The sequence below is a fragment of the Pseudophryne corroboree genome, chromosome 1 (assembly GCF_028390025.1).
Source record: "Pseudophryne corroboree isolate aPseCor3 chromosome 1, aPseCor3.hap2, whole genome shotgun sequence".
NCBI lineage: Eukaryota > Metazoa > Chordata > Amphibia > Anura > Myobatrachidae > Pseudophryne > Pseudophryne corroboree.
The window spans coordinates 192,898,922-192,971,010 of record NC_086444.1 but is presented as its reverse complement, the minus strand read 5'-3'; the positions used below and the strand labels follow the sequence as shown (position 1 = coordinate 192,971,010).

Below are 72,089 nucleotides of genomic sequence, written 5' to 3'. Positions count from 1 at the left end.
ATAACATTGTTGATCCATTGATCCACACCCTCTTGTATCGCAAGTGATGGCTGAAAAAGGGGTTCCACAGCTTTAGAAATAGAGCCCAATCTGGAAACACTACTGTCAGCAGTGCAGCCATAATGACTGCATTGCTCCTGTGATTTGCCAGTTCATGTCATGTGTATACTACCAATGAATGCTTCTGTCAGAGCTGCCGTTTCTGTTGTTACTGAATCCCCTTTTCTGGCCCAAGTGGAACAGTCTGAGAGTCTTATGTTAGATTCAAATTTGCAAACATTTTTTATGAAAAACTAGAACCCCTTTTCCACTGACTTAATAACCTGGGTCTCAGTTCAGTAGAAAAAAGTGTAAAAAAAACCCCGGCTCCAGATACCCGGAAATCCGACCGGGGTAGCTACCAGAGTCAGACCAAGGTAACGGTGCAGTGTAAACGGGTAACCCCCTTCTAAAGCATATGGAGAGCTGGATTATGTAATCTTCAAGCACCAGCAGAAGAGAAAAGGGGTGACCCGGGAATAACCCAGATCATAGGTATATTGTGAATGGGGTGTGACCCAGGTTGGAATCGTGTTCAAAAACCCAGGGTTTGGCACAGGTTGTTGGTGAAAAACGGGTATAGGTTTCCTTAAAAGGTATTGCTGCTTTAAAACTAATGCCTACATTGCCAAAATCTTGTCACTACCTACAAATTGCAGGCTATAATATATCTGCAAACTATAGTTACCTCTATACTGCCATTACAGCCATAGAAACCTCAGACTAGTTGGAGGCGGGAAGTATGCTAAGTACATTATTGGGGTACTGTCACCTCTTTCTCCATTTCACCCAAGTAGTGTTCGCTCTTTGGGTTTCCAGATCTTGACAAGGGCTAACATGGGCTAACTCAGGAAGCATTGCCCAATGCACTATAAATTAATTTTATGGACTTACACAATCACCACTTGACATTTTTAGAACATGTTGATGTAACATAAAGACATGTATCCTCCTGATAAATAAAGTGTAAAGGGGGGTACTCACGGAGCGATCGCTGCTTAAAATCTAAGCAATCTGACTAGATTGCTTAGATTTTAAGCACGATCGCTCCGTGTGTAGCCCCCTCAGCGATAGCGATGCGCTGCCCCGCGCATCGCTATCGCTGCTGCTAGATTGGCCTGCATGCAGGCCAATCTAGCGGGTCGCTCACTTCACCCGCTGGGTGAAATGAGCGGCCCCCCCGTCTCCCCCCGCACGCTCAGCACAGATCGCGCTATGCTGAGCGCCGGGAGGGATGTGTGCTGAGCGGTTCGCTCAGCACACATCTCTCTGCCATCGGCCAGTGAGTACTGGCCTTAAGGAGTAAACGATACTGTCTGGGTAAAAATGGGTGAGATCAATGTAAACATGAAATTTAAATTGCATACAATGAAACAAGATTAATACAAGATTAACAGAAGGGATTAAAAGAAAAATGGAAATCAGGTTGATCTTGACTCTTGAAACATATAGTATTGTATACTAATTAGTAATAGCAGTGGTGATTTATGGGGAAATGTATCAACCCCTCCAAAGAGTGGCTAGTAGTCACCCTCTACCTATAAGACCGCCAGTCTAAGGTTGACAGTCAATAGGTCGATCACTATTGGTTGACGTGAATTACGTCGACATGATCAAGGGGGGTAATTCCAAGTTGATCGCAGCAGGAAATTTTCTAGCAGTTGGGCAAAACCATGTGCACTGCAGGGGAGGCAGATATAACATGTGCAGAGAGAGTTAGATTTGGGTGGGTTATTTTGTTTCTGTGCAGGGTAAATACTGGCTGCTTTATTTTTACACTGCAAATTAGATTGCAGATTGAACACACCACGCCAAATCTAACTCTCTCTGCACATGTTAAATCTGCCTCCCCAGCAGTGCACATGGTTTTGCCCAATTGCTAACAGAATTCCTGCTGCGATCAACTTGGAATTACCCCCAAAAGGTCAACATTGTCAAAAGATCAACATGGCAATGGTTGACACATGAAAATGTTGACATCAGTTTTTTTTTTTCAATTTGTTTTAATTTTCGACTTTTTCATACTTTACAATCCACGTGGACTGTAATTGGGAATAGTAACCTGAGCCGAGCACAATGGTAGCTTCCGTCACCATGCAAGTGGACGTGGTGCACTAATTGGATTCCAAGGTCTTTTATGGAGAAAATGACACTCATGTCGACCTTTTCTAGTGTCGACATTTTACATGTCGACATTTTACCATGTCAACCTTTTTTCTATATTGACCTTGTGCATGTTTACCTTTTGGGGTCGACCTAGACACTGTCGTCCTTTTACAGATTGACCCATTGATCCATAACCATACTACAGACAGCATTAGCATCCACCATTTAATACAGACAGCATTAACGACCACCATATAAGACAGACAGCATACGTAACTACAATATACTACTGACAGCATTAGTGACCACCATATACTGTACTATAGACATCATTAGAAAATTTACTAGACATGGCATTAGTGACGCCATATACTGCATACAGCATTGCTGACTGCCATTTACTACAGATAGCATTAGTGGCCATCACAAACAACAAACTGTATTGGCGAATGCAAAATAATACAGACATTATTGACTGCTATATACTACAGACAGCATTAGTGCCCACCATATAGTACAAACAGCACATATGACTGCTATATATTACAGACAGCATTGGTGCCTGCCATATACTACACATAGCATTAGTGACCCCCTATAGATTGTAAGCTTGTGAGCAGGGCCTTCCTACCTTTTTGACTGTTTGTTATTACCCAGTTTTGTTTTATCATTCTTTCCAATTATAAAGCGCATTGGAATTTGCTGCACTATATACTTGAAACTGTTGATAAATAAAATAAATAAATAAATACTACAGACAACATTAGTGATCCCCATATACTACAGACAGCACTAGTGCCCGCCATATAATATAGACAGCATTAGTGACCCACATATACTATAGACAGCACTAGTGCCCACCGTAAAGTAAAGACAGCATTAGTGATTGCCATATACTACAGACAGCATTAGTGCCACTATATACTGTACTACATACATAATTAGTAACCCCCATATACTACTGACAGCATTAGTGCCCACCATATAGTAAGACAGCATTAGTGATTGCCATATACTACAGACAGCATTTGTGAATACCATATACTACAGACAGCATTAGTGCCCACCATACAATGCAGACAGCATTAGTGACTACCATATACTCAGTGGTGTAGCCAGAACTTTGTGGGCCCCATAGCAACATTTTGAAAGGGCCCCCATCCCAATGCTTCTAGAGAGACACTTCTCTGCAGCAGTTAATTTTATGCCCTATAATAGTGCCCTAGTTCATTTTCTGAACCATAGTTGAGCCTTATTTAATGTAATGGCCCATAGTAGTGCCCTAGTTTCTTTTATGAATCGTAGTAGTGCTTAAATTCACCCTATGTCACATTTCAGAGCTGCCAGTAACATTATGCTGCACAGTCCTGCCAATTCACATTATGATATATAGTGCTCCCCATTCATATTGTGCCTCATTACAGTGCCCCGGTTCATATTATATAACATTAAAATGCCCTCCAGTTCATTTTATACCATACTACAATGAGCAGGTCCAGGGGCATACCTAGATATATTGCAGGCCCCAAGGAAAAAGTTTAAAAGGACCCCTACGTACCACTCAATGGCGAACAATGTATATAACACATGTAACTGTGACAAGGAAGGTGGGGTCCTCTCAGCTCTGGGCCCCATAGCAGCTGCATTGCCTGCACCTATGGTAGCTATGCCCTTGCATATACTAAAGACAGCATTAGTGCCTGTCTTTACTACACACAGCTTTAGTGACTGCCAGATGCTATGGGCAGCAATAGTGATCCCAATATACCACCATAGATAGCATTAGTGACTTCATACACTCAAGACAGCTTTAGTGACTTCCATATACTGGTGAGCACTAGTGCCCGCTATATACTACAGACAGCATTAATGACTGCCATATACTACAGGTAGCATTAATAATCCCCATATACTACACACAGCATTAGTGACCCCCATATACTACACACAGCATTAGTGACCCCCATATACTACAGACAGCATTAGTGTCCACCATGTAGTACAGACAGGTTTATTGACTCATATACTACAGATAGCATTAGTGCCCACAATATAATACAGACAGCATTAGTTACATTTACTACAGACAGCATTAGTTACAATATACTACACACAGCATTAGTGGCCACCATATACTACAGACAGCATTAGTGACCAGCATATACTACAACCAGAATTAGTGACAAGCATAAAATACAGACAGCATTAGTGACCACTATATATGACAGACATCATTAGTGGCTGCCATCTAAAACACACAGCATTGGAGCCACCATATACTATAGATAGTAGTTACCCACATATACTACAGGCAGCATCATTAGGGCCTCCTGCCATATAGTACAGACAACATTAGTGACTATCATATACTAGAGACAGCATTAGTGACCCACATATACCATAGACAACATTTGTGACCCACATATAAATGAATACAGACAGCATTAGTGACTACCATATAATACACACAGCATTAGTGACCCCCATATATAGTACAGGCAGCATTAGTGACCCTTATATCTTACAGACAGCATTAGTACCGCCATATAACACAGACAACATAAGTGATCACCATATACTGCAGATAGCATTAAACTAATTATATCTCTCAGCCTTTTATTAAAAAAAAGCTTTAATCCTAATTAACCCCGTTAAGTCATCAACCCCCCTTATACTTAGTATTACCTGCCATAAACTTAACCTCAACCAACCCACCCCCTTCCCCCAACTAAATACACACACACACACACACACACACACACACACACACACACACACACACGCACACACACACCCTAACTAACCTGTTGGAGATTTCCCATGCTGAGCCTGTTCCTCTCCTGTTGTAGCCTCTTTTGGCCTAATTCAGACCTGATCGTAGATGTACTAAATTTAGCACATCTATGATCAGCTTCCCTGACATGCTACCCCATCGCACAAGTACAAAAGCATCGCACAGAGGCGATGCTTTTGTACTTTAGGAGTAGCTCCCTGCCAGCGCAGCTCCTGCTTGCTGGCAGGGAGCTACTCCTCGCACTGAGGGTCGCAGCGGCTGCATGTGACATCAAGCAGCCGCCGCGGTACGCCCCCGCACGGTCAGGGCATGCCTGCGTTGCCCGGGCCGTGCCCCCTAAATGGCAGTCAAAAGCCGCTGGCCTGCCCCCTCACGCCCAGCGACCACCACTGCCTGTCAATCAGGCAGAGGCGATCGCAGGGCTGAGACAGCTGTGCAGTTCAGACTTGATCGGCTGCTGTGCGTGCGATCAGTTCTGAATTAGGCCATATGTGCAGGAAGCAGCTGCCTGCTGAGGCTGCTATTGTCACTGAGCAGGAGGCAGGGCCATGCACAGACAGGCATGAGTGACAGTGACCATGCAACCTACTGCTGCAGAACATGGTCCCATGTAGCCCAGGTTACAGAAGAATGGGGCACCAGTATGGGATCCAGAGTGCAGCTGTGATGCTGAACAGGTGGAGAGCAGGGATCAGGTGGGCCAGCTAAATCTGTAGGCTGGCCCACCTGATTCCTACTCTCCACCTGTTCAGCATCACAGATGCACTCTGAATTTCATTCTGGTGCCCCATTCTTCTGTAACCTGGGCTACATGCCCCACCTGTGAATACATGCACACTCAGCTGTGCCCTTGGCACCCAATCACCTTCTAGATAACATTTATTAAGTACATTCTATAAAATAATAGGTAAAAGCTGATTCAACTTCTGTGGTCAACTTCTCCCCTTGTCTACTTTTCCACTAGTTAGAAAGCTTTCTACATCTCCCTTTCTTAGGAATCTTTTTAATGAAGTTGAGAAAAAAGTAACAGAAGACTGTAATTAAGCTTCATGGCCGTTAAATTCTGTGGCTTGTGACAAATGTTGCCCCGTTTTCAAGGCAGTGTTATATTGCTCTAAGGCAGAGCCGGCCCTAACCAATATGATGCCCTAGGCAAGATTTTGGCTGGTGCCCCCTATCACCACCGCTAGTTCCGCCTCTGACCCAACACCCCTTTCCCAGCACCATCACCCCCACCCGTAGTAGTCCTTTTTTTTGTTTTCCTACCCCCTGTAATTTAAATAAGAACAGTGTGCACATTCGGCGCACAGCACATAAAGGTATGTGTTTTTGCTGGCAAGGGGCATGGCCACACAATAGTACCCCCAATTCAAATTATGCCACACAGTAGTGCAACTTTATTCACAATTTATCATGCGATAGTGTCCCTTATTCACATTGCATCACACAGTAGTACCACTTTACCTTATGGCCCTCATTCCGAGTTGTTCGCTCGGTATTTTTCATCGCATCGCAATGAAAATCCGCTAAGTACGCATGCGCAATGTTCGCACTGCGACTGCGCCAAGTAACTTTACTATGAAGAAAGTATTTTTACTCACGGCTTTTTCTTCGCTCCGGCGATCGTAATGTGATTGACAGGAAATGGGTGTTACTGGGCGGAAACACGGCGTTTCAGGGGCGTGTGGTTGAAAACGCTACCGTTTCCGGAAAAAACGCAGGAGTGGCCGGGGAAACGGTGGGAGTGCCTGGGCGAACGCTGGGTGTGTTTGTGACGTCAACCAGGAACAACAAGCACTGAACTGATCGCACAGGCAGAGTAAGTCTGGAGCTACTCTGAAACTGCTAAGTAGTTAGTAATCGCAATATTGCGAATACATCGTTCGCAATTTTAAGAAGCTAAGATTCACTCCCAGTAGGCGGCGGCTTAGCGTGTGTAACTCTGCTAAAATCGCCTTGCGACCGATCAACTCGGAATGAGGGCCAATATACGTTACTCCTCACAGTAGAGCCCCTCATTCACATAACATCATACTGAATTGCTCCTTATTCACATTACACCACACCAGAGCCGGCGCTAGCCGCTCAGCAAGGGGATGCAGTGCAGGGAGGCGCACAGCTGAAGAGGCGCTCCCCCTGCTCTATATCCCGGCAGCCACTGCGCCTGTCACAGTGGCTGGCAGGTAGCGGCGCTGGCAGCTTACAGCGCGGCTCCCTCCCCCTCGTCCTCCCCAGAGAGCCGCTGTCACATCCCGTTCTGCCTATATGTATGGGGGCGTGGCCTAATCGCGGGAGCCGTGGCCACGCCCCTTTAAGAAAAAACTACTAAAAGAAAATATTTCCAGTGCCGAGCAGGGTGGGGGGTGCAGTCTGCAGTGCCTGATACCTCAGTCCTCAGCCCTCACCAAGGTCAATTCGAGGGGGGAATGTGATCAGTGTGATCACTCCCCTCCTCCCCCTCCCCCCCCCCCGCCCCCACCCATACAGGAATAGACAGAGGCTCAGCAGCAGCAGCCTCTCTGCCCCACTGCAGCACAGCACACTGCATGTGCTGCCGAGAGCTGCTGCTGCTGCCCAGTAAGGTAGGGGGGGAGGGGGGGACCAGGGCCCCCGCCAAGCCCCACCATCAGTCCCACGCTCTGGTAATTATTAGTACCCACTCCCTCTCCCCCTTTCGGGGTCACTGAAAACATACAGTGCCACTGGAGTAACGAAGCCAGCAAGAACCCGGAGAAGAAGGAGGAGGAGCAGCACCCAAGGCGGGAACTTCTGCAGGTAACGGGGCCGCACTGTGGAGGGAATGAAGGCTGTACCTGGCATAGGGGGTCATTCAGAGATGAATGCAGATCGCTACATATGCAGCCGGATCTGCGTTCATCCCTGTACATGCTGAGAGCCGCCCAGCAAAAAGCAAGGCTGCCTAGCATGTGTAGCGTCACCTCCCGACGCATCCGCAATTACATTGCCGACTCATCTGATCTAAGGATGACCCTTGGCAGCGCTGTCAAAAGCCTTTTTTTTCAAAGCGGCTGTGTGTGATATCATGCAATCGCCCCGAAAATGGTCCCGGCCCACCCCCGTTTTTCCGGCGCCACCCCCGCATCACCTTAACCCTGCTGCGCTGTAGCCTGACAATCACATTGGGGTTGCATCCATCGGGATGCGACCACAATGTATATGCCCACTGCGCATGCACAGTTTGCTGCCACTGGCAAACTGCACTGTGAGCCACTAATGTGGCAGGGTCTGAATGACCCCCATAATGTGTATAATGGGCTGTACCGGCATAATGCGTATAATGGGCTGTACCTGGCATAATGTGCATAATGGGCTCTACCTGGCATAACATGTATAGGTGCTCTACTGTGGCGTAACGTGTTTTAGAGGCTTTTACTCTGGCGTAACATGTATAAGCGTCTATCCTGTGTGGTGTAACGTGTATAATGGACACTACTGTGCAATGTAATGTGAGTAACGGATGCTACTGTACAGGGTAATGTGAGCAATGGACACTACTATGCATGTAATGTGACTAACGGACACTACTGTGCGGTGTAATGTGAGTAATGGACGCTACTGTGCGGTGTAATGTGACTAACACTACTATACGTGTAATGTGATTAACAGGCACTACTATGCGTGTAATGTGATTAACAGACACTACTATGCATGTAATGTGACTAACGGACACTACTGTGCGGTGTAATGTGAGTAATGGACACTACTGTGCGGTGTAATGTGAGTAATGGACGCTACTATGCGGTGTAATGTGACTAACGAACACTACTATACGTGTAATGTGATTAACAGGCACTACTAGGCGTGTAATGTGATTAACAGACACTACTATGCGTGTAATGTGACTAACGGACACTACTGTGAGGTGTAATGTGAATAATGGACACTACTGTGCGGTGTAATGTGAATTACGGACACTACTATGCGTGTAATGGGACTAACGAACACTACTGTGCGGTGTAATGTGAGTAACGGACACTACTGTGCAGTGTAATGTGAGTAACGGACACTACTGTGCGGTGTAATGTGAATAACGGACACTACTGTGCGGTGTACTGTGAGTAACGGACACTACTGTGCGGTGTAATGTGAATAACGGACACTACTGTGCGGTGTAATGTGAGTAACGGACACTACTATGCGGTGTAATGTGAATAACGGACACTACTATGCGTATAATGTAACTAGCGAACTCTACTGTGCGGTGTAATGTGAGTAACGGACACTACTGTGCGGTGTAATGTGAGTAACGGACACTACTGTGTGTGTGATGTGACTAACGGACACTACTATGTGGTATAATGTGAATAACAGACACTACTATGCGGTATAATGTGACTAACGGACGCTACTATGCGGTGTAATGTGACTAGCGAACACTACTGTGCTGGGGAGGCGTGGTCATATTAATTTTTGCTGATGAAGGGGGGTTCATAGTAATGTGTGCTGGGGGAAGCGTCATGTGTAAAAGGGTGCCCTACCTGGCACAAAGTGTAAAATGGAACTCTACCTGGCTCAGTGTGTAAAAGAGGACTCTACCTGGCGCATTGTGTAAAAGGGTGCTCTACCTGGAATAATGTGCGACTGGCTCTACCTGGTGCAATATGTAAAAGGGGTCTCTATCTGGCGTAATGTATATAAGGGACTCTACCTGGCGTAATGTATATAACTGGTATTACTGTGTGGCGTAATTTTGAATAATGGAGACTACTATGTATCGTAATTATTTTACACCACTATACTTTACGTAATTTTTTTATGCCCCTATATTTTTGCGGCGTGCGGGATCTTGATGGGGAGGGGGGCACCAAAATATCTAGTTACAGCCTTGAGGATGAGATCAGTCACATTTGTATTTGTAGAAAGGCGCAAAATTGATAGTTTGCAGGTGGGCGCCGAACACCCTAGCACCGGCCCTGCACCACACCATATTGCTCTTTATTCTCATTACACCACATCATATTGCTCCTTATTCACATTACACCACACCATATTGCTGTTATTATTCACATTAGACCACACAGTAGTGCCCTTTCTATACGTTACGCCACAGTAGAACACCTTATACACATAATGCCACAAATTGGTAATGCATTTATACACAATACCACACAGTAATGCCCCTTACACATGACACCCATTATTAATGTCCTTATAAACATAATTTCCCTTACACATATGCTGCACATTGTTAATGCCCTTATACACATAATGACACACATAATGTCCCTTACACATATGCCGCACATTATTAGTGCCCTTCTACAAATAATGACACATATATTTCCTGGCGTGAGTCAACTGGCAGCTCTGCTAATGTCGGGTGCCTATTTTTTATTAAAATGCATCTTATTTGCATTGCTATGTGGCTAGGATGCACAAGCAGCTTCTGCTGATTAAAATGATATGTGGCATGCCTATATACTGTGTGCGACTGTGGCTGTATCTGCATACGAAATGCTACACACAGAATATAGGCATGCTGCATATCATTTTAATCAGCAGAAGCTGCTTGTGCCCCTAGGCATACCAGATGCCCTAGGCAATTGCCTAGTTTGCCTATACCTAGGGCCGGCTCTGCTCTAAGGTTAGGGTGTTGTAGATGATGAAGGTATTTGACACTAAGCTGTGGAACCAATGGTTACTAACGGTGTCACTAAAAGGGGTGGGCTTTAGTAGTTTATATGCTGTATATATAAGCTGTTACAGGGCATATTTTTCTTCTTCTCTCCACCTGCTCTGCTTTGTGTGATGACATTCCAATGATTATACTATCTCATCTATGGCCACACTCCAATTCTTCTCTCCCTTCTCTCCCCTAGTTTAGGGGATTGGGTTAGGGTGTTAGGGATAGGGTATTAGGATTGGTTTAGAGGTTTAGGCTATTATTAGGGATAAGGCACTAGGGTTAGTTTAGGGGATTGTGTTAGGGGATTAGGGATAGAATAGGTAAGGTATTAGGTGTGGGGTTATTGTTAGGAAGTTTGATTGGGTTTGGTTAGGGTCGGATTAGGGCTGTTAAACCACATCTTAGTATCCTGTCCCTCATTCATGAGCGCAGTAATGGAGGCTGCTATAGACAAATAATTGTTGTTGAATTGTCCGTAAAACTTACAAAATCCTTGGAAGCATTTAATTGCATTCAACCCAGTTGGATGAGGTGACCCCCAGGCCACCGGGATGCTTGCATACTTCCATCCCCAGCCTCCGGCTCCATCATAACCGGGACACTCACCTGCGGCGGGTGGGGGGAGCTTCCACCCCGTGTCCTTGTGAGTTGCTTGGTTACACAGACGCCAGGCACTCAGAGGACAGCAGGGACGTGCTAAGGGGCAGCTGCAGTGAATTGTAATTAAGGGGAGGCTTGTCCCTCATTGATTTGCTGATTGGCTCATGCTCCCTTATCTTACTGGTCTGCCTCTCACTCTGTGCTGGTCATAGTTCCTGGCTGCAGCGGGAGCTCTTGTCTGTTGGTTTTAGTATTAGCTGTGGATTCTTCTGTCTTGGTACCTTACTAACATCTTGTGCAGTGTACCTGTGTCCAGCCCCGTGCCAGTGTCATAATCTGTTACATTATTGTCTGCTAGTTCTGCTATTCAATCTCCCATTTATTTGTTACAGTGTTGTGCTTCTCTGTGTTCCCTTTCTCCAGTGCTCCCTTTCCAGTAATTCCACATGCTGGTCCTGGGCGCTCCCTGTCGTGTGCTCCACTACCCTCATTGCATTCTAGACCTTGTCTCTCCAGTCTTGTCTTTGTCCTTATTTCTTTGGTTCTCCCTGTCTTTTCCCTGACACTATAGTAACATTCTATTTGCGTAAGTCCTGGTGGCATCCCAATACCAGTAGGCACATTGCGCCTTATAGGAAAAGTGGATTTTATACAGTAGTCTAGAAGACCTGCTTGTGAGTTCTATGAGTCTTAACCCGGGGAATACAAGGGTCACTGCCCAGAAGATCTCCAGAGAGCACATACTCTTCGGAAGAGGATTATTAAGTTGTAACAACAACAAACTTGTATAAAAGGTCTCGGAAGATGTTATTTTGATAATGCAGGAGCATTGTTTAATCCGAAGGGCAAAACCAAATCCTTGTAGTGGCCCCCCCGAGAATTGAAGGCCGTCACCCACTCATTACCAGACCTGATTTTAATCAGATTATAAACCCTACAAAGGAGTTGTTTACTTAAAACCCTTACTCCTTTAATTCTGTCAAACAGATTAAAGGTACAGTAGAGGATATTGATCCCTAATCATGATAGCACTCAGTCCCCGGAAGTCGATACAAGGTCGTAAACTTCCATCCTTCTGGGTTTTTTTTTTCTTTTATCTGTTCATTGTCCCCCTTCAACAATAATGATAGCATCAGCAGCTAGACACCACTGATACAGGTAGCTGCCCAGCGAGGGATGCACAACAACATAAAAGTGTGTAAACCAAAATGTACAGTATCCATGTGATTGTAAAATAAATCCTACAATAACCAATGCAACATACAGTATATAGTAATACATTTTTTTTTTAAAAAAGCAATTGATCTTGTGCAGTTCTTATAAAGAACTTGAAAGCATTAAAGACAATAATGTATCAACAGATAGGAATTTCACCATGATGGACAGATATATGTAACATTTCTAAAAATAAAGCTAAAAACTAATAAAACCTCTAAACATTCCACTGTGTCCGAAAATAACAACAAACCTGAATTTTTTTTTATTATTATTTTTAAACCTTTAGGTATATTTTAAATTTTCATCTATCAAGGAGGGAAAGAGAAATTTGCCCTGTCACTGAAGAAAGGAGATTACTCCTCATTAGCAGGGCATGAAAAAGTCAGAATGAAGGTGCCTATGGGTTGTGCTGGCTCTGATTTAGAGACTGACAACTGGGGATGATGAAGAATAACATTAACACAAAAGAAAGCCTGCGGGCAAATTGAGCAAAGACCTCGCGGTTAGGGTGAAGGTGACAGCCCCATTGTTCGTGTATCACCTTCCACTGGCCATTTTCCCGCACTGTGTTTGACATCTGATTTCCCCAGAGAATTTTGCACCCTATCCAAAATGCACACACAGGTAATTTAATCCAGGAACATGTGAGCATAGCACACATACAGGTATTTATGTGGACGGAAGATGATGAAATTCCACACTGGATACTCAGGATAATTTTCTCTTGGTGCGGTTTTATTATTTCTGTGCCATGTTAATAGATTAGTCTGTGTTTTATCTTCATTCTAGAACGTCATTATTTAGGATAATTAATATTCGGTAAATCTATACACTTTTATAATTTTCCTAATGTAGATTGTAAAACCTACAGAAATGTATTTGTACATATTATATTTTTAGATGTATATTAAAATATGAAATATGATGCATTATAAAATAAAGTAAATTGTATGTTTGCAGGGAAAGATACCACCAGGTCCCAGCAGCCATGGTAGCCCCAGGGTAGCGTGGTAGCCCCAGGGTAGCGTGCAGTCACATGTTAATTTACAGACCAGTTATACGGTGACATACCATGTACTGCTCAATGAAATCTTACATGTCAATGTTATTATTATTACTACTGTGGATTCAGTATTAACCTAATTCATGCTGGTTATGAAGTGCTAAATGAGAAGAGTCATTAATATACAATATTAAATTCCCCCCTGCACTCAGCATGTACTGCTCACCTGGGTCTGTCACTACGTAGTTGCACACTATGGGGCTGATTCTGAGTCGAAAGCAAGGTAGCTGTAGTTGCGGGCAGCTGCGGAAGTCTGATTTTCTACCCTATGCTAATGCAGGGTTCCGTGCATCTGCAAGCGGATGAGCTGTGCCGTACACTTATTTTACGCAAGCCACTGCAGTCTTCATCATTAGTATGGTACTTATGCCAGCACTTGAGGCAAGAAATCCGTAAAAAACAGGCTTCCCTTCTCCGTACACATGACTCAAAATCGTACAGAGCTTCATACACACACGCAACACTCCCATGACACACCCACAAGTCAGAGTGGGCGTGCACTTGCATTGTAGTCACCCATTTCCTTCCCTGAAACACCTAATTTCATAGAAAAACAGATCAATAAAGATAAGACCAACTGTGAATAGAGCGGTGATGGGATTAAATGCGATAATTCACATCCAGCATAGGCCGTAAACAAAAACTAGGTCCATGTACAGAGATCCAGCCCCTCAATGGGGTATATTTACTAAGGCCCCGATTTCATTTGAATTAATTTGAGTTTTTGTTTTTGTTTCAAAGTGGCATCTCAGTAATTTACTAAACAATAAACTTAGCAGTGTTTGAGGCATTCATATTTTTTTTCACGGCCGTCTACACAAATACGAATGAATACACCATCGGTCAAATGTACCTGTTATTTAATAGAACATGGTAATTTACCAGGGACGTGCAGTCAGGGGAGGCAGGGGAGGCAGTGCCTCCCCTGTCATTAATGATTCAAATGAAACAAGGAAGATATACTTATGACACATATTCTGTGTCATAAGTATATACTTTAGCCTTTGTATTATTTGAATCATTTTTACACTGTAAACTGTTTAAATATTTCGGTCTTGGAGGCACCACTCTCGGTGCCTCCTGCTGTCAATGTAACTGGACCGGAAACGGGGGGCGGGGCCAAGCAGTGGGTAGTGAAATCCCATTAAAAAAAGCAGGAGAAGCGGCACAGGGGCGTGCTTTCAGCACATATCAAAGCACACCCCCGTGTCACTGAGGAAGCGCTGATTGGGCAGTGGGCAGGGCCGGCCCTATCATTACTCCTGTACGTGGAACTGCTACAAGGCTGTGGGCACGGAGGGTGCCTGAATCCCGATTAGTGTCAGATTCAAGATGTACTGTGACATTGGGTGCTGAGCGAGTCCCCCCTCAGGTCAGTCCCATGACCCCCTTCTGCTGGGCCAGTTCCCACTGTGTGCAGGGCCAGATGGCCGCTACCGCGATCGGTGCTCTGATCGGGTAGTGGTCACTGGTCCTTCTTTAGTAAAGGCTGCAGTAAAATAGCTGTGGGAGGGCTGCTGTGAATCCCCTGCAGCACAGCTCTCCCACGGTCTCCAGTCGCAGCAGCCAGTAACACAGAAGCCGGGTAGGAGGCTCCCATACAGGGGAAGGTTGGGCAGGTGCACATAAATCTCTCCCCATGCTTTTTATATTATAAATATAGGGGATGTGAGGCCAATTGCAGCCCCTACCCTCCCCTTTGCCGTGAGACACTGTGTCTCCTCTCCTTCCTCTAGACGGCAGGGCTCCTCCCCTTCCACTGTGCAGCAGCGTTACAGTACCTCAACCCCATTCCTCTGCAGAGCAGGATCCTGTTCCACTTCCTGATCCTGACTGTACAATAGCTCCCATGTGGCAGGTGTAGAGATGTGCCAGTGAGGAGCAGGGTGATGCATAGCAAGGTAATGACTTCAGGGGAGAGGGGCTGATATGCGATTTCCTCCCTCTGTATCTTTCTTCTGGCTGACTGTCCCTTCTGTTTGTCTAGTTCCTATCCATCTATCTCTCTGTTACTCTCTGCCACCTGCCTCTTCATTCTGCCTGTCTCTTTCCTCTGTGTCTGACTTCCCACCATCCTCTCACATCCTCTGTCTGTCTGTCTGTCTGTCTCTTTCCTTTGTGTCTTTCTTTCAGCTATCCTCTCACATCATCTGTCTGCCATTCTCTCTCTTTCCTCTGCCCTCTCACATCCTTTATTTGCTCGTCTGTCTCTTTCCACCATCATCTCACATCATAAGTCTGTTTGCCTGTCCGTCTCTTTCCTCTGTGTGTCTCTTTCCTCTGTGTCTCTTTTTCTGCCGTCCTCTGGGGGTCATTCCGACCCATTCACATGCTGCGGTTCATCGCTGCGGTGCGAAAGGGTCGGTTCTGCGCATGCGCTGCTGCCGCATTGCGCAGGCATGTTGTTGTCTGGCGATGGGCAGCGATGCCGCGTACGAAGAAAGCGGTCGCAGCGACGACCGCAAGAAGATTGACAGGAGGAATGCGTCCGGGGCGTCAACTGACCGTTTTCCAGGAGTGGTTCGGCGAAAACAGGCGTGTCCAGGCGTTTGGAGGGCGGATGTCTGACGTCAATTACGGGACCTGCATCGCTGAAATCATCGCACCAGGTAAGTAGGTCTAGGGCTGGTCTTGTTTTACACAAAACTTTTTTAGCATAGCAGGGCTGCACAAGCGATCACAGCCCTGCTATGCTAAAATACATTCCCCCATAGGTGGCGTCTAGTTGATCGCACGAGCATCAAAAAGTTGCTACGTGCGATCCACTCGGAATGACCCCCTCTGTCATCTTCTGTCTGTCTTTCACAAGTAAGTATTGTGTGGAGGACAGACATAATTAGTAGTGGACATTCTGAATTAGCTAATATATTTAAAAAGGGTATTCCACCTTCAAATGATTACACAAATCTTTATCACTCCACATGTTCTATATATATCTCAATCATGTCCCTGTCACTACTGTCTCCTGAATGTCCTGTCGCCCCTGTCCTGGTCCTATGACCTCTGTCCTGTCCCCACTGTGCTGTCCCTGTCCCCCCTGTACTGACGCTATCACCTTTGTACTTTCCCTGTCACTCCTGTCTACTGTCTCCTCTGTTCTGGCACTATCACCTCTGTCCTGTCCTCACTGTCCCATCCCTGTCCCCACTATTCTGGTGCTGTTTCCTCAGTCCTGTCCCTGTCACTCCTGTCTTCTGACCTCTCTCTTCTGTCCTGCTATTACCTCTGTCCTGTACCTGTCACTCCTGTCTCTTGACCCCTCTATTCTGTCCTGCTATTACCTCTGTCCTGTACCTGTCACTCCTGTCTCCTGACCCCTCTATTCTGTCCCTGCCTCCTCTGTCCTGTAGAGCTGTGAAATGATGGGAGGCAGTTGGGAGGGATCTGAAAAGATCCCTCACCTGCACAAGCTGCCGCATCAGGGACGTCATCGGTAACTTGTATCGGCTTGGGGGTGGTAGCGGGCATCAGCTCGGCGACGGTAGGGGTCACCAGCGGGACTCGGCGAACATTATGGCTGCAGTGCCTCACCAGCCACTGACCTCACCGCACGCCACTGTAATTTACCAAGGATTCGTATTTATGAATGCGGTCGGAAATACCCTCAAATCGGCCGCAAAAGGCCTTGATTCATAGAAATTAAGACATTTCAAATAGAACTGCTTTTGGCTGGCGTGTTTCACATCTTTCACTAATGGCCAGTTGCTAAGGTAAGTGTTATAATTACAGATGAGCGGGTTCGGTTCCTCGGAAACCGAACCCCCCCGAACTTCACCCATTTTACACGGGTCCGAGGCATACTCGGATTCTCCCGTATGGCTCGGTTAACCCGAGCGCGCCCGAACGTCATCATCCCGCTGTCGAATTCTCGCGAGATTCGGATTCTATATAAGGAGCCGCGCGTCGCCGCCATTTTCACTCGTGCATTGGAAATGTTAGGGAGAGGACGTGGCTGGCGTCCTCTCCGTTTATTAATGTTGCTGCAAATATTTGTGCTTATTGCTTAATTGTGGGGACTGGGGAGCAGCTGTATTATATAGGAGGAGTACAGTGCAGAGTTTTGCTGATCAGTGACCACCAGTTTTATCCGTTCTCTGCCTGAAAAACGCTCCATATCTGTGCTCCGTGTGCTGCATATATCTGTGCTCACACTGCTTTATTGTGGGGACTGGGGATCAGCAGTGCCAGATTAAGGATCACATGGGCCTGTAGCTGAAATTTATGAAGGGCCTATTGTGTACCGTCGCAGGGGGTGTGACCAGCAACAGTGGGGTTGTGTCATTCAGGGCCCGCCACACATTGGGGCAGATGTATTAAGCCTGGAGAAGTGATAAAGCAGTGATAAGTGCAATGTGATAACGCACCAGCCAATCGGCTCCTACCTATCAATTTACATATTGGAGCTGATTGGCTGGTGCGTTATCACATTGCACTTATCACTGCTTTATCACTTCTCCAGGTTTAATACATCTGCCCCAATGTCCCTTATCCGAGTCAAAGCTGCCAATAATTCCAGCAGCCGCTCTCCAGCCAACAAGTAACTGCAGGTACTTTTTGGATTGAGAGCAGCTGCTGTAATTGTTGGTGGTCTTGAAATTGGTCTGGAAGGGGACCGAAGCATCGACACTTAAGGTGACTTTATGATTGACAGCCTTTATTACAACATGTGATGCAGGTTATACTGTTTCTGGTGGTCTTACATTTCCATTCTTTCTTCCATATCTATTTATATATATATATATATATATATATATATATATATATATATATAATACACATTGCGCCACATAGCCCCTTATACACATTGCGCCGGGTAGCCCGTTATACAAATTGCACCAGTTAGCTGTCACTCACCATCTGGCGACTGTGGTTCCCCGGCTCTATGTTCTTCTCGTACTTCCGCCCAGCGTGAAGCTGAGGGTGAGTGAGTAGTGGCATGAGGCGGCCGGCAGGAATGGGCCAGGAGAGGGAGGGTGGCCGGCAGCAGGAAGCGGCAGGAGGCACTGCGATGCAGGCAGCGACGGGTGCCGATGGTGCCTTTGTCACCCGCCCTGCTAGCCAGCACCTAAAACCGCCACTTGCGGAATCCCCCGAGCAGCAACCCTCCCCGTATTGGCCCCCTCACCCCACAGCCAACACTCCAACAAAGTCCCTCCCAGTGCAGCCAAATGCACAAGGACCGAGCATCCACAGACGTGCAGATCACCTGCCTGAGCTTACGTAACCTCCAATGTGAGCAACCCAGTGTCTGTGCACACAACCAACCCCAGCAACATGCTCATATCACCACATACACACAAAGCCTGCCCCCCACACACACACACACACACACTCCCTAGTCCCTACACACACACACACACAGTCCCTACACATACGCACACACACAATGCCTGCCCGCCACACACACTCCCTACACACACACACACACACACACTCCCTACACACACACAGCCTATTTCCAGAGTCCCTACACATACGCACACACACAATGCCTGCCCCCCCCCCACACACTCCCTACACACACACTCCCTACACACAAACACAAAGCCTGCCCCCCCACACACACTCCCTACACACACACACACAGCCTATTTCCAGAGTCCCTACATATACGCACACACACACAATGCCTGCCCCCCACACACACTCCACACACACACACACACACACAAAGCCTGCCCCCCCACACACACACTCCCTACACACACACACTCCCTACACACATACAGCCTATTTCCAGAGTCCCTACACATACGCACACACACAATGCCTGCCCCCCCACACACACTCCCTACACACACACACACACACACACACACACTCCCTACACACACAGCCCATTTCCAGAGTCCCTACACATACGCACACACACAATGCCTGCCCCCTCCCCACACTCCCTACACACACACACAGCCTATTTCCCCAGTCCCTACACATACGCACACACACACAGAGCCTGCCCCCCCCACACACACACTCCCTACACACACAGCCTATTTCCAGAGTCCCTACACATACACACACACAATGCCTGCCCCCCCACACTCCCTACACACACACTCCCTACACACACACAGCCTATTTCCCCAGTCCCAACATACGCACGCACACACACACACACACACACACACACACACACACACACAAAGCCTGCCCCCCCACACACACACACTCCCTACACACACACACACACACACAGCCTATTTCCAGAGTCCCTACACATACGCACACACACAAAGCCTGCCCCCCCCACACACACACACACACAGCCTATTTCCCCAGTCCCTACACATATGCGCGCACACACACAAAGCCTGTCCTCCCCCCCACACACACACTCCCTACACACACACACTGCCAATTTCCCCAGTCCCTACACATACGCACACAAAGCCTGTCCCCCCCCCCCACACACACACTCCCTACACACACAGCCTATTTCCCCAGTCCCTACACATACGCACACACACACAAAGCCTGCCCCCCCCAACATACACACACAGCTTATTTACCCAGTCCCTACACATATGCGCACACACACGCAAAGCCTGTTCCTCCCCACACACACACACTCCCTACACACAAATAGCCTATTTCCAGAGTCCCTACACAAACGCACACACACACACGCACAGCCTATTTCCCCAGTCCACACACACACACCGTGTACCCCCAAGCCCCTCCCCTCCCACACACAGAGCCTGCCCCCTCTAATCACCATATACATACAGTCACCCTGTTCACGCCAGTTCCTACCCATACCCCCAGCCTGTCCCTTCCAACATACGTACCCTGTTCCCAACAGCCCTCCCACTCTCCTCCGTTCCCAGAGTCACACTGAGCCTTCCGGACACAGCATTGCACACAGACCAACCAGTCAGAGGCGTGGCCTAATTACGGACCCGTGACCACGCCCCCTTTTAGGGAACAAACCCCTACCATTAAACGAGTACCAGTACCACTAGCCGGCCCAGCAGAGGAGTCACGGTACCAGACAATCAGCTTGTCACTCTGCGTCCCAGCAAGCAAGTCCACCGCTGCGCCGGCTGCTGTTATTATGCACGGTGGAGGGGAGACGCTTGTGGCTATCTCACAGTGTGACAGCGCAGGGGAGGAGGAAAGAAATCTTTCGGCACAGGGGGATCCTGTGGGCCTGTTTTGATGGGGGGGCCTGGAGCTGCAGCTCCACCCGCCCCATTGTTAATCCGGCTCTGGGGATCAGCAGTATTATATAGGAGGAGTACAGTGCAGAGTTTTGCTGACCAGTGACCACCAGTATTATACGTTCTCTGCCTGAAAAACGCTCCATATCTGTGCTCAGTGTGCTGCATATATCTGTGCTCACACTGCTTTATTGTGGGGACTGGGGAGCAGCTGTATTATATAGCAGGAGTACAGTGCAGAGTTTTGCTGACCAGTGACCACCAGTATTATACGTTCTCTGCCTGAAAAACGCTCCATATCTGTTCTCAGTGTGCTGCATATATCTGTGCTCACACTGCTTTATTGTGGGGACTGGGAACCAGCAGTATTATATATATAGGAGGAGTACAGTGCAGAGTTTTGCTGACCAGTGACCACCAGTTTTATCCATTCTCTGCCTGAAAAACGCTCCATATCTGTGCTCAGTGTGCTGCATATATCTGTGCTCACACTGCTTTATTGTGTGGACTGGGAACCAGCAGTATTATATAGGAGGAGTACAGTGCAGAGTTTTGCTGACCAGTGACCACCAGTATTATACGTTGTCTGCCTGAAAAACGCTCCATATCTGTGCTCAGTGTGCTGCATATATCTGTGCTCACACTGCTTTATTGTGGGGACTGGGGACCAGCAGTATTATATAGGAGGAGTACAGTGCAGAGTTTTGCTGACCAGTGACCACCAGTATTATACGTTGTCTGCCTGAAAAACGCTCCATATCTGTGCTCAGTGTGCTGCATATATCTGTGCTCACACTGCTTTATTGTGGGGACTGGGGACCAGCAGTATTATATAGGAGGAGTACAGTGCAGAGTTTTGCTGACCAGTGACCACCAGTATTATACGTTGTCTGCCTGAAAAACGCTCCATATCTGTGCTCAGTGTGCTGCATATATCTGTGCTCACACTGGTTTATCGTGGGGACTGGGGACCAGCAGTATTATATAGGAGGAGTACAGTGCAGAGTTTTGCTGACAGTGACCACCAGTATATATAGCAGTACGGTACGGAAGGCCACTGCTCTACCTACCTCTGTGTCGTCAAGTATACTATCCATCTAGATTCTATACCCGTGGTGCATTTTAGTTTTGCAGTTTGCTGAAAGTGACCACCAGTGTATATAGCAGTACGGTATGGAAGGCCACTGCTCTACCTACCTCTGTGTCGTCAAGTATACTATCCATCGATACCTGTGGTGCATTTCAGTTGTGCGCAGTATATATAGTAGTAGGCCATTGCTATTGATACTGGCATATAATTCCACACATTAAAAAATGGAGAACAAAAATGTGGAGGTTAAAATAGGGAAAGATCAAGATCCACTTCCACCTCGTGCTGAAGCTGCTGCCACTAGTCATGGCCGAGACGATGAAATGCCATCAACGTCGTCTGCCAAGGCCGATGCCCAATGTCATAGTAGAGAGCATGTAAAATCCAAAAAACAAAAGTTCAGTAAAATGACCCAAAAATCTAAATTGAAAGCGTCTGATGAGAAGCGTAAACTTGCCAATATGCCATTTACGACACGGAGTGGCAAGGAACGGCTGAGGCCCTGGCCTATGTTCATGGCTAGTGGTTCAGATTCACATGAGGATGGAAGCACTCATCCTCTCGCTAGAAAAATGAAAAGACTTAAGCTGGCAAAAGCACAGGAAAGAACTGTGCGTTCTTCTAAATCACAAATCCCCAAGGAGAGTCCAATTGTGTCGGTTGCGATGCCTGACCTTCCCAACACTGGACGGGAAGAGCTTGCGCCTTCCACCATTTGCAGGCCCCCTGCAAGTGCTGGAAGGAGCACCCGCAGTCCAGCTCCTGATAGTCAAATTGAAGATGTCACTGTTGAAGTACACCAGGATGAGGATATGGGTGTTGCTGGCGCTGGGGAGGAAATTGACAAGGAGGATTCTGATGGTGAGGTGGTTTGTTTAAGTCAAGCACCCGGGGAGACACCTGTTGTCCGTGGGATGAATATGGCCATTGACATGTCTGGTCAAAATACAAAAAAAATCACCTCTTCGGTGTGGAATTATTTCAACACAAATGCGGACAAAAGGTGTCAAGCCGTGTGTTGCCTTTGTCAAGCTGTAATAAGTAGGGGTAAGGACGTTAACCACCTAGGAACATCCTCCCTTATACGTCACCTGGACCGCATTCATCAGAAGTCAGTGACAAGTTCAAAAACTTTGGATGACAGCGGAAGTAGTCCACTGACCACTAAATCCCTTCCTCTTGTAACCAAGCTCCTGCAAACCAAACCACCAACTCCCTCAGTGTCAATTTCCACCTTTCACAGGAAAGCCAATAGTCCTGCAGGCCATGTCACTGGCGAGTCTGACGAGTCCTCTCCTGCCTGGGATTCCTCCGATGCATCCTTGAGGGTAATGCCTACTGCTGCTGGCGCTGCTGTTGTTGCTGCTGGGAGTCGATCGTCATCCCAGAGGGGAAGTCGGAAGACCACTTGTACTACTTCCAGTAAGCAATTGACTATCCAACAGTCCTTTGCGAGGAAGATGAAATATCACAGCAGTCATCCTGCCGCAAAGCGGATAACTCAGGTCTTGTCAGCCTGGGTGGTGAGAAACGTGTGTCCGGTATCCACCGTTAATTCACAGGCAACTAGAGACTTGATTGAGGTACTGTGTCCCCTGTACCAAATACCATCTAGGTTCCATTTCTCTAGGCAGGCGATACCGAAAATGTACACAGACCTCAGAAAAAGAATCACCAGTGTCCTAAAAAATGCAGTTGTACCCAATGTCCACTTAACCACGGACATGTGGACAAGTGGAGCAGGGCAGACTCAGGACTATATGACTGTGACAGCCCACTGGGTAGATGTATTGCCTTCCGCAGCAAGAACAGCAGCGGTGGCACCAGTAGCAGCATCTCGCAAACGCCAACTCGTTCCTAGGCAGGCTACGCTTTGTATCACCGCTTTCCATAAGAGGCACACAGCTGACAACCTCTTACGGAAACTGAGGAACATCATCACAGAATGGCTTACCCCAATTGGACTCTCCTGGGGATTTGTGACATCAGACAACGCCACCAATATTGTGCGTGCATTACATCTGGGCAAATTCCAGCACGTCCCATGTTTTGCACATACATTGAATTTGGTGGTGCAGAATTATTTAAAAAATGACAGGGGCGTGCAAGAGATGCTGTCGGTGGCCCGAAGAATTGCGGTCCACTTTCGGCATTCATCCACCGCGTGCCGAAGACTGGAGCACCAGCAAACAGTCCTGAACCTGCCCTGCCATCATCTGAAGCAAGAGGTGGTAACGAGGTGAAATTCAACCCTCTATATGCTTCAGAGGATGGAGGAGCAGCAAAAGGCCATTCAAGCCTATACATCTGCCCATGATATAGGCAAAGGAGGGGGAATGCACCTGACTCAAGCGCAGTGGAGAATGATTTCAACGTTGTGCAAGGTTCTGCAACCCTTTGAACTTGCCACACGTGTAGTCAGTTCAGACACTGCCAGCCTGAGTCAGGTCATTCCCCTCATCAGGCTTTTGCAGAAGAAGCTGGAGACATTGAAGGAGGAGCTAAAACAGAGCCATTCCGCTAGGCATGTGGGACTTGTGGATAGAGCCCTTAATTTGCTTAACAAGGATTCACGGGTGGTCAGTCTGTTGAAATCAGAGCACTACATTTTGGCCACCGTGCTCGATTCTAGATTTAAAACCTATGTTGTATCTCTCTTTCCAGCAGACACAAGTCTGCAGAGGTTCAAAGACCTGCTGGTGAGAAAATTGTCAAGTCAAGCGGAACGTGACCCGTCAACAGCTCCTCCTTCACATTCTCCCGCAACTGGGGGTGCGAGGAAAAGGCTAAGAATTCCGAGCCCACCCGCTGGCGGTGATGCAGAGCAGTCTGGTGCGAGTGCTGACATCTGGTCCGGACTGAAGGACCTGCCAACGATTACTGACATGTCATCTACTGTCACTGCATATGATTCTGTCACCATTGAAAGAATGGTGGAGGATTATATGAGTGACCGCATCCAAGTAGGCATGTCAGACAGTCCGTACGTATACTGGCAGGAAAAAGAGGCAATTTGGAGGCCCTTGCACAAACTGGCTTTATTCTACCTAAGTTGCCCTCCCTCCAGTGTGTACTCCGAAAGATTGTTTAGGGCAGCCGCTCACCTTGTCAGCAATCGGCGTACGAGGTTACTTCCAGAAAATGTGGAGAAGATGATGTTCATCAAAATGAATTATAATCAATTCCTCCGTAGAGACATTCACCAGCAATTGCCTCCAGAAAGTACACAGGGATCTGAGATGGTGGATTCCAGTGGGGACGAATTAATAATCTGTGAGGAGGGGGATGTACACAGTGAAAGGGGTGAGGAATCGGAGGATGATGATGAGGTGGACATCTTGCCTCTGTAGAGCCAGTTTGTGCAAGGAGAGATTGATTGCTTCTTTTTTGGTGGGGGCCCAAACCAACCAGTCATTTCAGTCACAGTCGTGTGGCAGACCCTGTCGCTGAAATTATGGGTTCGATAAAGTGTGCATGTCCTGTTTATACAACATAAGGGTGGGTGGGAGGGCCCAAGGACAATTCCATCTTGCACCTGTTTCTTCTTTCATTTTTCTTTGCATCATGTGCTGTTTGGGGACTATTTTTTGAAGTGCCATCCTGTCTGACACTGCAGTGCCACTCCTAGATGGGCCAGGTGTTTGTGTCGGCCACTTGTGTCGCTTAGCTTAGTCACACAGCGACCTTGGTGCGCCTCTTTTTTTCTTTGCATCATGTGCTGTTTGGGGACAATTTTTTTGAAGTGCCATCCTGTCTGACACTGCAGTGCCACTCCTAGATGGGCCAGGTGGTTGTGTCGGCCACTTGGGTCGCTTAGCTTAGTCACACAGCGACCTTGGTGCGCCTCTTTTTTTCTTTGCATCATGTGCTGTTTGGGGACTATTTTTTGAATTGCCACCCTGTCTGACACTGCAGTGCCACTCCTAGATGGGCCAGGTGTTTGTGTCGGCCACTTGGGTCGCTTAGCTTAGCCATCCAGCGACCTTGGTGCACCTCTTTTTTTCTTTGCATCATGTGCTGTTTGGGGACTATTTTTTGAAGTGGCATCCTGTCTGACACTGCAGTGCCACTCCTAGATGGGCCAGGTGTTTGTGTCGGCCACTTGGGTCGCTTAGCTTAGCCATCCAGCGACCTTGGTGCACCTCTTTTTTTCTTTGCATCATGTGCTGTTTGGGGACTATTTTTTTAAAGTGCCATCCTGTCTGACACTGCAGTGCCACTCCTAGATGGGCCAGGTGTTTGTGTCGGCCACTTGGGTCGCTTAGCTTAGCCATCCAGCGACCTCGGTGCAAATTTTAGGACTAAAAATAATATTGTGAGGAGTGAGGTGTTCAGAATAGACTGGAAATGAGTGGAAATTATGGTTATTGGGGTTAATAATACTGTGGGATCAAAATGACCCCCAAATTCTATTATTTAAGCTGTTTTTGAGGGTTTTTTGTAAAAAAACACCCGAATCCGACAAAAAAATTTCAGGGAGGTTTTGCCAAAATGCGTCCGAATCCAAAACACGGCCGTGGAACCGAATCCAAAACCAAGACACAAAACCCGAAAAATGTCCGGTGCACATTACTAATATGAATATGTGCATATATTTTCATATATATTGTAGATAGATAGATAGATAGATAGATAGATTGATATGTAAATAAAGATGGTAAAGAATTATAGTGACTGCAATGTCAGCTGAGGTTGTACCCAAAGCTTCTGACCTTGCCCTCCCTGGCAACTGGGAATGTGAAGACAGCATCCATGGAATTTATGTCTTTGTCACATATACTGTACATGAATGTATTTAAAGAATTCTTCTAAAGGGATTACCATGAAACATTTGCTGGATTCCCCAATGAGCTCTATATTGTCTTCAGTCTGACAGAATCTCACTTATGTGAATAAAGATCCAGTTTAATGTTCTATTTTTATCCAGTATTTGTTGGACTATAGCCACAAGTTTCATATCCATATCCATCCATTGTCTATAGATAGGAGGTGATTACACATTTCTAATATGCTGTGAATATGTTTGTTTGTTTATATATACAGTATATATATATATATATATATATATATATGTATATATATATATGTATATATATACATATATACTAATCAGTGCCGTAACTAGACATTTTAGCGCTGTGTGCAAGAAACAGCATTGGCGCCCCCCCATATTTAAAACAGTGCACGCCATAGGCGTGGCTTCATGGAAAAGAGGCATGGCTTTATGGGAAAGGGATGTGGCCATGAAATAATTCCAATTCATATTACACTGTACAGTAGTCTTCATTATTCAAATTATGCCGCACAGTAGCGCCACTTACACACATTACACCAGGTAGAGCCCCTTTTACACATTACGCCAGGTAGAGCCCCATTTTACACATTACTACAGGTAGAGCCCCTATCACACATTACACATAAAGGTAGCGCAACCTTTTACACATCACGACAGGTAGAGCTCCTTTTACACATTACACCAGGTAGATCCCCCTTTTATACATTACGCCAGGTAGGGCTGACTTTTACACAGTATGGCAGGTAGAGCTGACTTTTACACAGTATGGCAGGTAGAGTCTCCTTTTACACATTATGGCAGGTAGAGCTCCCATTTGCACATTACCGCAGGTAGAGCCCCTTTTACACATTACTGCAGGTAGCGTCCCTTTTACACATTACTGCAGGTAGAGTCCCTTTTACGCAGTACGGCAGGTACAGTCCCCCTTTTTACACATTACGGCAGCAGAGTACCCCTTTTTACACATTAGGCAGGCAGAGTCCCCCTTTTTAAACTTTACACCAGCAGAGTCCCCTTTTTACACATTATGGCAGGCAGACTCCCCATTTACAAAAGGAGAGAGAGAGACAGAGAGAGTGTTATACTTACATTTGCACCAGGGCAGCATCATCCACCGGCCAGCAGTCTTCTTGTCCTTCCTGCCCTATGCTGTGGCTCTTCAAAGCGCAGGACACTGGTGGTGGGCTTGGGGCAGTCTGGGAGAGACATAATCTCTCCCAGAAGACAAGGCAGAGAATGGGTAGCAGGGAGGCAGGGCAGACAAGCTGCAGTGCTAATCAGCTTTAAGTGAGAGAGGTAGCTGCAGCTGAGTGGCGGTGTGGTGCTGCATGGGTGATATACACGCCGGGGTGGTTGGCCAGGCGGACCCCACACAGTGCGGTGGTGGCATGGGCCAGCGGGTGTTGCCAGTGGTGTGTGCCCACAGTGGATTTGTGCTGTGTACCAGGCACCACTGGCACACACCTAGTTAAGTCCCTGCCCAGTCCCTACACACACACACACACACACACACACACAGCTTTTCCTCTCCAGTCACTACATACACAGTCTGTCTCCCCCCAAAACATACACACACACACACACACACACACACACACACACTGCCTGTCCCCTCCAGTCACATCACACACACACAGCCTGTTCCCTACACACAGTCTGTTCCCCAAATCCACACACACTCCCCCTCGTCACCCTCCCCTGTTCCCACTGTATTACCTCCAGGAGAGCTGAGAGGGATCCAGACACAGTATACACCAAACAGGCAAAGTCAGTCGGCTTGTCCTAATCACGGAGACCGTGGCCACACCCCTTTCAGGAAACACCCGATACAGCAAGCACGATAGGCGGCCTGGCAGAGGAGGCACAGGACCAGACAAACAGCAACTCCCCCGGCATCCTGATCCACCGCTAAAGGGCACTACAGCTGCAATACCTTCCCCGGACACAACAAGCAGCGTGGACCTGCAGGTTTTGCCACCTGTCCTGCGCTCTCAGTGCACATGCGCATTGTGCCAGGCACACACCTAGTTACGGCCCTGATACTAATGTAGGTAATCTGCACTCACATCCACCAAGTCGTCAGAGGGATGCACCACTGAGGTAACAGAAAGTCACTGACTGTTCCAATAATAGCCAAGGTTTTGACCGATTAGCCCATTTGAGGGCACTCACTAATTCAAATAGTAGAACAGAAGGTTTATTATGGAATCATTATCTCCATAAGTTGTCGACGTTTCAACCCCTAAGGGTCTTTATCAAGACAATCACTGGAAGGCATCAGTACTGCATGCAGGCAGCAGGTATACTGAATATGGAGATGTACTAAGCAGTGAAAAGAGTAAAGAAATGAGCCACTGGAGAAGTTGCCCATGGCAACCAATCAGCTGCTCTGTATAATTTTATAGTATGCAAATTATAAATGTTACTTGCTTCAATACTGATTGGTTGCCATGGGCAACTTCTCCACTGACTTATTTCTTCACTCTTTTCACTGCTTAGTACATCCACCCTATGCCTCCAGGGCTTCCTTATAGATCAGTGAGTTAATAGATTAATTGAATAATTAGCAGGGGGTGCCTACACACACATTCATGGGTCACATAGCAACAACTACTTTGCAAGAATATACAGTATGAATCAATAAATACACATAAATCCAGTGATTGTCTTTATAATGACCCTCAGGGGTCGAAATGTCAACAACTTATGGGGATATTGATGCATTAATGCTTTAATAAAGCCATGTTTTCTGGATATAAAACATGGACAGACGTACAGACGTACAGTATTTAGATAATAACCATAACCTAACTAGATCTGACATTGCCAATCCAGATGTATAACATATACATAAATATTAGAGATGTGCGGGTTCTGATTTACTTAGTTTTTTTCATCGAAGTAGCACAAGTTCGGATTTATCCAGCTTTCTCTATTGACTATCTAAAATACATAAGAGTCAATAAGAACCCATTTTTGAGATCTGAGTAAAGCCGAGAAAATCCAAACTAATATATATTAGAACAAGTGCTCCAGTGACCTTTCTGTCAATGACTCTAGCTCTCCGGCTTATTTATAGAATTTAGGATGCAGAACAGCGACCAGCAATGGTGGTCTCTACAACTAATTACACATACACTTGTTCCAATTTCTTAACCAATAACCAACTACTGTACATCCGTATTGATCACTGTTGACTCTATAATACATATTTATATATATATATATATACATAAATTTTCATTAGGTGATTAATCGTGCCCTACGGGCGCTCTTCACACCGTCGTAAGGGGCTACGCCCCCTTAACCCTTGCACGCCCTTGTGGCGTGCAATATTTTTATTATATGGAGTATTACCTCCAATCATAATTGTGTGAGTGGTTAAATATAGTATGGACAAATGGCGTGCAATGGTTAAGGGGTTGAAGCCCCTTGCAATGGCATGAACAGTGCATGCAGGGCCTGATGAATCACCTAGTAGGTGCTGTGGTTGGGGGAGTGACGGGTGCGGGGGAGACGTGGATGGAGTCCAGGGGTGCCATGATTGGGGGAGGGGAGGGGCTGGTGCAGTGGTGCCACGGGTGGGGGAGGCTGCGCGTGTGCCGCGGGTGGGGTCCGGAGCCACAGCGGTTGCGGGGGTGCCGCTGGTGAGAGAGGGGCGGGTGTGGTGGTGCTGTGGGTAGGAGAGGGGTCCGGAGCCACCGCGGGTGTTGGAGGGAGGGTGTGGGGGTGCCATGGATGGGGCCCGGAGGTACTGTGAGTGGGGGAGTGGCGGGTAATGCTTCTCCTCCTGGAAGCAGCTAAGCTGCTGTCAGAGCCGGCCTTAGGCATAGGCAAACTAGGCAAATGCCTAGGGCATTTGGTATGCTTAGGGGCACCAGCAGCTACTGCCGATTAAAATGATATGCGGCATGCATATATTCAGTGTGTGACTGCGGCTGTATCTGCATACGAAATGCTACATTGCAGTGTATTTCTGGAAATCACTGTAATGTAGCATTTCGTATGCAGATACAGCCGCAGTCGCACACAGAATATAGGCATGCTGCACATCATTTTAATCAGCGGAAGCTGCTTGTGCATTCTAGCCAAACAGTCATGCAAATAAGATGCATTTTCATAAACAAAAGGCGCCAGACGTTAGCAGAGCTGCCAGATGACTCATGCCAGGCATCTCCTGCAGAACTAGCGGCGGTGCTAGGGGGCACCAACCAAAATCTTGCCTAGGGCATCATATTGGTTAGGGCCGGCTCTGGCTGCTGTCCTCCTTTTGGCAGTGGCTCTCCCGGAGACTTGCACAGCAGCCAAGCAGCCAGTTACTATTGTTAGCACCGGTGTCCCAACGTGCCGCATTACGGGGAAGAAAATGCACTCAATAAACTGCAGCTCCCAGCAGCCCTTAGCGCTGGAATGCTTTGGCACTAAGGGCTGCTGGGAGCTGTAGTTTATTTAGTGTCTACTTCCTTGTAATGCGTCGCATTAGGACAGGGCCGTAACTACGTGTGTGCCAAGGGGGCTTGGCACACAGCGCAGTTGCCCTGGGGGCGCACGGCCAGCGGCATGTAATGAGTCAAATTGACTCATTACATGCCGCCTCTGAACTGCGCCGTGCGCCGCGCTGGAGGAGAGAAGACAGGAGCGCCGGGCAGCGGAGGAGGAGGGAGGGGGAGCAGAGAGCCGCAGCAGCGCTATTTGATTGGTAGTAAGCGCCGCTGCAGCATCCCCCTCTCCTTCTGTATTGGCTGCCTGGCGCTGCTGTGGATGCATCCCAGCATCCACAGCAGCGCCGGGCAGCCAATACAGAAGGAGAGGGGGATGCTGCAGCAGCGCTTACTACCAATCAAATAGCGCTGCTGCTGCTCTCTGCTCCCCCTCCCTCCTCCTCCTTCTCAACTGACTTCACACTGCACCGAGAGGGAGCTGCACGAGGAGCCTGTAAGCGGGGAGAAGGTAAGTATGTCTCTCTCTCTCTCTCTCTCCTGCAATGTGTAAAAAGGGGTCCCATCTGCTGCAATGTGTAAAAAGGGGTCCCATCTGCTGCAATGTGTAAAAAGGGGTCCCATCTGCCGCAATGTGTAAAAAGGGGTCCCGTCTGCCGCAATATGTAAAAAGGGGGACTGGCTGCCGCAATGCGTAAAAAGGGGTCCCGGCTGCCGCAATGCGTAAAAAGGGGTCCCATCTGCCGCAATGCGTAAAAAGGGGTCCCGTCTGCCGCAATGTGTAAAAAGTGGTCCTGGCTGCCGCAATGTGTAAAAAGGGGGACTGGCTGCCGTAATGTGTAAAAAGGGGTCCTGGCTGCCGCAATGTGTAAAAAGGGGTCCCGTCTGCCGCAATATGTAAAAAGGGGGACTGGCTGCCGCAATGCGTAAAAAGGGGTCCCGGCTGCCGCAATGCGTAAAAAGGGGTCCCACCTGCCGCAATGCGTAAAAAGGGGTCCCATCTGCCGCAATGTGTAAAAAGGGGTCCCGTCTGCCGCAATGTGTAAAAAGTGGTCCTGGCTGCCGCAATGTGTAAAAAGGGGGACTGGCTGCCGTAATGTGTAAAAAGGGGTCCTGGCTGCCGCAATGTGTAAAAAGGGGGACTGGCTGCCGCAATGTGTAAAAAGGGGGACTGGCTGCCGCAATGTGTAAAAAGGGGGATGCTGTCTGCTGTAATGTATAAAAGGGGCTTCTCCTGGTGTAGTGGCGCTACTGTGCAGCGTAATTTGAATAATGGAGACTACTGTGCACCGTAGTATGAATTGCTATTATTTTGTTGCCACGCCCCTTCCCGTGAAGCCACGCCCCTATATATTTTCCGCGTGCCTACGGCGCGCACTGCGCCTATCTTGTACGGGGGGGGGCGCCAATGTCAGTTCTTGCACACAGCGCTAAAATGCCTAGTTACGGCACTGCATTGGGACACCGGCGTTACAATAGTGACTGGCTGGCAGAACTGACTGACTTGCTGAATCGATGTAAAAGGTGAGAGTGCTTTGCAGTGTCAGTGACAGTGCACACCCACTGCACTGCATAGCACTGTCACCTTTTACATTGATTCAGCGTCCAGACATTACCCTCCGCGATATCATCCATTCTATCTGTTACATTAGCCATCTCAGGGCTTCTAGGCCAGCAGCCCAGATGCTGTGTTGTGGAGTCAGGGCCTCTGGGGATCTTGGCACGGCTGTGTCGGGGAGGCACTTCTGTGACATCACGCGCAGAGGAGGCTCCGGGGCTCAGAGAGTATGCGGCGCAGGGAGGGCTATGAAAGCCTTCCGCTGCGCCTCTTTCATACACATCTATGCCGGTGTCCAGTGCAGCTTTTGTTCCACCTGCGCCGTGACTAGGGAGTGGGGATTGTTGATGCCGGAGGGGGCAGGTGGACTGGCAGCAGGACATAGGGGGTCATTCGGAGTTGATCGCTCGCTAGCTACTTCTTGAAGCCGTGCGAGCGCATAGTAGCCACCCACTGGGGAGTGTATACAGTGGGGTAAAATAGTATTTGGACAGCCACTGATTGTGCAAGTTGACCCACTTAAAAAGATAACAGAGGTCTGTCATTTCCATCATAGGTACACTTCAACTGTGAGAGACAGAATCTGAAAAGAAAAAAAAAACAGGAAATCACATTGTTTGATTTTTAAACAATTTACTTATATATTCTTGTGGAAAATAAATATTTGGACACCTACCAAGCAGAAAGATTTCTGGCTCTCACAGACCTGTTACTTCTTCTTTAAGAAGCTCTTCTATCCTCCACTCGTTACCTGTATTAATGGCACCTGTTTGAACTGGTTATCTGTATAAAAGACACCTGTCCACACCCTCAAACAGTCAGACTGCTACCTCTCCACCATGGCCAAGACCAGAGACCTGTCTAAGGACACCAGGGACAAAATTGTAGAGATGAGCGCCTGAAATTTTTTGGGTTTTGTGTTTTGGTTTTGGGTTCGGTTCCGCGGCCGTGTTTTGGGTTCGAACGCGTTTTGGCAAAACCTCACCGAATTATTTTTGTCGGATTCGGGTGTGTTTTGGATTCGGGTGTTTTTTTCCAAAAACACTAAAAAACAGCTTAAATCATAGAATTTGGGGGTCATTTTGATCCCAAAGTATTATTAACCTCAAAAACCATAATTTACACTCATTTTCAGTCTATTCTGAATACCTCACACCTCACAATATTATTTTTAGTCCTAAAATTTGCACCGAGGTCGCTGTGTGAGTAAGATAAGCGACCCTAGTGGCCGACACAAACACCGGGCCCATCTAGGAGTGGCACTGCAGTGTCACGCAGGATGTCCCTTCCAAAAAACCCTCCCCAAACAGCACATGACGCAAAGAAAAAAAGAGGCGCAATGAGGTAGCTGTGTGAGTAAGATTAGCGACCCTAGTGGCCGACACAAACACCGGGCCCATCTAGGAGTGGCACTACAGTGTCACGCAGGATGGCCCTTCCAAAAAACCCTCCCCAAACAGCACATGACGCAAAGAAAAAAAGAGGCGCAATGAGGTAGCTGACTGTGTGAGTAAGATTAGCGACCCTAGTGGCCGACACAAACACCGGGCCCATCTAGGAGTGGCACTGCAGTGTCACGCAGGATGGCCCTTCCAAAAAACCCTCCCCAAACAGCACATGACGCAAAGAAAAAAAGAGGCGCAATGAGGTAGCTGACTGTGTGAGTAAGATTAGCGACCCTAGTGGCCGACACAAACACCGGGCCCATCTAGGAGTGGCACTGCAGTGTCACGCAGGATGTCCCTTCCAAAAAACCCTCCCCAAACAGCACATGACGCAAAGAAAAAAAGAGGCGCAATGAGGTAGCTGTGTGAGTAAGATTAGCGACCCTAGTGGCCGACACAAACACCGTGCACATCTAGGAGTGGCACTGCAGTGTCACGCAGGATGTCCCTTCCAAAAAACCCTCCCCAAACAGCACATGACGCAAAGAAAAAAAGAGGCGCAATGAGGTAGCTGTGTGAGTAAGATTAGCGACCCTAGTGGCCGACACAAACACCGGGCCCATCTAGGAGTGGCACTGCAGTGTCACGCAGGATGTCCCTTCCAAAAAACCCTCCCCAATCAGCACATGATGCAAAGAAAAAGAAAAGAAAAAAGAGGTGCAAGATGGAATTATCCTTGGGCCCTCCCACCCACCCTTATGTTGTATAAACAAAACAGGACATGCACACTTTAACCAACCCATCATTTCAGTGACAGGGTCTGCCACACGACTGTGACTGATATGACGGGTTGGTTTGGACCCCCCCCAAAAAAGAAGCAATTAATCTCTCCTTGCACAAACTGGCTCTACAGAGGCAAGATGTCCACCTCATCTTCACCCTCCGATATATCACCGTGTACATCCCCCTCCTCACAGATTATCAATTCGTCCCCACTGGAATCCACCATCTCAGCTCCCTGTGTACTTTGTGGAGGCAATTGCTGCTGGTCAATGTCTCCGCGGAGGAATTGATTATAATTCATTTTAATGAACATCATCTTCTCCACATTTTCTGGATGTAACCTCGTACGCCGATTGCTGACAAGGTGAGCGGCGGCACTAAACACTCTTTCGGAGTACACACTTGTGGGAGGGCAACTTAGGTAGAATAAAGCCAGTTTGTGCAAGGGCCTCCAAATTGCCTCTTTTTCCTGCCAGTATAAGTACGGACTGTGTGACGTGCCTACTTGGATGCGGTCACTCATATAATCCTCCACCATTCTATCAATGTTGAGAGAATCATATGCAGTGACAGTAGACGACATGTCCGTAATCGTTGTCAGGTCCTTCAGTCCGGACCAGATGTCAGCATCAGCAGTCGCTCCAGACTGCCCTGCATCACCGCCAGCGGGTGGGCTCGGAATTCTGAGCCTTTTCCTCGCACCCCCAGTTGCGGGAGAATGTGAAGGAGGAGATGTTGACAGGTCGCGTTCCGCTTGACTTGACAATTTTGTCACCAGCAGGTCTTTCAACCCCAGCAGACCTGTGTCTGCCGGAAAGAGAGATCCAAGGTAGGCTTTAAATCTAGGATCGAGCACGGTGGCCAAAATGTAGTGCTCTGATTTCAACAGATTGACCACCCGTGAATCCTTGTTAAGCGAATTAAGGGCTGCATCCACAAGTCCCACATGCCTAGCGGAATCGCTCCCTTTTAGCTCCTTCTTCAATGCCTCCAGCTTCTTCTGCAAAAGCCTGATGAGGGGAATGACCTGACTCAGGCTGGCAGTGTCTGAACTGACTTCACGTGTGGCAAGTTCAAAGGGCATCAGAACCTTGCACAACGTTGAAATCATTCTCCACTGCACTTGAGACAGGTGCATTCCATCTCCTATATCGTGCTCAATTGTATAGGCTTGAATGGCCTTTTGCTGCTCCTCCAACCTCTGAAGCATATAGAGGGTTGAATTCCACCTCGTTACCACTTCTTGCTTCAGATGATGGCAGGGCAGGTTCAGTAGTTTTTGGTGGTGCTCCAGTCTTCTGTACGTGGTGCCTGTACGCCGAAAGTGTCCCGCAATTTTTCTGGCCACCGACAGCATCTCTTGCACGCCCCTGTCGTTTTTAAAAAAATTCTGCACCACCAAATTCAAGGTATGTGCAAAACATGGGACGTGCTGGAATTTGCCCATATTTAATGCACACACAATATTGCTGGCGTTGTCCGATGCCACAAATCCACAGGAGAGTCCAATTGGGGTAAGCCATTCCGCGATGATCTTCCTCAGTTGCCGTAAGAGGTTTTCAGCTGTGTGCGTATTCTGGAAAGCGGTGATACAAAGCGTAGCCTGCCTAGGAAAGAGTTGGCGTTTGCGAGATGCTGCTACTGGTGCCGCCGCTGCTGTTCTTGCGGCGGGAGTCCATACATCTACCCAGTGGGCTGTCACAGTCATATAGTCCTGACCCTGCCCTGCTCCACTTGTCCACATGTCCGTGGTTAAGTGGACATTGGGTACAACTGCATTTTTTAGGAGACTGGTGAGTCTTTTTCTGACGTCCGTGTACATTCTCGGTATCGCCTGCCTAGAGAAGTGGAACCTAGATGGTATTTGGTAACGGGGGCACACTGCCTCAATAAATTGTCTAGTTCCCTGTGAACTAACGGCGGATACCGGACGCACGTCTAACACCAACATAGTTGTCAAGGACTCAGTTATCCGCTTTGCAGTAGGATGACTGCTGTGATATTTCATCTTCCTCGCAAAGGACTGTTGAACAGTCAATTGCTTACTGGAAGTAGTACAAGTGGGCTTACGACTTCCCCTCTGGGATGACCATCGACTCCCAGCGGCAACAACAGCAGCGCCAGCAGCAGTAGGCGTTACACGCAAGGATGCATCGGAGGAATCCCAGGCAGGAGAGGACTCGTCAGACTTGCCAGTGACATGGCCTGCAGGACTATTGGCATTCCTGGGGAAGGAGGAAATTGACACTGAGGGAGTTGGTGGGGTGGTTTGCGTGAGCTTGGTTACAAGAGGAAGGGATTTACTGGTCAGTGGACTGCTTCCGCTGTCACCCAAAGTTTTTGAACTTGTCACTGACTTATTATGAATGCGCTGCAGGTGACGTATAAGGGAGGATGTTCCGAGGTGGTTAACGTCCTTACCCCTACTTATTACAGCTTGACAAAGGGAACACACGGCTTGACACCTGTTGTCCGCATTTCTGGTGAAATACCTCCACACCGAAGAGCTGATTTTTTTGGTATTTTCACCTGGCATGTCAACGGCCATATTCCTCCCACGGACAACAGGTGTCTCCCCGGGTGCCTGACTTAAACAAACCACCTCACCATCAGAATCCTCCTGGTCAATTTCCTCCCCAGCGCCAGCAACACCCATATCCTCCTCATCCTGGTGTACTTCAACACTGACATCTTCAATCTGACTATCAGGAACTGGACTGCGGGTGCTCCTTCCAGCACTTGCAGGGGGCGTGCAAATGGTGGAAGGCGCATGCTCTTCACGTCCAGTGTTGGGAAGGTCAGGCATCGCAACCGACACAATTGGACTCTCCTTGTGGATTTGGGATTTCAAAGAACGCACAGTTCTTTGCGGTGCTTTTGCCAGCTTGAGTCTTTTCAGTTTTCTAGCGAGAGGCTGAGTGCTTCCATCCTCATGTGAAGCTGAACCACTAGCCATGAACATAGGCCAGGGCCTCAGCCGTTCCTTGCCACTCCGTGTGGTAAATGGCATATTGGCAAGTTTACGCTTCTCCTCCGACAATTTTATTTTAGGTTTTGGAGTCCTTTTTTTACTGATATTTGGTGTTTTGGTTTTGACATGCTCTGTACTATGCCATTGGGCATCGGCCTTGGCAGACGACGTTGCTGGCATTTCATCGTCTCGGCGATGACTAGTGGCAGCAGCTTCAGCACGAGGTGGAAAGTGGATCTTGATCTTTCCCTAATTTTGGAACCTCAACATTTTTGTTCTCCATATTTTAATAGCACAACTAAAAGGCACCTCAGGTAAACAATGGAGATGGATGGATTGGATACTAGTATACAATTATGGACGGGCTGCCGAGTGCCGACACAGAGGTAGCCACAGCCGTGAACTACCGCACTGTACTGTGTCTGCTGCTAATATATAGACTGGTTGATAAAGAGATAGTATACTCGTAACTAGTATGTATGTATAAAGAAAGAAAAAAAAACCACGGTTAGGTGGTATACAATTATGGACGGGCTGCCGAGTGCCGACACAGAGGTAGCCACAGCCGTGAACTACCGCACTGTACTGTGTCTGCTGCTAATATATAGACTGGTTGATAAAGAGATAGTATACTCGTAACTAGTATGTATGTATAAAGAAAGAAAAAAAAACCACGGTTAGGTCACTGGTATATACAATTATGGATGGGCTGCCGAAGTGCCGACACAGAGGTAGCCACAGCCGTGAACTACCGCACTGTACTGTGTCTGCTGCTAATATATAGACTGGTTGATAAAGAGATAGTATACTCGTAACTAGTATGTATGTATAAAGAAAGAAAAAAAAACCACGGTTAGGTCACTGGTATATACAATTATGGACGGGCTGCCGAGTGCCGACACAGAGGTAGCCACAGCCGTGAACTACCGCACTGTACTGTGTCTGCTGCTTAATATATAGACTGGTTGATAAAGAGATAGTATACTCGTAACTAGTATGTATGTATAAAGAAAGAAAAAAGAACCACGGTTAGGTCACTGGTATATACAATTATGGACGGGCTGCCGAGTGCCGACACAGAGGTAGCCACAGCCGTGAACTACCGCACTGTACTGTGTCTGCTGCTAATATATAGACTGGTTGATAAAGAGATAGTATACTCGTAACTAGTATGTATGTATAAAGAAAGAAAAAAAAACCACGGTTAGGTCACTGGTATATACAATTATGGACGGGCTGCCGAGTGCCGACACAGAGGTAGCCACAGCCGTGAACTACCGCACTGTACTGTGTCTGCTGCTAATATATAGACTGGTTGATAAAGAGATAGTATACTCGTAACTAGTATGTATGTATAAAGAAAGAAAAAAAAACCACGGTTAGGTCACTGGTATATACAATTATGGACGGGCTGCCGAGTGCCGACACAGAGGTAGCCACAGCCGTGAACTACCGCACTGTACTGTGTCTGCTGCTAATATATAGACTGGTTGATAAAGAGATAGTATACTCGTAACTAGTATGTATGTATAAAGAAAGAAAAAAAAACCACGGTTAGGTCACTGGTATATACAATTATGGACGGGCTGCGGAGTGCCGACACAGAGGTAGCCACAGCCGTGAACTACCGCACTGTACTGTGTCTGCTGCTAATATATAGACTGGTTGATAAAGAGATAGTATACTCGTAACTAGTATGTATGTATAAAGAAAGAAAAAAAAACCACGGTTAGGTGGTATATACAATTATGGACGGGCTGCCGAGTGCCGACACAGAGGTAGCCACAGCCGTGAACTACCGCACTGTACTGTGTCTGCTGCTAATATATAGACTGGTTGATAAAGAGATAGTATACTCGTAACTAGTATGTATGTATAAAGAAAGAAAAAAAAACCACGGTTAGGTCACTGGTATATACAATTATGGACGGGCTGCCGAGTGCCGACACAGAGGTAGCCACAGCCGTGAACTACCGCACTGTACTGTGTCTGCTGCTAATATATAGACTGGTTGATAAAGAGATAGTATACTCGTAACTAGTATGTATGTATAAAGAAAGAAAAAAAAACCACGGTTAGGTCACTGGTATATACAATTATGGACGGGCTGCCGAGTGCCGACACAGAGGTAGCCACAGCCGTGAACTACCGCACTGTACTGTGTCTGCTGCTAATATAGACTGGTTGGTAAAGAGATAGTATACTACTAATATTATATACTGGTGGTCAGGTCACTGGTCACTAGTCACACTGGCAGTGGCACTCCTGCAGCAAAAGTGTGCACTGTTTAATTTTAATATAATATTATGTACTCCTGCCTCCTGCTATAACCTATAACTGGCACTGCAGTAGTGCTCCCCAGTCTCCCCCACAATTATAAGCTGTGTGAGCTGAGCAGTCAGACAGATATATAATATATATAGATGATGCAGCACACTGGCCTGAGCCTGAGCAGTGCACACAGATATGGTATGTATGTGACTGAGTCACTGTGTGCTGTGTATCGCTTTTTTCAGGCAGAGAACGGATTATAAATAAAAGTGGTGGTCACTGGTCACTATCAGCAAAACTCTGCACTGTACACTACTGAGTACTCCTAATGCTCCCCAAAATTAGTAAATCAAGTGTCTAAACGGAGAGGACGCCAGCCACGTCCTCTCCCTATCAATCTCAATGCACGTGTGAAAATGGCGGCGACGCGCGGCTCCTTATATAGAATCCGAGTCTCGCGATAGAATCCGAGCCTCGCGAGAATCCGACAGCGTCATGATGACGTTCGGGCGCGCTCGGGTTAACCGAGCAAGGCGGGAAGATCCGAGTCGCTCGGACTCGTGAAAAAAAACATGAAGTTCTGGCGGGTTCGGATTCAGAGAAACCGAACCCGCTCATCTCTACAAAATTGTAGAGCTGCACAAGGCTGGGATGAGCTACTCGACAATAGGCAAGCAGCTTGGTGAGAAGAGATCAACTTTTGGTGCAATTATAAAAAAATGCAAGAAATACAAGATCACTGACAATCTCCCTCAATGCAAGAATTCACCTCGTGGGGTATCAATGATCTTGAGAACGGAATTAGCCCAGAACTACATGGGGGGACCTGGTCAATTACCTCAAGAGAGCTGGGACTACAGTCACAAAGGTTACCACTAGTAACACTAGAGATGAGCGGGTTCGGTTTCTCTGAATCCGAACCCGCCAGAACTTCATGTTTTTTTTCACGGGTCCGAGCGACTCGGATCTTGCCGCCTTGCTCGGTTAACCCGAGCGCGCCCGAACGTCATCATGACGCTGTCGGATTCTCGCGAGGCTCGGATTCTATCGCGAGACTCGGATTCTATATAAGGAGCCGCGCGTCGCCGCCATTTTCACACGTGCATTGAGATTGATAGGGAGAGGACGTGGCTGGCGTCCTCTCCATTTAGAATTAGAATAGATTAGAGAGACACTTGATTTACTAATTTTGGGGAGCATTAGGAGTACTCAGTAGTGTACAGTGCAGAGTTTTGCTGATAGTGACCAGTGACCACCACTTTTATTTATAATCCGTTCTCTGCCTGAAAAAAGCGATACACAGCACACAGTGACTCAGTCACATACCATATCTGTGTGCACTGCTCAGGCTCAGGCCAGTGTGCTGCATCATCTATTATCTATATATAATATTATATATATCTGTCTGACTGCTCAGCTCACACAGCTTATAATTGTGGGGGAGACTGGGGAGCACTACTGCAGTGCCAGTTATAGGTTATAGCAGGAGCCAGGAGTACATAATATAATCCGTTCTCTGCCTGAAAAAAGCGATACACAGCACACAGTGACTCAGTCACATACCATATCTGTGTGCACTGCTCAGGCTCAGGCCAGTGTGCTGCATCATCTATTATCTATATATAATATTATATATATCTGTCTGACTGCTCAGCTCACACAGCTTATAATTGTGGGGGAGACTGGGGAGCACTACTGCAGTGCCAGTTATAGGTTATAGCAGGAGCCAGGAGTACATAATATATTATATAGTGAGTGACCACCAGACACACAGTGCAGTTTATTTAATATATCCGTTCTCTGCCTGAAAAAAGCGATACACACAGTGACTCAGTCAGTCACATACCATATCTGTGTGCACTGCTCAGGCTCAGGCCAGTGTGCTGCATCATCTATATATATTATATATCTGTCTGACTGCTCAGCTCACACAGCTTATAATTGTGGGGGAGACTGGGGAGCACTACTGCAGTGCCAGTTATAGGTTATAGCAGGAGCCAGGAGTACATAATATTATATTAAAATTAAACAGTGCACACTTTTGCTGCAGGAGTGCCACTGCCAGTGTGACTAGTGACCAGTGACCTGACCACCAGTATATAATATTAGTAGTATACTATCTCTTTATCAACCAGTCTATATATTAGCAGCAGACACAGTACAGTGCGGTAGTTCACGGCTGTGGCTACCTCTGTGTCGGCACTCGGCAGCCCGTCCATAATTGTATATACCAGTGACCTAACCGTGGTTTTTTTTTCTTTCTTTATACATACATACTAGTTACGAGTATACTATCTCTTTATCAACCAGTCTATATATTAGCAGCAGACACAGTACAGTGCGGTAGTTCACGGCTGTGGCTACCTCTGTGTCGGCACTCGGCAGCCCGTCCATAATTGTATATACCAGTGACCTAACCGTGGTTTTTTTTTCTTTCTTTATACATACATACTAGTTACGAGTATACTATCTCTTTATCAACCAGTCTATATATTAGCAGCAGACACAGTACAGTGCGGTAGTTCACGGCTGTGGCTACCTCTGTGTCGGCACTCGGCAGCCCGTCCATAATTGTATATACCAGTGACCTAACCGTGGTTTTTTTTTCTTTCTTTATACATACATACTAGTTACGAGTATACTATCTCTTTATCAACCAGTCTATATATTAGCAGCAGACACAGTACAGTAGTTCACGGCTGTGGCTACCTCTGTGTCGGCACTCAGCAGCCCGTCCATAATTGTATATACCACCTAACCGTGGTTTTTTTTTCTTTCTTTATACATACATACTAGTTACGAGTATACTATCTCTTTATCAACCAGTCTATATATTAGCAGCAGACACAGTACAGTGCGGTAGTTCACGGCTGTGGCTACCTCTGTGTCGGCACTCGGCAGCCCGTCCATAATTGTATATACCACCTAACCGTGGTTTTTTTTTCTTTCTTTATACATACATACTAGTTACGAGTATACTATCTCTTTATCAACCAGTCTATATTAGCAGCAGACACAGTACAGTGCGGTAGTTCACGGCTGTGGCTACCTCTGTGTCGGCACTCGGCAGCCCGTCCATAATTGTATACTAGTATCCAATCCATCCATCTCCATTGTTTACCTGAGGTGCCTTTTAGTTGTGCCTATTAAAATATGGAGAACAAAAATGTTGAGGTTCCAAAATTAGGGAAAGATCAAGATCCACTTCCACCTCGTGCTGAAGCTGCTGCCACTAGTCATGGCCGAGACGATGAAATGCCAGCAACGTCGTCTGCCAAGGCCGATGCCCAATGGCATAGTACAGAGCATGTCAAAACCAAAACACCAAATATCAGTAAAAAAAGGACTCCAAAACCTAAAATAAAATTGTCGGAGGAGAAGCGTAAACTTGCCAATATGCCATTTACCACACGGAGTGGCAAGGAACGGCTGAGGCCCTGGCCTATGTTCATGGCTAGTGGTTCAGCTTCACATGAGGATGGAAGCACTCAGCCTCTCGCTAGAAAACTGAAAAGACTCAAGCTGGCAAAAGGCAAAGCACCGCAAAGAACTGTGCGTTCTTTGAAATCCCAAATCCACAAGGAGAGTCCAATTGTGTCGGTTGCGATGCCTGACCTTCCCAACACTGGACGTGAAGAGCATGCGCCTTCCACCATTTGCACGCCCCCTGCAAGTGCTGGAAGGAGCACCCGCAGTCCAGTTCCTGATAGTCAGATTGAAGATGTCAGTGTTGAAGTACACCAGGATGAGGAGGATATGGGTGTTGCTGGCGCTGGGGAGGAAATTGACCAGGAGGATTCTGATGGTGAGGTGGTTTGTTTAAGTCAGGCACCCGGGGAGACACCTGTTGTCCGTGGGAGGAATATGGCCGTTGACATGCCAGGTGAAAATACCAAAAAAATCAGCTCTTCGGTGTGGAGGTATTTCACCAGAAATGCGGACAACAGGTGTCAAGCCGTGTGTTCCCATTGTCAAGCTGTAATAAGTAGGGGTAAGGACGTTAACCACCTCGGAACATCCTCCCTTATACGTCACCTGCAGCGCATTCATAATAAGTCAGTGACAAGTTCAAAAACTTTGGGTGACAGCGGAAGCAGTCCACTGACCAGTAAATCCCTTCCTCTTGTAACCAAGCTCACGCAAACCACCCCACCAACTCCCTCAGTGTCAATTTCCTCCTTCCCCAGGAATGCCAATAGTCCTGCAGGCCATGTCACTGGCAATTCTGACGAGTCCTCTCCTGCCTGGGATTCCTCCGATGCATCCTTGCGTGTAACGCCTACTGCTGCTGGCGCTGCTGTTGTTGCCGCTGGGAGTCGATGGTCATCCCAGAGGGGAAGTCGTAAGCCCACTTGTACTACTTCCAGTAAGCAATTGACTGTTCAACAGTCCTTTGCGAGGAAGATGAAATATCACAGCAGTCATCCTACTGCAAAGCGGATAACTGAGGCCTTGGCATCCTGGGTGGTGAGAAACGTGGTTCCGGTATCCATCATTACTGCAGAGCCAACTAGAGACTTGTTGGAGGTACTGTGTCCCCGGTACCAAATACCATCTAGGTTCCATTTCTCTAGGCAGGCGATACCGAAAATGTACACAGACCTCAGAAAAAGAGTCACCAGTGTCCTAAAAAATGCAGCTGTACCCAATGTCCACTTAACCACGGACATGTGGACAAGTGGAGCAGGGCAGGGTCAGGACTATATGACTGTGACAGCCCACTGGGTAGATGTATGGACTCCCGCCGCAAGAACAGCAGCGGCGGCACCAGTAGCAGCATCTCGCAAACGCCAACTCTTTCCTAGGCAGGCTACGCTTTGTATCACCGCTTTCCAGAATACGCACACAGCTGAAAACCTCTTACGGCAACTGAGGAAGATCATCGCGGAATGGCTTACCCCAATTGGACTCTCCTGTGGATTTGTGGCATCGGACAACGCCAGCAATATTGTGTGTGCATTAAATCTGGGCCAATTCCAGCACGTCCCATGTTTTGCACATACCTTGAATTTGGTGGTGCAGAATTTTTTAAAAAACGACAGGGGCGTGCAAGAGATGCTGTCGGTGGCCAGAAGAATTGCGGGACACTTTCGGCGTACAGGCACCACGTACAGAAAACTGGAGCACCACCAAAAACTACTGAACCTGCCCTGCCATCATCTGAAGCAAGAAGTGGTAACGAGGTGGAATTCAACCCTCTATATACTTCAGAGGTTGGAGGAGCAGCAAAAGGCCATTCAAGCCTATACAATTGAGCACGATATAGTAGGTGGAATGCACCTGTCTCAAGTGCAGTGGAGAATGATTTCAACGTTGTGCAAGGTTCTGATGCCCTTTGAACTTGCCACACGTGAAGTCAGTTCAGACACTGCCAGCCTGAGTCAGGTCATTCCCCTCATCAGGCTTTTGCAGAAGAAGCTGGAGGCATTGAAGGAGGAGCTAACACGGAGCGATTCCGCTAGGCATGTGGGACTTGTGGATGCAGCCCTTAATTCGCTTAACAAGGATTCACGGGTGGTCAATCTGTTGAAATCAGAGCACTACATTTTGGCCACCGTGCTCGATCCTAGATTTAAAGCCTACCTTGGATCTCTCTTTCCGGCAGACACAGGTCTGCTGGGGTTGAAAGACCTGCTGGTGACAAAATTGTCAAGTCAAGCGGAACGCGACCTGTCAACATCTCCTCCTTCACATTCTCCCGCAACTGGGGGTGCGAGGAAAAGGCTCAGAATTCCGAGCCCACCCGCTGGCGGTGATGCAGGGCAGTCTGGAGCGACTGCTGATGCTGACATCTGGTCCGGACTGAAGGACCTGACAACGATTACGGACATGTCGTCTACTGTCACTGCATATGATTCTCTCAACATTGATAGAATGGTGGAGGATTATATGAGTGACCGCATCCAAGTAGGCACGTCACACAGTCCGTACTTATACTGGCAGGAAAAAGAGGCAATTTGGAGGCCCTTGCACAAACTGGCTTTATTCTACCTAAGTTGCCCTCCCACAAGTGTGTACTCCGAAAGAGTGTTTAGTGCCGCCGCTCACCTTGTCAGCAATCGGCGTACGAGGTTACATCCAGAAAATGTGGAGAAGATGATGTTCATTAAAATGAATTATAATCAATTCCTCCGCGGAGACATTGACCAGCAGCAATTGCCTCCACAAAGTACACAGGGAGCTGAGATGGTGGATTCCAGTGGGGACGAATTGATAATCTGTGAGGAGGGGGATGTACACGGTGATATATCGGAGGGTGAAGATGAGGTGGACATCTTGCCTCTGTAGAGCCAGTTTGTGCAAGGAGAGATTAATTGCTTCTTTTTTGGGGGGGGTCCAAACCAACCCGTCATATCAGTCACAGTCGTGTGGCATACCCTGTCACTGAAATGATGGGTTGGTTAAAGTGTGCATGTCCTGTTTTGTTTATACAACATAAGGGTGGGTGGGAGGGCCCAAGGACAATTCCATCTTGCACCTCTTTTTTCTTTTCTTTTTCTTTGCATCATGTGCTGATTGGGGAGGGTTTTTTGGAAGGGACATCCTGCGTGACACTGCAGTGCCACTCCTAGATGGGCCCGGTGTTTGTGTCGGAAACTAGGGTCGCTAATCTTACTCACACAGTCAGCTACCTCATTGCGCCTCTTTTTTTCTTTGCGTCATGTGCTGTTTGGGGAGGGTTTTTTGGAAGGGACATCCTGCGTGACACTGCAGTGCCACTCCTAGATGGGCCCGGTGTTTGTGTCGGCCACTAGGGTCGCTAATCTTACTCACACAGCTACCTCATTGCCTCTTTTTTTCTTTGCGTCATGTGCTGTTTGGGGAGGGTTTTTTGGAAGGGACATCCTGCGTGACACTGCAGTGCCACTCCTAGATGGGCCCGGTGTTTGTGTCGGCCACTAGGGTCGCTAATCTTACTCACACAGTCAGCTACCTCATTGCGCCTCTTTTTTTCTTTGCGTCATGTGCTGTTTGGGGAGGGTTTTTTGGAAGGGCCATCCTGCGTGACACTGCAGTGCCACTCCTAGATGGGCCCGGTGTTTGTGTCGGCCACTAGGGTCGCTAATCTTACTCACACAGCTACCTCATTGCGCCTCTTTTTTTCTTTGCGTCATGTGCTGTTTGGGGAGGGTTTTTTGGAAGGGCCATCCTGCGTGACACTGCAGTGCCACTCCTAGATGGGCCCGGTGTTTGTGTCGGCCACTAGGGTCGCTAATCTTACTCACACAGCTACCTCATTGCGCCTCTTTTTTTCTTTGCGTCATGTGCTGTTTGGGGAGGGTTTTTTGGAAGGGACATCCTGCGTGACACTGCAGTGCCACTCCTAGATGGGCCCGGTGTTTGTGTCGGCCACTAGGGTCGCTAATCTTACTCACACAGTCAGCTACCTCATTGCGCCTCTTTTTTTCTTTGCGTCATGTGCTGTTTGGGGAGGGTTTTTTGGAAGGGCCATCCTGCGTGACACTGCAGTGCCACTCCTAGATGGGCCCGGTGTTTGTGTCGGCCACTAGGGTCGCTAATCTTACTCACACAGCTACCTCATTGCGCCTCTTTTTTTCTTTGCGTCATGTGCTGTTTGGGGAGGGTTTTTTGGAAGGGCCATCCTGCGTGACACTGCAGTGCCACTCCTAGATGGGCCCGGTGTTTGTGTCGGCCACTAGGGTCGCTAATCTTACTCACACAGCTACCTCATTGCGCCTCTTTTTTTCTTTGCGTCATGTGCTGTTTGGGGAGGGTTTTTTGGAAGGGACATCCTGCGTGACACTGCAGTGCCACTCCTAGATGGGCCCGGTGTTTGTGTCGGCCACTAGGGTCGCTTATCTTACTCACACAGCGACCTCGGTGCAAATTTTAGGACTAAAAATAATATTGTGAGGTGTGAGGTATTCAGAATAGACTGAAAATGAGTGTAAATTATGGTTTTTGAGGTTAATAATACTTTGGGATCAAAATGACCCCCAAATTCTATGATTTAAGCTGTTTTTTAGTGTTTTTGGAAAAAAACACCCGAATCCAAAACACACCCGAATCCGACAAAAAAAATTCGGTGAGGTTTTGCCAAAACGCGTTCGAACCCAAAACACGGCCGCGGAACCGAACCCAAAACCAAAACACAAAACCCGAAAAATTTCAGGCGCTCATCTCTAGTAACACACTACGTCGTCATGGATTGAAATCCTGTAGTGCCCGAAAGGTCCCCCTGCTTAAGCCAGCACATGTCCAGGCCCGTCTAAAGTTTGCCAGTGACCATCTGGATGATCCAGAGGAGGATTGGGAGAATGTAATGTGGTCAGATGAGAGCAAAATCAAACTTTTTGGTATAAACTCCACTCGCCGTGTTTGGAGGCAGAAGAATGATGAATGGCATCCCAAGAACACCATACCCGCTGTGAAGCATGGGGGTGGAAACATCATGCTTTGGGGCTGCTTTTCTGTAAAGGGGACAGGACGACTGATCCGTATTAAGGAGAGGATGAATGGGGCCATGTATTGTGAGATTTTGGGCAAAAACCTCCTTCCCTCAGTAAGAGCATTGAAGATGGGACGTGGCTTGGTCTTCCAGCATGACAATGACCCCAAACACACCGCCCAGGCAACTAAGGAGTGGCTCTGTAAGAAGCATTTCAAGGTCCTGGCGTGGCCTAGCCAGTCTCCAGACCTCAACCCAATAGAAAATCTGTGGAGGGAGTTGAAAGTCTGTGTTGCCCGGTGACAGCCCCAAAACATGACAGATCTAGAGAAGATCTGCATGGAAGAGTGGGCCAAAATACCTGCTACAGTGTGTGCAAACCTGTCAAGAACTACAGGAAACGTTTGACCTCTGTAATTGCCAACCAAGGTTATATTGCAAAGTATTGAGTTAAACTTTTTAATTGTCCAAATATTTATTTTCCGCAAGAATATACAAATAAATTGTTTAAAAATTATACAATATGATTTAATGGGTTTTTTTTCAGATTCTGTCTCTCACAGTTGAAGTGTACCTATGATGGAATTTACAGACCTTTCTCATCTTTTTAAGTGGGTCAACTTGCACAATCGGTGGCTGTCTAAATACTTTTTTGCCCCACTGTATTTGCTGTGGAAGTGTGCGATCGCATGTGCAGCCAAGCACTACAAAAATAGTTTGTGCAGTTTCTGAGTAGCTCAGAACTTACTCAGCCCTTGCGATCACTTCAGCCTGTCCGGTCCCAGAATTGACATCAGACAAACGCCCTGCAAACGCTTGGACACTCCTGCATTTTTCCACACACTCCCAGAAAACGGTCAGTTGACACCTATAAACGCCTTCTTCCTGTCAATCTCCTTGCGATCGGCTGTGCAGATGTATTCTTCGTTAAATCCATCGCACACCAACGATCCGCTTTGTACCCGTACGACGCGCCTGCACATTGCGGTGCATGCGCAGTAGTGACCTGATCGCTGTGCTGCGAAAAACGGCAGTGTGCGATCAGGTCGGAATGACCCCCATAGGACGCTGCAGTAAAAGGATTTTTCCCCCCTATCTACAGCGCAGAGGCATACCCTCCAGCTAGACCGTTTTGGCAGGTACAGGACCTTTTTTTATGGTCTGTAGCAATTTTTGGCTCTCCAAACTTCCACTGGAAGTATAGGAAAAGGGGCGTGGCCACACCACTGTACCCGTGGCCATGCCCCCTTTTCGAATTTGTAGCGATTTTTATGTGTAAATCGTTGGAGGGTATGTTGCTGCAGATGCAGTGGGACTATTTTGGGGTGTGGACCTGGAGCTGCAGCTCCATCAGCCCCATTGTTAATCCTGCTCTGGGAACACACAGCAGCCAAAGGGCAGAGCCTCCCATTGGATGTAATCTGTGTGGGAGGGCGTTTCTCGCCCAATCAGCTGTGGACTGAGTGTGATAGACCTGCTGCTCAATGAGAGCTCCTAGCCAGGCCCAGCATTAGACACACAGGCACAGAGTCACAGATCTGGGCTATTATATAGCAGATTAACCCTCAGGATCTTCACAAAATTCACAAGTTCCATAGATCTGTTTTATTGGTACATCCAGAGGCGTTGGAACTGGGGGGGGGGGGGCAAGGGGGCAGCTCGTCCCCCCCAAACATAGAGAGGTGCCGATCAGGGTAGAGGAGGAGCGGAGGAGCGATGTGCGGTCAGGTGAAAGACCGCACATTACATCCTCCGCTCCGTGTAGTGAACGTCCAGCGCCAAGTGCGGACCTCACCCCCATCATTTTCAGGCATTTTTTTTTTGTTATTGCTGCCGCTGCGCTGCTAGTCAAACAGCAGCAGCAGCATCCCTGCGGCCAGAGGAGCTCCGCCTCCTTGAGCTCTGCTCTGCGAGGTGCGAGCATCCCGGCCTTCAGCTTGAGGGAGGAGGGGATCTCTCCGCGCGCGATGGATGCAGCCGACGGCGGACCTACTGAGCCTGGAGTCGGACAGGTGAGCGGGAACGGAGAGGGTGAGGAGGCTGGCTGTGGACTGTGCGGCAGTAGCATCCCCGGGGACAGCGTGGGGGAGAAAGGTAAGAGGTGGCTGGAGGCATCATCTCCTGTGACAGTGGGGGAGGGGGGGAAGCTGCCTTAGACGCCGCTGGAAGCATCCCCTGTGACTAGGGGTAGAGGAGGCTAGCTGTGCCACTGGAGGCATTCTCTGTGCTCTGTGAAAGGGGGGGGGGGGGTGGGAGGAGGCTGTCAGTGCTGCTGGGAGGCATCCCCTGCCCCTGTCACAGAGCAGTGGGGAGGAGGGTTAAAAGGCTGACTGTGCCCTATCATCCACTATCCCCCTGCCACCCTCACCATGTCATCCACTATCCACCTGTCACCTCACCATGTCACCCACTATCCACCTCTCACCCTCAGTATGTCACCCACTATCCCCCCGTCACCCTCACCATGTCACCCACTATCCCCCTGTCACCCTCATATCACCCACTATCCCCCCATCACGCTCACCATGTCACCCACTATCCCCCCGTCACCCTCATGTCACCCACTATCCCCCTGTCACCCTCACCATGTCACCCACTATCCCCCGTCACCCTCATGTCACCCACTATCCCCCCGTCACCCTCACCATGTCACCCACTATCCACCTCTCACCCTTACCATGTCACCCACTATCCCCTTATCACCCTCACCATGTCACCCAATATAGACCTGTCACCCTCACGGTCACCCACTATCCCCCCGTCACCCTCTCCATGTCACCCACTATCCCCCTGTCACCTCCATGTCACCCACTATCCCCCTGTCACAGTGCAGTGGGGGGGAGGGTTAAAAGGCTGACTGTGCCCTATCATCCACTATCCCCCTGCCACCCTCACCATGTCATCCACTATCCACCTGTCACCCTCACCATGTCACCCACTATCCTTCCGTCACCCTCATGTCACCCACTATCCCCCCGTCACCCTCACCATGTCACCCACTGGGTGTAGTATGGCTGACCGGCGGTCTCCTGACTGCCGGTCAGCTTACCGACGCCGGGATCCCGGCAGCATACCGACGCCGGGATCACGGTGGGGGGGTCGAGTGCAGCAAGCCCCTTGCGGGCTCGGTGACGACCTGCGGTCGCCACGGGTTCTATTCCCACTCTATGGGTGTCGTGGACACCCACGAGTGGAAATAGTCCCTGTTGGTCGGCATGCCGACCATCGGGATACTGAGCCGGCGGGATGGTGGAGGAGGTCATGTGACTGTCGGTCAGCAGACCGCTGGTCACATGAATACCACCCCACCCACTATCCACCTCTCACCCTCACCATGTCACCCACTATCTTCGTCACCCTCACCATGTCACCCACTATCCCCTTGTCACCCTCACCATGTCACCCACTATCCACCTGTCACCCTCACTGTCACCCACTATCCACCTGTCACCCTCACCATGTCACCCACTATCCCCCTATCACCCTCACCATGTCACCCACTATCCCCCTGTCACCCACTATCCACCTGTCACCCTCACCATGTCACCCACTATCCACCTCTCACCCTCAGCATGTCACCCACTATCCCCCTATCACCCTCACCATGTCACCCACTATCCCCCTGTCACCCACTATCCACCTGTCACCCTCACCATGTCACCCACTATCCCCCCGTCACCCTCACCATGTCACCCACTATCCCCCCGTCACCCTCACCATGTCACCCACTATCCACCTCTCACCCTCACCATGTCACCCACTATCCCCGTCACCCTCACCATGTCACCCACTATCCCCTTGTCACCCTCACCATGTCACCAACTATCCACCTGTCACCCTCACTGTCACCCACTATCCCCCCGTCACCCTCACCATGTCACCCACTATCCCCCTGTCATCCTCATGGCACCCACTATCCCCCCGTCACCCTCACCATGTCACCCACTATCCCCCCGTCACCCTCATGTCACCCACTATCCCCCGTCACCCTCACCATGTCAACCACTATCCACATCTCACCCTCACCATGTCACCCACTATCCCCGTCACCCTCACCATGTCACCCACTATCCCCTTGTCACCCTCACCATGTCACCCACTATCCACCTGTCACCCTCACTGTCACCCACTATCCACCTGTCACCCTCACCATGTCACCCACTATCACCCTGTCACCCTCACCATGTCACCCACTATCCCCCTGTCACCCACTATCCACCTGTCACCCTCCCTATGTCATCCACTATCCACCTGTCACCCTCACCATGTCACCCTCACCATGTCACCCACTATCCCCATGTCACCCTCACCATGTCACCCACTATCCCCCTGTCACCCTCACCATGTCACCCACTATCCCCCTGTCATCCTCACCATGTCACCCACTATCGCCCTGTCACCCTCACCATGTCACCCATTATCTCCCTGTAACTCTTTCTCCCTGTCACCCTCTCTACCTGTCACCCACTGTCTCCATCACCTAGTATCTCCCTGTCTCCCTCACCATGTCACCCACTATTTTTCTGTCACCCACTATTTCCCTGACACTTTCTATCTCCCTGTCACACCTCCGTGCTGAGAAGTGCTGCTATTGCTGCCGGCTGCCAGTGCTTGTCACTCTGACAGGCAGCAGCTGCGCCGGCAGCATGAAAAGCAGCTCCCCCCTCTCTGCCTCCTTACTGAGGGAGCCGTACTGTCCTGCCTGTTGCTGCCGCTGCTGCCAGAGCCTGTCTCACTTACCACAGGCAGCGCAGCAGTGGCGATGGCGGCATGAAGAGATGTGCCGCTCACCCGCCCAGGAAGACCACACTATCTCAGGCAGCTCTAGGTACTCTCCGAGTCCCGAGCTCCGCCTCCCCAGTGGGCTGCTCTAAATCAAAGGGATTGCCGCAGCACACAGACAGAATCCCACGTGTGACAGGCTGGTGCTTTTTCCTAAAGAAGAGAGGAGGCGCTACTTACACTCCAAATATATGGTAATCGACAGTCGGGGGGGGGGGAGGGGGGATGGCTCTCCGTATGTTATAATCTGTATATGAATGTTTAATCCACACTTGGATTTAGAGTATTTTATTTATTCTAATAAAGCTGTTTTTATATGCCCCTTCCCTCACTCTCCCTGTAAGTACACCCTCGGTGCCCCTGCCTTCACCCTCCCTTTAACACCCTATCAGCACCCATGCCCTCTCCCTCCCTGTAACTCCCCCTCAGCATCCCTGCCCTCTCCCTCCCTGTAACTCCCCCTCAGCATACCTGCCCTCACCCTCCCTGTAACTCCCCCTCAGCATCCCTGCCCTCACCCTCCCTGTAACTCCACCTCAGCATCCCTGCCCCCTCCCTCCCTGTAACTCCCCCTGGGCATCCCTGCCCTCTCCCTCCCTGTAACTCCCCCTCAGCATCTCTGCTCTCTCCCTCCCTGTAACTCCCCCTCAGCATCCCTGCCCTCACCCTCCCTGTAACTCCCCCTCAGTGCCCCTGCCCTCACCCTCCCTGTAACTCCCCCTCAGTGCCCCTGCCCTCACCCTCCCTGTAACTCCCCCTCAGTGCCCCTGCCCTCACCCTCCCTGTAACTCCCCCTCAGTGCCCCTGCCCTCACCCTCCCTGTAACTCCCCCTCAGTGCCCCTGCCCTCACCCTCCCTGTAACTCCACCTCAGTGTCCCTGCCCTCACCATCCCTGTAACTCCCACTCAGTGTCCCTGCGCTGTCTGCTGATGTGATACGTACAGTATTAGCTTCTGAAATCCTGCTGGTAACCTGAGAAAGGACATGCACCTCTTCCAGTGCGTCAAAGAAAAAATAAGGGAAGTGCTGTTGTAGCAGTTATAGTAAATCCTTTTTTTTTTCAACATTTAACAATTGAATAGAGCATGAAACAAAAGTGACTGTAAGTCACTGTTTCATTTGTCAAAAGACAGTTAATCCATATAATGAAATGAATTAACTTTATTCATAAAGAAATGACTAACAAATGTTAAAGGTTCATAAAACGTTCAATAGTCTCATATTATTGTGAACCACATTTTTGAGGGATACTGAATCTTAATCAGATCTCACAGTTACTAATCAAGGAGCAGCTATCGCGGTTACAAGTTTGCAGGGTAAAGATCTCATATGGATTTAGAATAGATGGGTAATGATGATGATCTTACATATATGAATCTGTCATCTATGGAGTTTCCTGTGATGTCAAAGGCACGAAGATGTCCCTCTGACAATTAGCTCTATCTATGATCAATGATACATTTCTCTGTGTAGTAACACTATTATCCTAGAAGTGATTTTGTCCTTCTGAGGAAACAGATGGAGAAATGCATTAATTGTTACTGATCAATAATTCTCTACTACACTGTCTTCCATAGTATCAGCCACAACAGATTTTGTCATGGAGATGAGGAGTTTCACTCTCATTGTAAGGGTGTGGATCCCTATGGCCAGTACCTGAACAGTTCTGGTAAGCACAATCTGTAGCTAACAGAGGGGGTCATTCCGACCTGATCGCACTCTGCCATTTTTCGCAGCGCAGCGATCAGGTCACTACTGCGCATGCATATGCACCGCAATGCGCAGGCGCGTCGTATGGTTACAAAGCAGATCGTTGCTGAGCAATGGATTTAACGAAGAATCCATTCGCACAGCCGATCGCAAGAAGATTGACAGGAAGAAGGCATTTATGGGTGTCTACTGACCGTTATCTGGGAGTGTTTGGGAAAACGCAGGCGTGTCCAAGCGTTTGCAGGGTGGCTGTCTGACGTCAATTCCGGGACCAGACAGGCTGAAGTGATCGCAAGGGCTGAGTAAGTTCAGACCTACTCAGAAACTGCACAAAATTTTTTTGCAGAGCTCGGCTGTACAGGCGTTCGCACACTTGCAAAGTGAAAATACACTCCCCTATAGGCGGCGACTATGTGATCGCAGGGCTGCAAAAAGTAGTTAGCGAGCGATCAACTCGGAATGACCCCAGAATCCACAGTGTCACTGATCGGTAGCAGTAAAAGAACACATCAGACATATCTCCCTGTGTAGCGTGTTGGCAGGGATAGCAAGGAGTTTGTAGTCTGCAGCTTATTTGGTATTGGTTAATTACAAGCGAGGTACAGATAAGGACTGTGACAAATTCATCCATCAGCTAGATTTTGTATACAGAAATCAAATATCTCCAGATTAAGTACTGACAAGGAGAGGACTGAGACGTGGTCAGGATCAGGCAGAAATTCAGGATTCACTGGAGCACTTCAGACACAGACATCGAGGCAAAAGAGACTTGCAACAATGTAGCCCAGATTGCTGGGTGTTTCTCCAAAAGAGGAGATACAGGAAAGTGGAGATCACACTTTAACACAAGATTATGACAACAGAGGACTGCTAGAAACTCTCCCTGTGCCCAGGACTTTCTGCAATCGCTATCCCATGGTGGTGAAAACTGATAAATTTGCTTGTGACAACATGTCCCACCTTCGAGGTTGACCTCGAGGTACATCAGTTTTGTCTGATTAATCTCAGAGCATGAATATTTTTAACAGGTTAAGTCTGAAATCCCAACTTGTCTAAAAACATCTAATTTCCCCGGAACTTCATGAAAATTTAGGATCTTCTCCAAATGTATGCTTCTTGATCATCAATCACCAATGGTGGAGAGACAATGTGATGTCTTGTGGCTGATGAAACTGGTTTTACTTGCAATACAAAGAAAACAGAATACTGTAAATACTTAGCATTTATGGAGGTAACAGTAAATTAACAGTAAAATAAGTTAGATTGGCTGAGACTAGGAAAGTTTGAGTAGCTCTGCAGATACTATTCCAAGGTTTGATTCACTTGTTACGATTGGCTGTTGGGTAGAGAATGGAACCAGATGAAAGATAGAATTTAATTTTGAGTAAGTTGCAGAAAATACTCAGAATTATAAGGTAAATTCAGGACCTCTATCTTAAACAATGGATTGGTGGGCAGCCATACAACTTGTAGATAAGTTGGAGGAAATTTTGAAATTTTGGAAGTGCTGGGAACTTTTCTGATCGCAATCAGATAAGCCATTTTGGTAAACTTGTCTACTGTAACAAAGATGTTTATGAAACTGAAGGAGGAAGCTCTGAGATAACATCCATGTAAATATCTTGGTACCAGAAGGAGGAGTATGTGAGGATTTGTCTATCAGAGGTGCTGCTGTCATGTGTCTGGCCTGCAGTACCTCTGTACTGCCACAGACGCTGCTATCAGAGAGCAGTAATTGTTCTGTTTGCATCCCAGCTGGTGCTAATTAGCTGGAACACTCTATACTGCTCTTCTATGCTCAGCATGCCAGCTGTAATGTATTCTTTTTTGCTGAGTTAGCCAATGGTCTGTCCGCGAAGGGGAGGATGTTGCCCTGTCTGATGGTCTGTCCCCAGGACGGGAAGTTGATGTCTTGATCCCAGGAAGGATGTCTGTTGCCTTAGCGCATGGTCTTTCCCCAGGAGAGTAGGCCAATGTCTTGATCCCAGGAGGGATATCCGATGCTCAGACTCTGGAGGGGGTATGCGAAGGTAGGATCTCAGGAGGGAAATCTAATGTCCTGATCCCAGGAGGGGAGTCTCACATACCGACCCCAGGAGGGGAGTCTCAGGTACCGACCCCACAGCGGAGTCTCAGGTTGCCAACCCCAGGAGGGGTATCTCTGGTACCGACCCCAGGAGGGGAGTCTCAGGTGCTGATCCAAGGAGGAGAGTCTCAGGTTGCCAAAACCAGGAAAGGGGGGTCTCAGGTGCTGACTCCAGGAGGGGAGTCTCAGGTGCTGACCCCAGAAGAAGAGTCTTAGGTACCAAACCCAGGAGCAGAGTCTGATGTCCTGGCTTCAGTAGGGGAGACCAATGCCCTGGCCTCTGGTAAGGGATTCAGGTATACTGATTGCACAGGGGGACTTTGTGTCTTGACAGTCCCACAAGGGGGATTCCAAGTCTCGTTTGCCATCCCACAGAAGGATTGTTTGGTAGTTTAAACAGTGCTGCCCAGCTAGAGTCTCCTCACAGTGCTGCCCAACCAGAAATGTCCCATAGTGCTGCTCAGCCAGAGATGCTCCATAGCTGCTTAGCCAGAGGCTCCTTATAGAGTTGCCATTGACCCAGGAGGGTTGTCATAGCCACAGACCCAGGAGGGGTCATGATTGCTGCAGTCCTAGGACAGGTGTTCTTCAGCTCAGGAAGGGTCTCCAAACATCCTGCCCCAGGAGAAAGCTTCAAGTACTGTGCAGTATTTCCTTCCCCAGGAAAGGGTCCTGAGGACCTTGCCAGCTCCTGTTAAGGCATTTTTCTTTCTGCTTATTGCCCTTTGCTTCTGGGCATGGGGTCACCACTGCCCTTGCCTCATGGTATTAGGACATTTTTGCCCTTGTCTCTCGGCATGAGGACATTATTACCCTTGTCTCATGGTCTGAGGATGTTACTGCCCTGGCCTCTTGAAATGAGGAGGTTGCCACCATGCCAGCCACCATTTAGAGTGGTTTTTCTTTCAGAGTTACCCAGCCACCCAAGGCTTCCAGTATATCAGAGGTTCGAAAGGGTCCATCAATGCACGAGGTGGAGTCGATGCCTGTCTTGCCTGATATCCAGCCGGTGCCTGCCTTTCCCAAGGTCTAGCCAGTGCCTGCCTTGCCCGAGGTCCAGCCAGTGCCTGCCTTGCTGAGGTCCTGCTGATGCCTGCCTTGCTTGATGTAACACAGATTCCCAGTCTGCCTGTGGTGCCCACCTTATCAGGAGTTCATGGGATGTCTGCTGCAAGCCCAGTGCTTTATGTGTCTGCCCAGTCTTATACAGTATCTCAGAGGTGATTGTTGTCCCACCTGAAGAGGAGAGCCTGAACTTATGTCTTGTGGAGCATCTGGAATCCATTTCTTAAAGGAGGGCTATGTTACATCTCTGCCATTTATAGTGTCTGGCCTGCAGTACCTCTGTGCTACCAGACGAGTTGCTTTCAGGTGTCTGCCCTGCAGTACCTCTGTGCTACCATAGGTGCTGCTTTCATGTGTATGGCCTGCAGTACCTCTGTGCTGCCAGATATGCTGTTATCAGAGAGCAGTAATTGTTCTGTTTGCATCCCAGCTGGTGCTAATTAGCTGGAACACTCTCTACTGCTTTCCTATGTGCAGCATGCCAGCTGCAATGTATTCTGTTATAAAGGGGGCTGGGCTGCCTGGCTCATTACCATTGGTCCCTACTCCTGATAAAAGGCGACCAGCCCTGCACTGACCTGCCAGTTATATTACTTGTGTTAACTTGTTCTGTAAACTCTGTCCTGCCAGAATCCTGAGAACCCTGTCCTGTCTGAATCTTGAGAGCCCTGTCCTGCCTGAATCCTGAGAACCCTGCCGGAATCCTGAATACATTACCAGTGTTACCAGAGCTCCTGACTGTATCTGAGACCTAGGCCGGGATGTAATGAAGTCTGAGTTCAGTGGTCATGCAGGATGCTGGCTGAACTCTGTCTTTTTTTTAAAGGAGCAATCATTTATAAGGCATGGTTTAGCCTTGTACATGGTTGCCCCTTTAAAAAAAAAACATCCGGCATCCCGCTCGGCCGCTGAACTCGGACTTCAATACATCCCGCCTCTAGTCTGAAAGTTCATTAAGCTGACTCCAGTTCAATCCTTACCTTGCCTTGCCTGGAGTCAAGGGGACGCCTTCAGCTAAGTTATCTTGCTACAGTATATGTGCCTTGTTTTGCTCTACCGAGTTCGTTAAAAGACTCACAGCTAAATTATTCATTGGTTTTGCTTATACATGTACATTACTGTGGACTTTATCTGTGCTTGCATGCATTCCTGATTATTTATTGGATAGCTGTGCAAAGCCTACAATCCTTGTACTGTTGATTATAAATATGAATTATTATTATTATTCAACTAATGTATTACTCTGCTGCGAAATCTCATATTGGACTACCATTTATACTATGTTTATGTTGTACCTTGGATTATTACTATGATTTCTCTGCAATACATTATCACTCTACTGCTTAGTAAACCTTAATTTCTGTGGACATTCCACACCTGCAACCAGCGGCGTCACAAGGCGGGTGCGGGGGGTGCGGCCCGCACCCGGGTGTGACACCTGGAGTGGGGGTGACACCAAAAGTCAGCTCCTTTCATTTAAATAGCACCGCAACAGCTGCAGAACTTGAGGCATCAACTTCACGAAAAAAAGGGTAGAGTTGGAACTGGATGAATCAAAATAGGAGCAGTTTGAAAGGTTTTCTCAGACTTCAGAAGGCTGAATCAGATGGAACACACTTGTGAGATAATTCAGTCAAAAGCCGGACAATTCTTGAATTTTTTTTAGGAAATGTCTGTAGTAGTTTGTAAAGCCCAAATATCTCTGCACAGTATTTACACTTTGCAGCACAGACCAGTCTTGGAGGGCTTGGGTTTTAGAAAAGTCCATATTCAGGCCTCCTGAAGAGACAGTGGCCGGGATGTAATGGGAGCCGATAATGCCACCCAAGTAATTATAGCACCACATCTGACATTACAAATGTGTGTCTATTTCCCGGAACTCGGGCAATGTAATGGCGTGAATCTATTTTTCAGCTTCTGCATATCGGATCCAAGGCTCTGTTCTTGGTCCTCTCCTTTTCTCTCTCTATAAGTCCTCTTTAAGTGAACTCATGAGTTCTTTTAACTTCCAATATCATCTCTATGCTGATGACTCTCAAATTTACCTTTCCTTCCCTGATCTCTCCATGGCTCTCCTCACTCGTACCTCCAACTGTCTTTCTGCTATCTCTTCCTGGATGTCCCAGAGCTTTCTTAAACTCAACATGTCTAAGACTGAGCTGATCATCTTCCCACCCTCCCGCACAACCTCACCTCCCACAATCTCATTATCCATTGATAGCACGACTCTCTCCTCTAGCCTCCAAGTACGCTGTTTTGGCGTAATCCTTGACTCCTCCCTCTCCTTCATACCACACATTCAGCACCTCTCACAAACCTGTCATTTTCATCTGAAAGACATTTCCAGGATCAGGCCTTTTCTCACCCAGGATGTCACCAAGACCATTATTCACTCACTGATTATTTCCAGACTGGATTACTGTAATCTCCTCCTAACTGGCCTCCCTGACAAGTACCTCTCTCCACTCCAGTCTATCCTCAATGCTGCAGCCCGGCTCATCTTCCTCACCAAACACACTACATCCACCCCCCCACTCCTACAAGCCCTTCATTGGCATCCCTTCCCTTTCAGAATCCAATTCAAACTTCTCACACTCACTTACAAACACTCACCCACTCCTCTCCCATTTACATCTCTGACCTTATCTCCCTTTACTCTCCTACCCGTCCTCTTCGCTCTGCTAATGCACGCTGACTCTCCTGTCTTCTGATTACTTCCTCCCACTCCTATCTCCAATATTTTTCATGTGCTGCTCCCTTTCTCTGGAATTCTTTACCTCTCCCCTCAGACTCTCCACCTCTCTACAGAACTTCAAACGGGCTCTTAAGACCCACTTCTTTACCAAACCCAGGCAAATCTCATCCTAACCCTCTGTCCAATGCTCGGTCTGCCCCATCTTTGTCACCCCTGTCTGTCTGCCCCTCCCATTTAGAATGTAAGCTCTCACGAGTAGGGCCCTGTTCCCTCATGTGCTTATCATTTTCTTATGTTAATAATCCTCAACTGCCCAAATCCTGCAGTTTTTTGACCACCTGTAAACTTATTTCTATGTCGTTTACTGGTGTAGTTATGCTTAGTTACCCTGTACTTGTCCTTTATTGTCTTCAACTGTAAGTCACCATTTTCTTGTTTTGATTATGTGCATATGTACTCTGTAATTGGGTGCTGCAGAACCCTGTATAAAGGATAATAATAATAATAATAATAATAATTTTTGGACCTATCGGAATGCATTTTGTAGTTTAGGAGGTCCACAGTGTGGGAGAAAGTCACCCATTGGCCCCCAAAAGGCACATGATTGAAGTATCACACACCCTATATAAACCCCACACCTTCCATTTTGTCCTTTGAAAGGTTGAAGGCAATTTGGAGAGGAGCAGGTGGAGGTGAGGCGGTAGCAGCAGTTGGTGTTTTCTGAGTAGGCATGGCATCCAGTCAAGTGGGTAGGGAGAGGAGGAGGAGGCTGGTAGAGGAGGAGGCCATGTCCCAGCAGCAGCTTGTGTCTGACACAGAGGCAGGAGAGGAGAAGGAGGTGCAGGTGACTGCTGTGGAGGACACTGAGGAGGATGAGGAGGCTGGAACATCAGCACATGGCAGGACCAGGGCCATGCGGAAAGTGCAAGGTATTAATTTGAGGAGACCTGCACTCTGGCCCATGCCAGGGTGCATGTGTACCCTTGCCTGCTGGGTGCCCAGGCGTACACGACTCCTGTATTTCAGAAGAAAGCCATGTGGAGGTTGATCCAGGATGTAGTCAATGTGAAGAAGAGATATGGAGACATTAAGAAAGTTTTGAAGGGCAAGATGGCTGAAGTGTGCCACCAGACTCTCGGGACAGGAGGAGGACAAGCTCCACTGGGTTTACTACATGGCCTTCAAGGAGGAGTTCAAATGGATCATACCTCTGGAGGTCCTCCCAGGAGTGCACAGTGGCGTCGAGAGGGGGGGGGTACAAATTACCTGGGCCCAGGTTTGATAGAGGGGCCCAGTGGGGGCCCAGGTCCACTCCTCCTTTGATTAGGCCATGCCCCATGAAAAGTACCTGGGCCCAGCCAGTCTCTCTACTACCCTGGCTGGGAGGCATGCCATGCTTCAGTGAGTGGGTTCTTCTGATGTGCTAGACACGCCCCCGAAGAGGAGTTGCCATGCCCTCAGCATGCTGTGGTCACGCCTCCTCTATTGGGGGCAGGGGGGCCCAGGAAGTTGTTGTATCAGGGGCCCTGAATTTCTCTTGGCTGCCCTGGGAGTGCATATAGTAGACACGGACCGCCCAGCTTCCCTACCTCATCCTGTAAGCAAATGGAAAAATGTTCCTTTTAAGTGTAACAACCTACAAACAGTGTCAAGTGTGTTTTTTTGGGGGCCTCAATACAGATAAATGTATATATTTTATATAATTTTTGCGGGGGGGGGGGGGGAAGGTGTTTTTTTTTCTTTAACAATTAACTTGAAAACACACACGCACACACACATTACACTCATTACATGGTTCTGCGGCCATACTGTATAGAAGGAAAGTGGATACTCACATACACTTCTTTAAAATACAATTGTGGCATATCTAGGCCTGCAACCACAAAATTAATCAAGGAGAACACAACCACATTGGAGTTTAAGAGACTGCATCCATTTATTTATTAATTTTTTTAAAGGGCTCCTGAAAAGGTATTTCACAATCCATGCTTACATTGTAAAGATAATGTAATTCAGTTAGCTAGCATGGTTTTTTTTAAGCACGTGCATTGGTAGGTTTTCAGATTAGTATAGGTTGTTTTTAGTCCCCATTACAAATGGTTTTATTTCACCTTTTTTATTCCTTTGCAGGACCTTCCCATGTGACCCCAGCACCGCCACTCACCCTGTCACCAGCTCCTCTGGGCCTCCCACTTCCAGGGCTGGTGGCCTATTTAATGGGGAAAGATGAGGAGGAAGACGACAACACCACCATCATCCTCACTCGCGTGGAGCCTATGCCCCATGTGCCACAGCAGCCGCAACCATCACCACCCAGGCCACAAATCAACATTTCCAATGCAGAGTAGATCTCCATCTTCCTCCATCAATTGCGGGAAAACACCTGGCATTTATGGAGAACCAGACCAGCCAGCTGGACTACATCAGCAAATGAAGCAGATGAATCGAACTGTGGCGGTGGTTCAGGGCATCCACACTCTAATGGCCTTGCAGATCAATAATCACCTGCAGAAATTGACCCAGGCCACACAGGAGTGGATGGGGGTAGCCCGGGATCAACTGCAGGTGACCCGGGAGTACACGCAGGCCATTCGGGAGCAAACCCAGATGTTTGTGTCCCTGCAGTGGGAACTGGTGGCGCAATGATTGGGCTGTGAAGGGCCAAATACAACAAGGGCCAGCTCCCTCCACTCCTGCACACAGAGTGGCTCACCAGTCGCCCCTCAAGGTGTAGTGCCCGCGGGGGAGGGGAGGGGGATCAAGGGGTCAATGGACTTTCTCCTCCCAATGATTTTTGTTTTTCCCTCTTCATTATTTTCTTTCTAACAACAATATTCTGTTGACATTTGTGTCCATTTTTTTCATATTAAGTAAAGTGTCCTTTCAAAAAATGTGTGTGTGCTTTTTCAAATCGAAAGTATATTTGAAGTTAAATTTTTATTTGCCCGTAATGTGTCATTGTATGTTTAGGCAGATACACTATTTAGGGGGTACATTGAGGCAAGTAAGTTTTTTAGCACATGTAAAAACATGATTTAGTGAGTACATTTCACCTAATGGCTTAATATTAGAGATGTGCACCGGAAATTTTTCGGGTTTTGTGTTTTGGTTTTGGATTCGGTTCCACGGCCGTGTTTTGGATTCGGACGCGTTTTGGCAAAACCTCTCTGAAAATGTTTTGTCGGATTCCGGTGTGTTTTGGATTCGGGTGTTTTTTTTACAAAAAACCCTCAAAAACAGCTTAAATCATAGAATGTGGGGGTAATTTTGATCCCATAGTATTATTAACCTCAATAACCACAATTTCCACTCATTTCCAGTCTATTCTGAACACCTCACACCTCACAATATTATTTTTAGTCCTAAAATTTGCACCAAGGTCGCTGGATGACTAAGCTAAGTGACCCAAGTGGCCGGCACAAACACCTGGCCCATCTAGGAGTGGCACTGCAGTGTCAGACAGGATGGCACTTTAAAAAATTAGCCCCAAACATCACATGATGCAAAGATAAATTAAAAAAAAGAGGTGCAAGATGGAATTGTCCTTGGGCCCTCCCACCCACCCTTATGTTGTATAAACAGGACATGCACACTTTAACAAACCCATCATTTCAGCGACAGGGTCTGCCACACTGTGGCTGAAATCACTGGTTGGTTTGGGCGCCCACCAAAAAAGAAGCAATCAATCTCTCCTTGCACAAACTGGCTCTACAGAGGCAAGATGTCCACCTCCGCCTCATCCTCCGTTTCATCACCCTTTTCACTGTGTACATCCTTTTTCCTGCCAGTATACGTACGGACTGTGACGTGCCTACTTGGATGCTGTCACTCATATAATCCTCCACCATTCTTTTAATGGTGACAGAATCATATGCAGTGACAGTAGACAACATGTCAGTAATCGTTGGCAGGTCCTTCAGTCCGGACCAGATGTCAGCACTCGCTCCAGACTGCCCTGCATCACCGCCAGCGGGTGGGCTCGGAATTCTTAGCCTTTTCCTCGCAGCCCCAGTTACGGGAGAATGTGAAGGAGGAGCTGTTGGCGGGTCACATTCCGCTTGACCATCAGGTATTTGAACATGTGCAGACTTGTGTCTGCCAGAAAGAGAGATACAACGTAGGCTTTAAACCTAGGATTGAGCACGGTGGCCAAAATGTAGTGCTCTGATTTCAACAGATTGCCCACCCGTGAATCCTGGTTAAGCGAATTAAGGGCTCCATCCACAAGTCCCACATGCCTAGCAGAATCCCTCCATTTTAGCTCCTCCTTCAATCTCTCTAGCTTCTTCTGCAAAAGCCTGATGAGGGGAATGACCTGACTCAGGCTGGCAGTGTCTGAACTGACTTCACGTGTGGCAAGTTCAAAGGGTTGCAGAACCTTGCACAACGTTGAAATCATTCTCCATTGCGCTTGAGTCAGGTGCATTCCCCCTCCTTTGCCTATGTTGTAGGTAGATGTATAGGCTTGAATGGCCTTTTGCTGCTCCTCCATCCTCTGAAGCATATAGAGGGTTGAATTCAACCTCGTTACATCCTCTTGCTTCAGCTGATGGCGGGGCAGGTTCAGGAGTGTTTGCTGGTGCTCCAGTCTTCGGCACGCGGTGGCTGAATGCCGAAAGTGGCCCGCAATTCTTCGGGCCAACGACAGCATCTCTTGCACGCCCCTGTCGTTTTTTAAAAAATTCTGCACCACCAAATTCAATGTATGTGCAAAACATGGGACGTGCTGGAATTTGCCCACATGTAATGCACGCACAATATTGGTGGCGTTGTCCGATGTCACAAATCCCCAGGAAAGTCCAATTGTGGTAAGCCATTCTGTGATGATGTTCCTCAGTTTCCGTAAGAGGTTGTCAGCTGTGTGCCTCTTATGGAAAGCGGTGATACAAAGCGTAGCCTGCCTAGGAACGAGTTGGCATTTGCCAGATGCTGCTACTGGCGCTGCTGTTCTTGCTGCAGGAGGCAATACATCTACCCAGTGGGCTGTCACAGTCATATAGTCCTGAGTCTGCCCTGCTACACTTGTCCACATGTCCGTGGTTAAGTGGACATTGGGTACAACTGCATTTTTTAGGACACTGGTGACTCTTTTTCTGACATCTCTCTACATTCTCGGTATCGCCTGCCTAGAGAAATGGAACCTAGATGGTATTTGGTACCGGGGACACAGTACCTCAAGCAATTCTCTAATTCCCTGTGAATTAATGGTGGATACCGGACACACGTTTAACACCATCGCAGCTGCCAAGACCTGAGTTATCCGCTTTGCAGCAGGATGACTGCTGTGATATTTCATCTTTCTCGCAAAGGACTATTGGACAGTCAATTGCTTACTGGAAGTAGTACAAGTGGTCTTCCGACTTCCCCTCTGGGATGGCGATCGACTCCCAGCAGCAACAACAGCAGCGCCAGCAACAGTAGGCGTTACACTCAAGGATGCATTGGAGGAATCCCAGGAAGGAGAGGACTCGTCAGACTTGCCAGTGACATGGCCTGCAGGACTATTGGCTTTCCTGTCTAAGGAGGAAATTGACACTGAGGGAGTTGGTGGTGTGGTTTGCAGGAGCTTGGTCACAAGAGGAAGGGATTTAGTTGTCAGTGGACTGCTTCCGCTGTCACCCAAAGTTTTTGAACTTGTCAAGACTTCTGATGAATGCGCTCCAGGTGACGTATAAGGGAGGATGTTCCTAGGTGGTTAACGTCATTACCACTACTAATTACAGCTTGACAAAGGCAACACACGGCTTGACACCTGTTGTCTGCATTTCTGTTAAAATAATTCCACACCGAAGAGGTGATTTTTTTTATATTTTGACCAGGCATGTCAACGGCCATATTCGTCCCACGGACAACAGGTGTCTCTCCGGGTGCCTGACTTAAACAAACCACCTCACCATCAGAATCCTCCTTGTCAATTTCCTCCTCAGCGCCAGCAACACCCATATCCTCATCCTGGTGTACTTCAACAGTGACATCTTCAATTTGACTATCAGGAACTGGACTGCGGGTGCTCCTTCCAGCACTTGCAGGGGGCATGCAAATGGTGGAAGGTGCCACCTCTCCCCGTCCAGTGTTGGGAAGGTCAGGCATCGCAACCGACACAATTGGACTCTCCTTGGGGATTTGTGATTTAGAAGAAAGCACAGTTCTTTGCTGTGCTTTTGCCAGCTTAAGTCTTTTCATTTTTCTAGCGGGAGGATGAGTGCTTCCATCCTCATGTGAAGCTAAACCACTAGCCATGAACATAGGCCAGGGCCTCAGCCATTCCTTGCCACTCCGTGTCATAAATGGCATATTGGCAAGTTTACGCTTCTCCTCAGACGCTTTTAATTTAGATTTTTGGGTCATTTTACTGAACTTTTGTTTTTTGGATTTTACATGCTCTCTATTATGACATTGGGCATCGGCCCTGGCAGACGACGTTGATGGCATTTCATAATCTCGGCCATGACTAGTGGCAGCAGCTTCAGCACGAGGTGGAAGTGGATCTTGATCTTTCCCTATTTTACCCTCCACATTTTTGTTCTCCATCTATTAATGTGTGGAATTATATGCCAGTAATATATCAATAGCAATGGCCTACTGTACCGTACATCTATATATTAGTGATGAGCGGGTTCGGTTTCTCGGAAACCGAACCCCCCCGAACTTCACCCATTTTACACGGGTCCGAGGCAGGTTCGAACCTTCCCGCCTTGCTCGGCTAACCCGAGCGCGCCCGAACGTCATCATCCCGCTGTCGGATTCTCGCGAGATTCGGATTCTATATAAGCAGCCGTGCGTCGCCGCCATTTTCACTCGTGCATTGGAGATGATAGGGAGAGGACGTGGCTGGCGTTCTCTCCGTTTTTTGTTGAACTTGATTGCTTTATTGCTTAATTGTGGGGAGGACTGGGGAGCAGCTGTTAGGAGGAGTACAGTGCAGAGTTTTGCTGATAAGTGACCACCAGTTTTATCCGTTCTCTGCCTGAAAAAAACGCTCCATACCATATCTGTGCTCAGTGTGCTGCATAATATATCTGTGCTCACACTGCTTAATTGTGGGGACTGGGGGGCAGCTGTATTATATAGCAGGAGTACAGTGCAGAGTTTTGCTGACAGTGACCACCAGTATACGTTGTCTGCCTGAAAAACACTCCATATCTGTGCTCAGTGTGCTGCTTTATTGTGGGGACTGGGGACCACCAGTATAATTAATATTATATAGGAGGAGTACAGTGCAGAGTTTTGCTGACACAGTGACCACCAGTAAACTATATATAGCAGTACGATACGGAAGGCCACTGCTGTGCCTACCTCTGTGTCGTCATTAAGTATACTATCCATCTACATTCTATACCTGTGGTGCATTTTAGTTTTGCAGTTTGCTGACACAGTGACCACCAGTATACTATATATAGCAGTACGGTAGGCCACTGCTGTACCTACCTCTGTGTCGTCATTCATTAAGTATACTATCCATCTACATTCTATACCTGTGGTGCATTTTAGTTTTGCAGTTTGCTGACACAGTGACCACCAGTATACTATATATAGCAGTACGGTACGGAAGGCCACTGCTGTACCTTCCTCTGTGTCGTCATTCATTAAGTATACTCTCCATCTACATTCTATACCTGTGGTGCATTTTAGTTTTGCAGTTTGCTGACACAGTGACCACCAGTATACTATATGTAGCAGTACGGAAGGCCACTGCTGTACCTACCTCTGTGTCGTCATTCATTAAGTATACTATCCATCTACATTCTATACCTGTGGTGCATTTTAGTTTTGCAGTTTGCTGACACAGGGACCACCAGTATACTATATATAGCAGTACGGTAGGCCACTGCTGTACCTACCTCTGTGTCGTCATTAATTAAGTATACTATCCATCTACATTCTATACCTGTGGTGCATTTTAGTTTTGCAGTTTGCTGACACAGTGACCACCAGTATACTATATATAGCAGTACGGTACGGAAGGCCACTGCTGTACCTACCTCTGTGTCGTCATTCATTAAGTATACTATCCATCTACATTCTACACCTGTGGTGCATTTTAGTTTTGCAGTTTGCTGACACAGTGACCATCAGTATACTATATATAGCAGTACGGTAGGCCACTGCTGTACCTACCTCTGTGTCATCATTCATTAAGTATACTATCCATCTACATTCTATACCTGTGGTGCATTTTAGTTTTGCAGTTTGCTGACACAGTGACCACCAGTATACTATATATAGCAGTACGGTACGGAAGGCCACTGCTGTACCTACCTCTGTGTCGTCATTCATTAAGTATACTATCCATCTACATTCTATACCTGTGGTGCATGTTAGTTTTGCAGTTTGCTGACACAGTGACCACCAGTATACTATATATAGCAGTACGGAAGGCCACTGCTGTACCTACCTCTGTGTCGTCATTCATTAAGTATACTATCCATCTACATTCTATACCTGTGGTGCATTTTAGTTTTGCAGTTTGCTGACACAGTGACCACCAGTATACTATATATAGCAGTACAGTACAGAAGGCCACTGCTATACCTACCTCTGTGTCGTCATAAAGTATACTATCCATCTACATTCTATACCTGTGGTGCATTTTAGTTTTGCAGTTTGCTGACACAGTGACCACCAGTATACTATATATAGTAGTACGGAAGGCCACTGCTGTACCTTCCTCTGTGTCGTCATTAAGTATACTATCCATCTACATTCTATACCTGTGGTGCATTTTAGTTTTGCAGTTTGCTGACACAGTGACCACCAGTATACTATATATAGCAGTACGGTATGGAAGGCCACTGCTGTACCTACCTCTGTGTCGTCATTAAGTATACTATCCATCTACATTCTATACCTGTGGTGCATTTTAGTTTTGCAGTTTGCTGACACAGTGACCACCAGTATACTATATATAGCAGTACGGTACGGAAGGCCACTGCTGTACCTACCTCTGTGTCGTCATTAAGTATACTTTCCATCTACACTCTATACCTGTGGTGCATTTTAGTTTTGCAGTTTGCTGACACAGTGACCACCAGTATACTATATATAGCAGAACGGAAGGACACTGCTGTACCTACCTCTGTGTCGTCATTCATTAAGTATACTATCCATCTACATTCTATACCTGTGGTGCATTTTAGTTTTGCAGTTTGCTGACACAGTGACCACCAGTATACTATATATAGCAGTACGGTACGGAAGGCCACTGCTGTACCTACCTCTGTGTCGTCATTCATTAAGTATACTATCCATCTACATTCTATACCTGTGGTGCATTTTAGTTTTGCAGTTTGCTGACACAGTGACCACCAGTATACTATATATAGCAGTACGGAAGGCCACTGCTGTACCTACCTCTGTGTCGTCATTCATTAAGTATACTATCCATCTACATTCTATACCTGTGGTGCATTTTAGTTTTGCAGTTTGCTGACACAGTGACCACCAGTATACTATATATAGCAGTACGGTAGGCCACTGCTGTACCTACCTCTGTGTCGTCATTCATTAAGTATACTATCCATCTACATTCTATACCTGTGGTGCATTTTAGTTTTGCAGTTTGCTGACACAGTGACCACCAGTATACTATATATAGCAGTACGGAAGGCCACTGCTGTACCTACCTCTGTGTCGTCATTCATTAGGTATACTGTCCATCTACATTCTATACCTGTGGTGCATTTTAGTTTTGCAGTTTGCTGACACAGTGACCACCAGTATACTATATATAGCAGTACGATACGGAAGGCCACTGCTGTGCCTACCTCTGTGTCGTCATTAAGTATACTATCCATCTACATTCTATACCTGTGGTGCGCCTCTTTTTTTCTTTGCATCATGTGCCGTTTGGGGACAATTTTTTTGAAGTGCCATCCTGTCTTGACACTGCAGTGCCACTCCTAGATGGGCCAGGTGTTTGTGTCGGCCACTTGTGTCGCTTAGCTTAGTCACACAGCGACCTTGGTGCGCCTCTTTTTTTCTTTGCATCATGTGCTGTTTGGGGACAATTTTTTTGAAGCGCCATCCTGCCTGACACTGCAGTGCCACTCCTAGATGGGCCAGGTGTTTGTGTCGGCCAGTTGTGTCGCTTAGCTTAGCCATCCAGCGACCTCTGTGCAAATTGTAGGACTAAAAATAATATTGTGAGGTGTGAGGTGTTCAGAATAGACTGGAAATGAGTGGAAATTATGGTAATTGAGGTTAATAATACTATGGGATCAAAATGACCCCCAAATTCTATGATTTAAGCTGTTTTTTAGGGTTTTTTGAAAAAAACACCCGAATCCAAAACACACCCGAATCCGACAAAAAAATTTCGGTGAGGTTTTGCCAAAATGCGTCCGAATCCAAAACACGGCCGCGGAACCGAATCCAAAACCAAAACACAAAACCCGAAAAATGTCCGGTGCACATCACTACTATATATATATATATATATATATATATATATATATATATACTGGTGGTCAGCAAAATTCTGCACTGTCCTCCTACTATATACTGAGCACAACTACAATGCAGCACAGATATGGATAGTATACGTGACGACACAGAGGTAGAGCAATGGACTACTGTACCATACTTATTTATATATATATATATATATATATAGCAAAGTACAGTGTGGCACTCCCAATAAGCGTGTATGTAAATTGCTCCGGTGCCCTGCGTCAGTCAAAGCTGAAAAGTAAAAGTACAGGAGGATGCTGGCACTCTCAGAGACTTGTAAAAATGACACAAATGCTGTAGTTTGAGGTCAACGTTTCAGGGCCTTGCCCTTTTATCAAGACTAACTAAACAAACATAATAGAAATAAATTTATACATTACCAAAAACACCTCGTGTGCAGACGACCGCCGCTCTCCGGGAGACCCGCTGACGTCATGGGCGCGCGCTGGCGCCGGCGACCCGGCGTCTCCAGGGGGCGTGGCAAGGAAAATGTGTAACCCATCACCATGGGAACAGATGTACGGGGGCTGGAGAGGGACATAAAGAATAAACATGCAAAATGAAATTCACAGGGAAGCAGCATTATTGTGCAGAAAGTAAGGATAAGCAGTCAGCATGATATAAATGTACACGCAGATGTGTCAGCAAATATAAATGTATATCAGGGAATGAAAAATGAGGAGAATTTAATTAATTAAAACAGGCTATGCAGTGAGAACTATCAGCAGAAGTTACTTAATTTATAAAAAACATGTATATGACAGCATATCGTTCAAGCCAAACGGTTTAACTGTTTGGAGGGTCTGGATCCAGCGGGCTTCTCTCTGTAGTAGGAGGCGACCCCGATTACCCCCTCTGGCATTATCTGGGATTCCGTCAATCATCTTATATCGAATGGAGGCAAGGTTATGGTGAAGTTCTTTAAAGTGACGGGCAACGGGTTGGTCAGACCCACGTCCCTCCAGGGCG

General features: G+C 47.6%; 1 long non-coding RNA gene across 1 annotated transcript; it reads left to right on the top strand.

Annotated features, from left to right (window-relative positions):
• The first annotated feature begins 14,664 nt into the window (after positions 1–14,664).
• Positions 14,665–63,547, top strand: LOC135050038 (uncharacterized). Its single transcript, XR_010241537.1, has 3 exons — positions 14,665–14,839; positions 54,693–54,784; positions 62,802–63,547. It is a non-coding gene; the product is annotated as an uncharacterized LOC135050038 (long non-coding RNA).
• Positions 63,548–72,089: the final 8,542 nt, after the last annotated feature.